Source organism: Trachurus trachurus, assembly GCF_905171665.1.
Source record: "Trachurus trachurus genome assembly, chromosome: 24".
NCBI classification, from domain to species: domain Eukaryota; kingdom Metazoa; phylum Chordata; class Actinopteri; order Carangiformes; family Carangidae; genus Trachurus; species Trachurus trachurus.
Genome location: NC_139910.1, coordinates 24,396,526 through 24,468,614, shown reverse-complemented (window position 1 = coordinate 24,468,614; position 72,089 = coordinate 24,396,526). Strand labels below are relative to the sequence as shown.

The window sequence follows — 72,089 nt, the reverse complement described above, 5'->3', positions numbered from 1 at the left end:
TGATCAAACCACACAGTCATGATGACACAGGTAATACGACACTTTGGCTGTTAAACCCTTAATGGATAAGGTTTTCTTTTCACTTTGATAGTTGCTTATTCATTTATACATATTTAATACTAAAATCTGATTCAAAGTTTTTCAAGGAAAATTCTGCACAGCCTTCACAGTGTGTAAGAAATGAAACGTTTTGAAGCACCACAGCAGCATCAGCGCCCAGATCAGGTGTGACTCTGTATCTGTATCATTCTGTATCCCACTGACCTGACACAGTGGCCATGCATGGTCAGCCATGACGTGAAACAAGTGTCGACATTATCGCCGCTGGTTTCGACCAATTTGCTGTGTAAATGTACTGCTGCTGCTGCGGTGGAGTAAATTACAGAAACTCAATGAGCTACAAGTCGAAAGCTTCAGCAAACTCTAATAGACTAAAATAACCATCCCCTAAGCCAAACTGTACAATTCATTACAGAGATGAAAGCAGAGGATCTTGCAGTCGAATGCAGCGTCCTCCACCTCAAGTGTAATTATTCAATCAGAATCTATGTGGTTTTGTTTTTTGCTACCATGATATTGTAATGTATACCGTACAATATATATAACATATTTGGCTGCCAATTTGAATTGGGCTTCTTTCTTACTTTGCTTGTGTGTGATATGTGTGCGTGTGTGCGTGCGCGCATGTTTATTTTGCACCTCCTCCGTGTGACAGTGTTTCGGTGCTACAGTTAGATTAGAGGGGTCATCTTCATCTCGCTGCTGCAATGTTTTAAATGAAAAACATTTACAGCCCAGAATAAAGAAACAGCTAATGAGGGTTTTCACTGACCTCTGAGCCTCTTTGACAAGAGTAGCACCTCATTGTTTGGCCTTGAGTTTTCCCTGGCTTGTTTAGACAGACATTCTGTTGTAATTGAGGTCAAAAAGTCTTCGCGACGATAGACGTCGCACAATGCAATGATTTTGTGTTGATATTTCCATCTCTCTTAAAGATGACCAGGTGCAATAATAGCCTTTTAGAGTGGGAACGAGTTTGTTTTTGCGTGTGCCCTGGTCTTGCCCTGGCATTCCTAGTTTGAAAGTGGCTGCCATAAATTGCTGCACAGATAGAGCATTGAAAAACCTCTCGGAGACAGTTCAATGACAAGAGGGAGATGAAGAAATAGTTTTATTGCCATGTTAATTTGTCCTCAACACGTTGAGGTACTTACAACTACATTAAGAGGGGCCATGGTGACAGCATACCGAGCTAGATAGCATTTAGAGATATTCACATATTTGATCACTATCGAGCAAAATACGCGATTTGATATGTTGATTTTAGTGACTGTAAAATATTTGTGTTTGTGTGTGTGATTCCTTGCATCTGTCCTCATGCAGGAACTCCTTGCAGATCCCATAAGACTCCTCTGGCTGTCGTCCCATCAGAACTCGTCTCTTGTATGAGAGACGGCTCGATGGTGCTCAGATGGAGAGAGAATTGTCAGAGGAGCGGCATGTGACTAATCAGGACTGGGCTCGGCTCCCTGCCTCCCAAACCATATTCTGCTGATTCAAAAGACCACTGAGACTCCATTGTAATGGAAAAGCATGATGGGGCCATCAGAGAAAGTCAAGAAAATATTGTGGTTGATATTGCTTTGGTTGATGTCCAACACAATATGTGGTAATGTATCAGCAGAGCTGTTGAAATGGGATTCATTACAAGATGTGGGTAAACAATTGATTGATCCTTGTGTCAATAATCAACCACAAACCGAGCTGCAGATCAAACATAGGGGTTACTGATATCTAACCGGTGGTCTGTGTTGCTGTGGTTTGTGCCCTCTGCCTTATGTCGCCCATCCACCCTGCCCCTATCTTTTCCTCTCTCTTTTTTTATCTCTTCCTTTTCTCTCTCTCTCTCTGGTCATTCTCAGGCTTGCTCCGTGCCTCCACACACATAAAATGGAGAGTAGCGGTGAGGTTCCAATTCAGAACAAATTTGTGGTGCTGCCGGCCCCCTACCCGCTCAGCAGTTGCCGAGGGGACCCAGGGGAGCCCTATCACAGCTCTATATGCAAATGTCCCCGCACCTGGGCAACAGCGTGGGCATGCTGGGACTGGGAGCTTATTTATGCAAATCTCAGGGAGACAGCCACAGCACAACACAGAGCCGGCCACAGACACTGGTGGCCATATCTCCCCGCCAGCACAACAACTAGTTGGGGAAAAAAACGTGGAAATCATGAAAGATGTGGACTGAGTGGCAAAAGAAGGAGAGAGGAGTGACAGCGTATGAGGAGATTGGGGAATATGTAGAGCTCATGGTAAATAAATGTATGGATGTTTCAGATGGATGTACAGTGCATGCTGGGATTTGGCTGTTTTCCCCTGCATTTCTAGGGACAAGTCAGTATTAGAATTATTGACAGAATATGCAGCAGTGACAGTGCAGGTATGTGCGACGTGACAATCAATAATGAGGCAATTAATGATGAAAAGCTTGATTATTTTTAGTGTATCACTGTCTTTTCATGTGAGGAGTGCAGGGACACACACACGCACACACGTGTAAAACATGCACACACATGCACAAGCGCCACAAAGGTGTTTGTTTACCATCACAACACCACTGACAAGAGGCAATAACGCTGAATGTGTTAAAGCGCTCCGCGGCGAAAGGAGAACAAAACCAATCTTTGTGTCTCAGCTGGCCCTGCCTCCCGACTGGGCCGCACCACTGTGTGAGACATCACACAGGAAAACGCTCCCTCTCCGCACACAACGGGCCGCATTAATGTGCAAATGTATGCAAGAAAATTTCAGAAAAGCCGAAATTACTGAGCCAAATGAGGTAGCTGCACTCAAATTGTTGGGATTATGAATAATTACCACACGATTTTCTGGAACTTTCCTCAGTTTCCTGGGAAACAATGACTTCAGTGGTTTAATTGAAGAAAATCCAAATGCGGGGTGAAGTTATTGTCTTCCAGTGGCTGGAGGTATAGGAGCTACCATACACACACACACTGAATCGTGGTGGACGTGGAATAGGTAGAAAGTAACAATCATCCCCCCCTTTGATTTTCTCCAAACTTTGTGCATGAGCTATCATCTCAATATCTGCCAGCTCAAGAGAAATCAGTAGAAACTAAAGGCTTGTTCGTTTTGTTCAGCTGAGGTGACGATGTAGCTTAGAACACATTTTTCCTTAAAAAAATCAATCTACTCCTTACTTAGGGAGTCAACGATGCCGGGTCATATTGTCTTCCTGTATAGCAAATTACAGATTTTTTTACGGTAGCACATAGCACAAGGGATTACAATCCAGTTACTAATCTTTTTTAGCTGTGGACACGCCGCAAGGAGGTCTCATAGCGCTGCATTTCACCCCGAGAATGATGCACCAGCCTGGGGACTGACTGGCAGCTTTGATGCTCTGATCACCAAAATGCTGCCTCTCACCTTCTAGTTCAAAACCAGGAGGAGTGGGGGGGAAGAAAAGACAAGAGACAAGGTGGTTAAGAATGATGGCTTGTGAATCTTTGTGGTTTGATTGAGAGCAGCAATAAACTTGGATATGACGTAAAGTGCTTTAAAAAATGTAGATGAGTCCATCATGAAAAGCAGATGAAAGGAGTCTTTGGTGATGTGGACCAAGAAAGAAAAATGTCAGAGAGGAAAATGACTTAAAGAAAGAGGTAGGGAAGGGAGGGGAGGGGATGAAGGTGGGCTAGGACGGCTGTTGTTATTGTGTTTGATGTAGTGCTTGACAAGAGAGAGAGTTTAGAAATCCTTGTGTAGTACGCGGCAGAGGAAGAGAGGGTTCATTTAAATGCATGCTCACTCAGGGCCCATACGGAGTGGGTGTCTGCTGAGAATTCATCATGGCCTCGCTGATAAAGCCTCAGCCTCTTAGCGAGGGGAAAGGAGAGACAGATCACTCTCTTGAGGTGAGATTGCCTCGTGGATGGACACTTGTTATGTAGAAATACACAACACTGACGGATATTACTGTGGCACTTTCGGACCAGTTAGTCATCCCTCCATCCCTCCATCCATCCTTCCATCCATTTCCCCCAGGTTGAGGATGAAGTGCTCTCTGGGGACAATAAGCCGCAGACTGCACCAGTGATTAAAGCTTCACAACAATTAGGGTTTTCAGAGTTTTCTGAGAAATGTATCCATCTTTTCTTTACAAAGCATCTAAGTAGTGATTTGTTAAAATTACAGCGGATGTGTTTGAATTTGATTACGCGCTTTGAAAACATGCACATGAACCAATCACTTTGTAGCTGCTTAAAACCTCCTTAGCCCTGTGCTTAGTGCCAAATAGCACTTAACTGGGGAAAAAAATGATTCATTCCTTATTTTCCTTCTTTAAAACTACACTGATTGATTATTATATCATTACACATCCAATAGACACACAACAATGGTGGCATGAAGTTTGGTTTTACCTCTGTTTTGGTCTCCACCAACTGAGGGAAACTTGTGTCTTTAGCTGATAGTAGTTTAGTTTATGGCACAAAAGAGACGTCTGCCAGATCAGCTTGGGCAAATTAAAGCATCCCAGGCAGCTCATTTTTGGCAAAATTATAAAAATCTGAGTATATCTGGTAAGTATTAAATAGTAATCGATGACATAAGTGATTTGACATATCAATGACAAAATTTGGTCATCTGTGTAAGGAGCAGGGGCCAAAATCTGTCCTACCAATTAAATTAGTCTCACTTTGGTCGGATGGCCCGTCCGTCAGTCAAACTGCCAAATCATGAACTGCCATCTATGTTTACAGGACAGAGACGAGAGCTGTGACACGGGGTCAGAGGCTCTGATCGCAGGTTTGGTTTCCAGCAGCGGTGTGGAAGGTAGAGAGCCTCCACTCTCCCTGTAACAAGTCATTTATCTAACATCACAATTAGTCCCAAGCCGTTTAATGATGATAAAAATGAAACATAAGGTAAATCAGCTCTGTGCTACTCCGATCTGAGCCGTAGCAATGGTGTGTTTAACAGTTTTGGTGGCTCCTGATTGGACGGAGGGGGTGAGTGGTTATCAGTTGTGCCATTCGAAAAAAACTCCTAAGTCCAGCCGCCTGAGATGGTAACTTAAAAGTAGCAGATATTAAAGTGAAGGAAAGGTGACTAATAATATAATAATGCTATCTCATCACAGTGTTTTATTCTAACAGTAATCATACCAAGGATTTAGAGGTTATTGGACAGTGATACGTTGATGCTTTACATGTTGCATGTATCTTAAGAAGCAGTTTTTTCCCGCTGGATTGTGCTCATAATGTTGCACTTAACATACAGCGTGTAAATATAAACATACGTATACAGACACAGGGAGTTATCTGTTCTTAATGTAACCCAGGAAACATTCATGTGGACCAACATAATTTAATGACACGTCATTCAGCTTTGAGGAGCAATTAGCACAGATCTGCAAACACAGACAGGAGAATGGCCTTAGGTGGTAAGTGCTGAGTATGAGTATGTGTGTGTGTGCTGATGTATGTGTGCCAGCTTTTCATTTGCATGCTTCAGAAGGACTGTACAGTAGTTAAACAATTATTTGAAATTCCTGTTTGAATTTTAGATGTCCAACGTTTTTCTGATAACATCTCTTCAACATGTTTATATACTGTACAGTATGTCATCCTATGAAATACAGAAAATTAATTTACATTCAAATTTAAGTTAAACCATCAGAGACATAAATTATCTACCTATGTTGGTTGTAGCCACACCCATTTATTTTCTCTTGTGGCCATTTCATTTGTACACTGGTTTATGCGTGAATTCTTCTTCTTTTTCTTACAAGAGGCCACATATTTATTCTTCACAGACATAATTCACAGTAAAAAAAAAGTGTATATTTAACATCCTCTGGTAGTTGCAGTTTGAGAGTTGTATTCTTTGAGTTTGAGTCTGAACTGAAGTACAAATACGCCTGTGACACTGCGGTTATATAACACAGGTGCAGGTGAGGTTGTCTTTAAGCTGAATCAGCAAGCACACTCTGTTTTTCCCTGTTTGCTTGTTCTGGCAATTAGCTTTTGAACCGGCATCATGTCCTTGGACAGAACTGTCCTACCTACACGCATCTGCCCCTCTGCAGACGGCTTCTGCTGCTCGACAAGCTGAAATTTCACAACCAAACCAGGTCTCTCTCTCTCTTTCCTCCACACAGTCTTCCATCTGCTTCCACTCCAATCTCCTGAAAAGTTAAAGATTTTTATGCTTATTTTCATCTCCAATGTGCCAGACGGGCAAACTTTTTTTGGAGTGCATGGGGGGGGAGGGTTTCGGAGGGGCTGGCATGGCTGCGGTGGTGGCGGTGGTGGTGAAGTAGGCAGCAATTAGCGTGGCGCTAATGAACTCCCTCTCATTATCAGTGAATCAACAGGCCTGTGCTAATTACGGTTAGCAGGACAGACTCCTCTCTCCCACTGCGACGGGCTTCAAGGTCCCTCCGGAGCTGCAACACACGGGATGGTCTGCCAGCAGCCACAGGTGCAAAGCGCTCACTGCCAATGTTAAAAACGGAACATAACACATGCACACGCAGACACACACACACATACAAACATGGGGCCCCGGCAAACACACACATGCAGACAACATTACTCTCTTCTGTCATGTTGTGGTCATCTCATGCAGATGGCCCCACCGCACGGCCGTTTCTGACATATTTGTTAGGAATTAAAGTGCTGTTAGCCCTTTATCATCAAATCCTAAACAGATGAGAGAGAGGTATGATGCAAACACTTGGCCGGTGCTTCCACTGAGTGCTTGTTACGTGCACACATTTTTCAGCACATCATTTCTTTCAATGTCAAAGTTTATGAAGGTCACTTTGATGATTTTGGCTCATTCCACTGTTAATATTAATATTTTATTAACCTATTTAATTGCTGAGATATATCAAGCCAGATACTGCAAGAGTATCCAAAGGGTTTTAAAGGGACAGTTCAACATTTTGGCAACTTGGCCCATTGCCATAATTCCTATAGTTTTAGCAGTAAGTTTGTTACCTTTAATTGTCAGTGCAAGCTAGAATGGCGAGCTGCTCAGAGCTACGCTACCGAGGCTCATGGGATTTCTTGGTTTTCCTCATCAAACTCATCAAATACACAATCCAACAACTCCAACACACTCTCGTGGACAAGTTGTGACCTGCACATTCACCACGCGAGGTAAATTCATGCAAAACGGCTGATGCGCGTTCCCATCGAGGGCAGTTTTTGGCAAGCAGTCTTTGCATTTGCCGCGAAAACAACTCCATCTCGTAACGTTCTGTTATTATCTCATAGCGTGGTGAATGTGCAGGTCACAACTTGTCCACCAGAGTGTTTTGGAGTTGTTGGATTGTGTATTTGATGAGTTTGATGAGGGAAACCAAGAAATTCAATGATCCTCAGTAGCGTAGCTCTAAGCAGCTTGCGGCTCTGCTCCGCCATTCCAAAAATAGCTTGCACCAACAATTAAAGGTAACAAACTCCTAAAACTATAGGGATTGGGCAAATTTGCAAAAATGTTGAACTATCCCTTTAAAGCTAAATTAATCAATATGTTTTTGCTATATGATAACCCTGATTCTGATCACTTGACTCTGTTCCCCTGAGCTCATTCTAGTAACACACATATTTACTGCCGTTTCTCTTGCAGCGCTCACCAGGTTTTCAGCCACACCACATGTCTTAAGCAAAAAAAAAAAAAAAAGGAGAGAAAGAAAGAAAGAAAAAAAACATTCTGATAAACTAACAGTATCCAACAGGTCAGGGACAAGTTGGAGGGCAAGGTGAAGTGCTGCTGAAGAGACTGATTTATCCTTCATGAGGCGGTGAAGACAGAAACAGAGTTGGAGGAAGACTGAAAATGGGACTCATGTATGTCATGCAAAATGAATAAATGATTAGTTTCTTAACGTCTGCTGGATAAGACGAAAATTAACCAACACTTTAACCGAACCATCGATGTGTCAGCCTGATGTTTTCAGCACCAACCAACACTGCTGCTCTAAACACACTCTGGTTTAGCCTTGAGGTGAAAGGTCAGCGTTCCTCCACAGCGGTTTACAGACAAACATCTTGGTTCATTTTGACCTTCCAGTTTTGTTGTGGCTAAACAAATACACAAATGTTTCCCTGGTTGGATCTTTCATGCGAGCCCGCTTTCAAAACATCTGCAAAACCTAAATGTGGTTTAGATAAGCCCTCTAATCAGCTCAACTTGTTTACAATTTGTGTGAAAGTCTGACTGCTTGAGTTTTTCTCCGTGGGGATTCTGCCATGTTACTGGATCTCAGCATTTACTTGTGCACGTGTCACTTGATCACAAGCGTCCAAAACTACAAAATAAGACCCAGGTTGTGATGAACCAGCATCATCCTCTAAAGCTGTGCGGACCCCACTCTGTCTTTTAACTGGCGTGTTACCACAAAACCTGTCATATCCTACAACAACAACCTCCCAACATTCCCCTGCTCTGCAAACAAGTGTTTTGCAATAGACACAGCGAGATCCATTAATCAAATCCCACTTGTAAAGTAGCGGTGGCCCTCGCCCTATCAAACGCTCTAAATACTTATTGAAAAGCACAAGTTCTAACTCCATTGATAAAGGGACTAAAGGCTTTTCAGTGAGTCAGTGAGGCGAGCAAACACCAAAAAGATTCTCCATGTCAGCCCACAGCATGAGCCATAAGATGGGACCTGGGCATGTAAAACAGACCCCCCTCCCTCCTTTTCCATCCATAACTTAAGCAGAGATCAGTGGCTAACACTCTTAATCCCAAGGGGGTGCTTTCTGAGCTGTAATTTAAAAATAGCGTTTTAATAACACACCACTGCTACAGTACATTAATCTCAGAATTAATTATCTACCCCACCCCCAGCCTATTTGCTTGAAAGAGGCTCTTTGCTGCATTTCTTGTGTTTTAGTTCTATTTATTCCATGAGTGAGCGGATAAAGAGATGCATGTGGAGTGTCTTGTGTCGAGTGCAGTAATTATGCAGTTGCTAGTATATTAGCACTACATATATGAAAACCCAGCGAAGGAATTACAGTAGAGCTGCTGTGGGGTTGTCATCGGCATAAGCGGTCAGCAAGGTGAGGTGTTAGTAGACGGTGCACGCAATCCAACGAGGCCTGAGCAATATAAACAAGAAACAATTCAATTAAGGAGTGCATTAAATAAAAATACTGCACATGAGCGTAATCTAAAGATATTGTAGCAAACAGCTGCGGTGTGGAGAATAACTTCTGGTTCGTTTACATTTTTATGCAAGAAAATGTTTTTAATCAAACGTCACTCCTAGCAATGGAGAATCAATTCCGAAGAGAAATTAAAGAGCATAACGTGACTGGAAGCCAGGCCTAAAGGTACCGCAAATATTCAAAAACAATATTAAACTGCTATAAATAAAATATGAACCTTCTTTGGTAATATAGCATTCAAGCGTCAGGGGACGTGGGCACTTAATGCAAGTTAATGAAACACAAGAATCATGTTTAAAGGCACGGCAATCACTGAGTATTTGTCGAAAGGTGATGATCGTGTTGCTGAGCCCTCTGGCAGAAGTTGCAGGCTGACAAGAGATCAAGTCAAACGCTGACAGTGATTATTAGTATATGAGCCGGGGATGTTAATAAAAAAAAAATGAAAAAAAGAAGACAAATCCTTCTTGTTCTCTTTCCCCCTCGCTTCCTGTTCCCCTGATTGACTGACTGACTGACCTCTATTGTCATAGCTCCACAGCTGACAGTGATCTCCACACATACATCACTTTGTATGTTCTCGGCTGAGCAGCGGCAACGTGCGTGAACTCTGCATGAGGCAGGTGCCCCCGGGTCTGTGTATCACAGATAACCTTTACAAGGAGGTGTAGTTCACGCCTCCCGGCCCCCGCACCTTCCCGCTATCACATCAAAGGATCTGGATGTGGTTAAATTCAGGCTGGGGAGACAGTCGGGGCTTGGCATGCATGACTGATGTCGAGTTTGTAACATTAGGTATCATAAGGTGTAATATAGGAGATAGCATGAAGTGTAAGATTGCATTTGAGCGTGTTGAAGGAAATGGGAAACTGATGATAGCTCATGGTATTTTATGGTTTACTGTTGGTCTTTTGTGTTGGATATCTGACCGTAGCTATAAAAACAAAGGCCTGCTATTAATTTGTGTTATGCAATGTGTTAACTTAGTTTGTTTACGCCTTACTTTTTGTCTTCCCTGCCCCTAAAGAAACCCCCTCCCGCCCAACACACACACTTAATCTCTCACAGACTTTTATGTTTCAATTGGGGTTTGATTGAGTTATGAAATGTACAAGTCTTGGAGCCAAACCATGACAAAATGACATACATTCTGTTGTTTGTGACATGACTCTACTCAAATTTCTCTGTCTCCTACATGACATCCTATTAATTTTGTTTGTATCAAGGCAGGTGGTTGTCAGTAAAAGTCATTTCGTCAATCAATTTTTTTCGGACTGACTATTTTTCAAATGAAAAAATAAGTTGCTAATTTTGTCAGTGCTCTTTCTAGACACTGCAGGTTTAATTGCTAATTGTTAACTGGGAATGAATGCATTTGCATATTAATTAGTTAGCCCATTTGCATTTTTAATTTGCTGCCTTCAAAGGGGGTGAGATAAAAGGTCGCACAATTCTGAATAATTTAAATAATTTATGCTCCATTGGTGAAAAGAAGCTGAACAGAAGTGTTCTGCGGATATTAACCCCTGAGAGCTTTTACCGAATAAAGCACTCCAAAAATTGTTTTAACAAATCTAATTAAACGGAAAAAGGTCTGAACACACAACCACCCAGAGCACTAGGAGCTAGAGTGTGTCCTCGGGAACAAAAAACGCTCAGGAGAGAGTGATGGAGGGTATATGGATATGGAGGACGAGACTTCCAGCCCTCCATCCGGATATGAAGGCCTCTCGTAGTCTTTTCATCATTCAGATTGATCAAATACCCCTACAGGAATGCTGATGGAGTCAGTGCTTGGTAATAGTAATTCTCTCTGAAGTTAAGCTGCTCTTTGCAACGTGTCGTACTCCATAAGCAATCAAGCAGATGCATGTACTGCGGTGGATCCTTGAAAGTTAGCAGAGACTAATTTCAAATGTGCATCCAAGTTGTCATTTTAATGAATGGACATTAGTAGCACAAGTAAATGTATCAGATAATCACAGGGAAATAATAAGAGAGTCTCTATTTCTATTTGTAACCATGTGTTCCTCACTTTAACTTTCTGTTTCTCTTAAAACTACTCAAGTGTCCATTTAAAAAAAGGAAGAGAAAAAAAAAACTTCCATTTTTGGGAGCAAGGAGCTGATATTTTTGCTCCCTCTTCTTCAACCAGGTCCCAACTGCATTGTGAGACTGTCTCCTCGCCTTTGTCCCAGTGATCTTAATTACAGGCCCTGGGCCCTGAGCAGAGAAGCCCATTTAAATCAGAACACATCCAGCTTCCATTATGGGCTTGGCATTTGGTCTTTGTGCCCATGCTCTTAAATTACATGCTGCCAATCCTAGTGGGCACGGGCAAGATGAGGAGCGGAGGATGGGTGAGAGATGAGGTGAAAGCGGGATGAGAGAAAAGAGAGTGGGGGCCGAGAGTAAGAGTGGAGGGGGGCCACAGGCTGCACTTGTCGACAGAAAGACCCCCCCACACACACCCACTCACACCTCCCCTCCCCATCCCTCTCTTCTTCTTCTGCCCTCTTTATCACTAGATAACTTATGTAAAGTAGCAGATGAAACCCATTCCCATTCACGTCGGCCTGATTGTCAGAATAAGCTTGCATTCCTTTGAAAAGTGATTGACCGCCTGAAAGGGTACAAATTAGGGGCCTGTTCGTCTTTTCTTCTCCGGTCGTGGGGTTTATTTGCGGCAGATTCACCCAGGCCCAAAATTAAGTGAACTCAGGCAGGGATGAATGGGAGAGCTCTGATTGAATAATTGATTTCCTTTGTGCGGCCTGTGTTTAAGAGGGATAACTAGACATCCTTTGGAGTGTAATGATTGTAATTACTGCGATGACTGGTCATGTCAAATATGACACAGGAAAGGACTGTTATTAACCTTTATTCTCCGCATAGGGAAAAAAATAACCCAATATCCTCTTGTCTTTCTCGTCTGCATATGGGTTTCACCTCTGGTGGAGGCATGGCTGCCGTAGGTTGAATGCATGGATGAACTCATTCCCTGTCTTCTACACCTGGCCAATGAAAGGTAGATGGGTAATTGACTGTGCAGTCGGAGTCACTGGTGTGCCAATGACTCACACGGCTAGTGAGCCTTGGGGTAACTCTCAAAGTACAATGCATTATGGCTGCAGAATTGAAGTGTAAAAGATAGGAGTTATAGCCATGTTCATGATATCTGTCAGATTCCCATATGCCTTGACCTCTCAAGCAGCGCAGCCCGAATTGGGCTTTAATGCACTTGACGCATTGAGGGCCTCAGTAAAACAGACATTCATCACATTGTGATCAGACACAGTCTGCTGAAGTTACTGGACATGCGGTCCATATGAATCACAGACACCGCCGCTGATCTATTGACTTGTCCAAACTGTAAAAGTCCAAAGCTTCGGCTTTTGAGCTGCATATGCAGACGTGGCTCTTGGTGTGTGGGAACTGTAAGCTCTGAGCTAACACCAGACACTCAGTGTGTTTGTCCTCTGTGCAATTAAGTGTTGTGCACTGAGGCTGTTTTCACACTTACTCAAGATAATTTGACTGAGCACACTTGCAGAACTAACTGATGTTTTTTGGCCACTTGCAGACAGAGGAACAGTGGACGCAACACTGACACATAACCACCTCATTAGTTGATGTTTCTAATGTGTTAGCAAACTGTTTATCTGTTTCCTTATTCATTAGTCGTGGAACAATATTTCAGCTGGTGGAGATGAGCCAAAACCAAAACAATGAGCTCAAAGACGAAACAACTCGACAAAGAGCTGAGCTGAGATTACAAGCAACCCCTCTAACAATACAAACAGTCACCTGATCCATTGTTGACATAAACATATTGACTACAACATCTTTAAGAAACTCACTATGCAACTCACTTAAAGGGATAACATTTTGGCAAATTGGCCCATTGCCATAATCCCTATAGTCATAGCAGTAGGTTCGTTACCTGCTCAGAGCTACGCTACGTAGGCTCATGGGATTTCTTGGTTTCCCTCATCAAACTCATCAAATACACAATCCAACAACTCCAAAACTCTCTGGTGGACAAGTTGTGACCTGCACATTCACCACGCTATGAGATAATAACGGAACGTTACGAGACAGAGTTGTTTTCGAGGCAAATGCAGAGACTGCTCGCCAAAAAACTGCCCCCGACGGGAACGCACATCAGCTGTTTTGCATGAATTTACCTAGCGGCTCTGCTCCGCCATTCTAAAAACAGCTTGCACCGACAAATAAAGGTAACGAACCTACCGCTGTGACTAATGGGATTATGGCAATGGGCCAATTTGCCAAAATGTTGAACTATCCCTTAGAATAAATAGAACTGCATCTCCTTCTAGTTCAATAATAAAATAGGCTACAGCTCAGGTTCAATTTTTTAAATACAAACAAGTATCTCCTTAAGCTGAACAGTGGAGACAGTGGAGGCTTCAGTGATGATGTCAAACTGAGGCCAATCCTGCAGCTGCTCCATCGACGGTGAATAATTGAACAACTGCAAGGCCACTGTGACAGCCCCCACGGTGGTTTCACTGGGATATGTAGACATTTGATGATTCACAGCTGTAAGGCCTACAGTCGCATAAAACTCATTTGGATGTAGAACCTCAAACATCGGCCCGTTAATGCAGTGTCAGAGGACCAACCCCTAGAAGTCTCGTACAGTTTTCAATTCAAGACCTGATGCTGTGATTTCCAGTTCCTTTTTGCCCCCTTTCTTCTTCAATTCCCTGCAACAATCTACAGCTATTTATCCCATCACCATTAACGGGGACAATCCGGCACCAGGCATAAATTTCAGATAGAGACATTAGAGACTGTATACTTCTTAACCTGTCACCGTAGAGCCCAGGCCTCGTTGCCCTTCAGTTGAACCTCTGGAGTCAGGGCTGCCAGCCTTTGCCAGCTGTGGAGACAACTGAAAAACTTCATTTGCAACTCCTTATGAAGGCTTTAATTAGGTACCACAAGCTCTTCTGCAAGGGGGAGTGTGACCAGTGAGCAGCAGACAGATGGCACCAGGGAAACGGTGGTACATTTTCCACATGACCCGAGTGAGGCATATGTCAATATCTATTTCAGATATTCATATTAAAGCACTGAGAGTATTATTTTTTTTCTTAGGGATGGCAATGTCAGGGTGACCATCTGTCAGTCAGCTGGTTCGTGACCTAGACCGGCGGTGTTAAAATGACACAGAGCGTGGGAGAGCTGAAGGCAGGGCATGAAGGGACGGGCATGAGCCATGAGATCCTGCGCGGCATGAAAGAGATCGATGCACGCGGGCGTTCGGAAAACAGCGGGAAGTAAGTAACTGTAGTTGGTCTGCTGATTGTGCAGTAGCAGCAGAGGTGTCTGTGACACACAGCTCGCAGAGGCAATTAAGGTACTGTAGTTTAAGTGACAAGACAAAGCCATTTTCGAAAGCAAAGGCGGCACACCCTCAAACAGTGAGAGCTTAACCAAAACATCAGACAGACTCTATATTAGTCTGGGTTTATTTGGACTGGATCAAGTGACTCAAGTGCAGGCTAATGATGGCATGTGAAGTTTCATCCCCTCATACTGATGTCAACTGTCCAGTGCTAGGGCAGGAAAGGCCCACCAACCTCCACACAGACATTCACGGCATGCTGTGTGTGTGTGTGTGTGTGTGTGTAATCTACGATTATTGGATCGATTACTACAAAAGTTCTTAAAGGTCCAGTGTGTAAAATGAGGGGAAAACAGTGACATCTGGCATTCAGATTCTATGATTTATCTATTGAATAGATTGAAACGTGCTATCTGGTTGGCTGGATTTATATATCTATATATATATATATATATAAAAGAAGAATTATAAGGAGGAAAACCAAACAAATTTTATTTTATAGCAATTATACACTTATACAAATATATTCATTGGCAGTATATTCAGATTTAGCCAATAAACCTTGACAAATATGACACACTGGACCTTTAAAGCATGGTCATTATTATCACTCCTCTTTTTGCTGAGGGCCCACAAAGAAGCCCCCACAATCCAGGGGGTCCACAGCAAAAAGAGGAGTGATAATTCCATCCACGAGTAACACAATAACAGTGTGTGTGTGTGTGACTTTTTTGATCAAGGGTTTCAAACACTTTCTGTAATCAAACATCTAAAAGCAAAACCCTTGTTAGATGAGGGTCTGTGGTTTAATGACTTTTCATGTCATGCTACAATTTGTATTTGTCCAGTATTTTGGTTTATGGATTAACACAAATGTGTGTGTTTTTGTGCTAAAAAACAAAAAACAAAGCTGCATGCACACCAAACAAGAGATCGGGTAGAGATGGTCATAGTAAGATTGTTGGTACCAATGTTTAACTTTTAGCTCTAAGTGGTGCCTCACAGAGCTGTACGGTGCAGACTGTTAGTCTTGCTGCGTGCATCAAGCTGAAACTATTTTCAAGCAGCTATCTGTTAACTTGTTATTTTGCAAACCAGTGGGCACAGGAGAATCATTCTGTCGTGAAAATTTGTCTTGGCATCTGTTGTGATCAACATGAATCCAAACTGACTTTTTAAATGAACAAACAAAATAACAACTGAATTTAATTTGAACTTTTTCTTTTATCATTATTTGCATTGAAGGGAATAATCTCAAAGGTGTTCTTTAATGACAGAAAATAGCAACCTAAGAAAATAAGCAAAACTAGAAATATAAATATAATCATAGATGAGTTTTGTGAAAAAAAATAATGTTTTTTTTCCCATGAGTCTATAAATGAAGACACAAATTTAGTCTGGAGTTGGTTGCGACTGTGCCATCCAGCTATTTGTGTTCCTTAATGACTTTCTAATTCCTCATCAGTGAGTAGCTAGCCTCCACAGCAGGCAGACAGAGAGCAGTGGCAGGGTGCCATCCAGGAGCAGGTGCTCTCCCATGTTGGGCTTATGGTGTCCGTAGGCCTCAATTATATCCTTTAGGTTGCTCTTAAATTGGGAGCGTTTCAGTGGGTTCAGCAGCGCGGCACTCTGAGCTTAACATTTTCTGCTCACACATTTGAGAGACACATACTGAGTCAATTTCTGCTAACTTGGCTTGGTTTGTTTTCAGTGGTGTGGTGACTAAATTTACATCAGTGGGCGGGAAAGAACAGACTGTAGACCAATCGATGGAGATGTCAAAATTTGACATCTGGCCTTTGGCCAATATCCACTTCAAGCCATGTGAAGAGTAGGTATCTATTGCTTTCTGGATACACTTGTGTTTCCAGGTCTGTGATTAAACCTCCATTACATCTTCGACACTACACCTCACCAAGTTACAGGTGACATCCTCACCTCATGGGTGGGCGTTTTATTGTGTGAACTTTGAAAGAGCACAGTGCAGAAGTAGTGGGTTCTTATTGGCCCACATGATGGCATTCAGGTTAAATGAAGAAATATTCAACATGTATTTGTGTTTTGTATCAGGATTTATCTGTATATTGTTGGATGTAATGCATGTTTACAGTAACACAATATGTAAAAGCATTTCTGTTAGGAATTAATCAACAATAACAGTGAATGACACTTGTCAATCAAAACAATATTTGAAAGTCTTATCAAATACTTAAGGAGATTTACATCTGAACATCAGCCCACACTCTTATATTAGAATAGCAGTACACAATATGTTTACCATACAAATTAACAATCATTAAAAAATGTATTTGAGCTTTGCAGCGGAGCACACATCAGTAACACTGTTTTTAACATTTCAAATGCATGGCTGTTTGTTCGTTGTGAACATTGATTGACAGGGGCCACTTTGGAGATTTAGAAAACTTCTTAAATATAGTAGTACGTATTTTGTATAATTTTTTGTTATCATAATACTGTATGTGATACCATAAGCTTACCATCCACTGCCACCACAGTTTGGATACATTACTGCACCACAACCATAAATTCACAGTATCTTCATTTCAATACCACCTTGATTTTGAATCATGATCATCATCATTTTATTAATAGTTGTTATATACAGTATATAATAAGTTCTTATATAAGTTGTAAATAGGTTATGTTTTTTTGTTTATTGTTTTTTGCTTCTATTCTGTAATTACTGTATTACCATTGATTGATTGATTGATTGATTGTCATAATCACTAAGCTGATATTCTACCTGTGACTTACAGAGAAACTGTTGGCTTTTGGAAATCTACTGTCCAATTATTTTGTGTTTTCACATGTCTTCCTTCACTCTTCTTTGAGGCTTCGCCTTCATCAATATTGACACTTTGGCAAGAGAAACACTGTGGTTAAAACCTGTACTGCAGGTAAGCTATTATTCATGTTTGCACACAAGATTATCTTAAGAAAAAAGTATTTGTTTACTACAATCATGTGTTGGAGATGTAGATTTAGTACAAACTACTTTATTTTTTTTTTTTATAATGTGTTTTTGTTGCTTTGCTGTCATAAAGTGTCCTGAGGTTATTGACTGAATATCACACACAGTTTTGTTGTGGCACTGAAAGTGCCATCGTTTTGTTGAATGACACCAAAACAGCTGACATTACCCAGATCCCATCTAATCTGTCTGCTTTTACCATACGTACCTATGCCTGGCATCAGGTTTGTGAACTTTTTTTTTTTTTTTAAGAACTTTGTCAGGTTATTTCAAACATTGCAACACAAGAACCAGGAAGTCCAAGAACCGGTTTGTACATTAAAAGTGGTGTAAATCAGCTACTACATTGTCATTTCCAGTATAATGGATTACCAGACACTTACTTTTCCTATGGCATTTTCAAACTTGGATACACCAGTGCGACTATACATTCAAGAACAGAAAAAACCTTATATTTTTGCATTATTATTCTGAACTCCTGCTGGGGAGAACTGACAGAGACACACATCCCAGAAAGTTTGTCCGCCATGACACTTCTCCTGCACCACGCTGGTCAGACCACTCAGAGCTACATAACAGTACACATCTACCAGGCCTCCTCTGATCTCACCCGGGAAGGAGACAACACTTTCATATCAATACCCTGTCATCTCACAATGTGGCATCTCCCCCTTTGAAGGTACAGTAGCATTGTTGCAGTTGCTCAGATGTGAAACTCTAGCTTTTATCATCCTGTTTTAGGCAAGGAGGAGAGGAGTGGGAGATGAAGGAAGCGATTTCTTTTTAACTTGGACCCACCAAAGTGGAAAGAAACAGCGTGTTGACAGGTGTGTGAAAGGAGCACTGCTGGGGCAACTGGGGAACATCAGAGACCAGTTTAGAAGGCTTCATAAAGTCTCTCCAAAGAGAAGGTGCAATAGGCTCATTGGCAGTGAAAAAAACTACACTCACGTGCAAATCAGAAGTTATAGCGATGAAGGTTAGTTTCTATGGATTGCCTGCACATGCCTCTACCATAGATTATTCTTGTTCACATGGTTTAAGGTCTGATAATGTGCGCTGGTGCCACTCCTCCACCTTAAGACCAGAGAGACTTGATCCTTGTCCTGAATTACCAGCCAGCTGTAAACTACACATCCCATCCCACAGCAGGAGCATCACTCCTCCCATTAGCCTTGGCATAGTGCCGACGACAAATGTGAGATCAGTGGTCGTCGGGAGGACCAGTTGGGACGAGACCCTCTGTCACTCACGGCGACACATGTCTTAAACTCATTGTCTTGCCATCAATCTGGGGACCTAACCACCTCAACAGCAGATGGAGGCCCAGCAGGAAGACAGGGGGCCATGCCCTGAGCCTTTGCCCCACACAGAGTGCATGCAGCAGGAGTAAGAGGGGCCACAACTACAGGGGAGCCTCACACCCCAAACTGGACCTCCTGTGGATACACCTCTGGATGAAGTCCTAATGTTGTCCATGATTAATTGAAGACAAATGTAAGTACGCCATTACTGCTGGGTAGGAAAAATAGGGTTGTTGTGTTTTTGTTCTAGACATTTATCCCATTAATAATATTTAGAAGTTTCAAATCATAGCTTCTCCTTTATGTCAGCGAAGACTTTTCCATAAAAAAAAGGGTTTAAAACCACAATGAGCATAAACATCCTGCCTGAATTTAGGAGTGAAAATAGCAATAGATATTGTCTACAAGGGATAAAGATGTCTTGCCACCCCTGAATGGGGACATGTAATGATATTCATAAAGAGACCACCTACTGGGGGCACAGGAAAAACTGTTCCTTAGCAACAACGTACACGCTCTTACAAGCTACATCTTGGGAAATTTTGACCAGATTGGGATGCAAACAACAGAAAACCTTTAACTAGGCCATGTTATGAGTCTGCTCCCTATGGCTGAGTATCTGGGAGTCTCGCCTGGCACAAATACCCCCCCCCCCCCCCCCCCCCCCCCCTCCTCTCTCTCTGCATATCTACAAAAGACAATAAAGAGAACACAGGCAAGTTTGTGGTATGTTGCCAAGCCAAAATCTCAGCCCCTTTTTTTAGTTCGGTTCAAAATGCTACATGAGTGATCACAAGTCATATAATTAACGTCTGAAAATCTATCAAGGCTAAAGGCCAAGTCTTACTTTTCACACAAAAGTACCTTTTAAGCTCTTTTTAAAAGAATTTACATGACAATCATCCAAGTTACTGTACAGTGTACTTCAAAGGTCACAAAATGGTCAACCCTGTTATCTAACGCTTGTTCTCCCCTCCAGCACTCAGAAAACGTTTCACATTATCACTTGATGAAAAATCTCTGATAGCTCAGGTGCATTAATAAAGTCTCATGTCCATTTAATGTAATTAACTTTTGGCGTACTGTTCATGACCCTGTGTCGTGAGATGACTAAGTGTCAGAAAAGGCTCTGTGTGGTGAAGAAAAAAAGAATCACAAAGCCAACGATGAAGGTGGAAATTACTCAAAATGAAACTACCTTATAAGGAGACGTAGCATTTTCTTATACCTTCTTCGCAGGATGTTATGTACGTTTGCTATGACGCAAAAGCCACATTTAATGCACTAGGTCAATCTTGCAAATCAGCATTTTAGCATTTGCAGTAACTTAGTCTAATGGCAATAGATGAAGTGTGATTTTTGTGGTACTCAAATCCGAAGCATACGAGCTATCATCCACTTAACAAAAAAGGCCTAGAAACAATTACTATTCGATAATGAGTGATGTTTGTTTCTCCCTGTCATTAATTACAGTTAAAGACAGCGGATGACTTAAAAGCATGCCTCTGCAAAGAGTCCACAGAGGTCAACTGACAAAAACGTTATCTTCTGGCTACAGCACTTACAGGAAAACGATCAACAACAGCACCGAAATATATTTATATTTTAAAGTGCATCATAATAAATCATCCTGAGAAATACATCCGAAAATTATTAATCAGAACCTCACTACTGTTATCTGGCCTCCAAATCAATACATTAAGGTGAAAAATGTATGCATTCGGAGTCCTTATTTGCTTCTGCTAAAGGCTGAGACATTTGTAAAGATTACTGAAGGTAAAGATAACTCTAATCTGAAGCAAGGTTTGGCTGTCATCAACTGACTGCTCTTTAAGCAGTGTGTTTGTGTGTACCCATGGCTGTGCTGTGGTCTGTGGAGAGGCCAGTAGAAAGGCTTCACTGCCCTCTTGTGGTGAAAAGGTATGACACTCATCCAGCTCTGTCAGTCTACTTTGCAACAGGCCTGCCATGGATCACAGCATGTGTGCAGTATGTGTCATGTGGAAGGCATGACAGAGTAGAAGACAGTCACTGCCAAAGGGAAACTTCTATTCATATTTGTGTTGTGTTGTACCTGATTACTTGCAGTTTTGATGGTGTTTTCATGAAAGTCACAGCGTGGTCCTGGACGGTGGTCAGGCAGCTCCACAGCAAGCTGACGCTGACAGAGAGGGTGAATGTCTGAAGTGATGTTTGGTGCAGACACGGCTTCCTGTGAAGGAGCACGAATTTGAAATCCTTTTATTGTCAGCAAGGGCTCACGTATTGCAATTTAGTCTAATCTATACCATTTTACAGACAGGTAAGCAGAGGTAAGCAGTCAGTCTACAAAGTCAAAAACATAGACCAGAATGAAACACACCTTTTCATTAAATAATAGCAGCAAACCTCAAATTCTGGAGCTGTTCTTGTGCTATCTGTTTTTCACTGTAGTCATAGTGTCTCTCCTGCATCTTGCTGCTCTCTGACTGGACATCTTCACCTTTCACCTCTCTGGCTGAAAAAGTTAGGAATTAGCTTTTTTCTGAACTGACAATAAAAAACAATTCTAAAATGGGCTTATCTTCAAAATATTTAGCATTACCTTTAAAATACTCCAGAGCTTGTATCGGTGTTGTTAATTTTCCAGCGGGGACACGCGCAGGAGCTAAAGAGTCATTTATTTAGCCTGTTTAGCTAAACAGTCTGAAATACATTGACGGCTGTGATGCTAACTGCTAACTAACTAGCTAGCCAACTTTTTTGCCGTTCGCCACTCTCTTTCTCTCATTCGTCACACACACAGCCCACATACTGCGCACTTCAGTGTAACCTGATGATTTACTTGATAAATTTGCTGCCTCTCAGTAACAAGTGGGTAGATTCAGTTTTTCACGCAAGCCCGCGCGTGCGTACAATGGGTGGTATAATCATCAGGAATCGTACTTTCGCGTGCGCAAACATCCACTATACTTTATATGGCCCGGCTTTTTTCAATGAGACGCCACGAACACTAATGAAAGAAGAACATTTTTTTTGCTATTATGAAAGCTGTTTGAGCATTTTATTTAAAAAGTAACGCAATTCCTGGTAATAAATTCTACTTTTATAAAAAAAAAAAAAAAAAAAAAAAAAAAACGCTACCCTTATTCAGTTACTAACTCAGTTACTTTTTGTGAGAAAGTAACTTAGGCTAACTATTAGGCATTTAAAAGTAACGTGCCCAACACTGCATTATTTTTTGCTTAATTTTTTCTCTCCCTCTATGCTTACTGCTGTTTATTATCAATTTCTTCTTTGAGGGATGAATAAAATCTTATGGTAGGCTACCTTATCTTCGAGACCACATAACCCGCAGTCAAGACCAAGACCTGAGCCTATCAAGACCAAGACAAGAACAACACTTTGAGGGGGTCGAGACAAGGTCAAGATCCAGACCAGAGGGGGCAAGGAGACGGAACCAATGCGAGACCAATTTCAAGACTATTACTGTAGCCTATTCAGTGCCAGTACTCATGTGGCTTGATATTTTCATTATTCCTCAGCTAAAAAGAAAAGATAATTTTGTATAAAATCTAAACCATATTTAATTGAAACAGAGTTTAGATTGAACAGAAGAACACAGAACAGAGCCTGCTGAAGGCTCTCACTTTTGACAACCAAGTTTTTGCTCTTTTGTACAACAACTTAATTAGGTATCTTAAAGTTATGGAATTACATAAATGAGCAAGTGACCATTCAGCAGAGCCAAGCTAATATTCTCCCTCTTAACATGTACAGTATACATACGGTTGGCCCTCTTCATATCATACAGCTATCTGCCTCACTGTGGACTGCAACAAATCAAAGTAAGATTATTATTCATAATGTTACACAACACTGCTTCATACTACATTTAAAAAAAGAAATAGAGAAGGAACGAAGGTCAGAGGTCAAGTTTATTTTCTGGTTTTTAGATCCTTCAATTTTCAAGGCCGAGGAGCCACATTATGCTCACTCTGTAACAGACAGAACTATACAGGCCAACCATGAGCAAGCTTTAATGTTTCTTAAAGCAAACTGAGACTGATTATATAGCATGAAAACAAAAAGTTAAAAAAAAAATATGTATAAAATTACATTCTGATTTGTTTCTGGCCTTCCTGAGTCCAGGGAGGCCGGTAGATTAACATGAGCCAGGGAAACGTGCGCATCTCTTTCCAGAACTCCCACCAGGAGTCTGATTTTAGACTCCACCAGGCCAACCCTCATGGAGTGAACAAAACATAATTTTCAAAAAGCAGAAAGCACTAGGGTAGCTGGGAATGAAATATTAAAACTGTTTTCTGTCTCAAAGAGAAGCACAGACATGAATATGAAGCATTTTCACCCAAAGATATAAGAATGTCTGCAGAAATGTCTACATTCGTTACAGTTTTACATAAACTTGGCTTCTCATTTTCTTTGTTGAGTGTACTCAACGTTCAAGCTGCTGCTTCTTCGTGGCACAAGTTTCTAATGCCTTGAAACATAAGAGACAGAACAACGGCATCATAGCAGCTGTGTCTTTGTGCACAGACTGGGTCTACATGAATAATAATTTATATTTTACAACAAAGAGAGCTGTGCGTAAATATCTAATCAATATATATACAAACAGTCAAGTTAAACTATACAAGATACACATTCACTACATTTATCATCATTATATCCATTATAGGCTTAAAACATAACCTAACTATTTTAAAGGAGGTTGTGTTTATAATTTAATTTATAAGTTATCTGTTTGTGGATTTAATGCCAAAACTAAACGACAAAAATCAAAGAAATTTAAATTAATCAAAAGCTGATTACTACTGCCCACTGTCCATCAGTTCTCCCACATGATAATAACTGTATCATTATCCACATCAAGGTACGACCTGCTCTGACCTTTTAGATGCCAAATCCAAGAACAAGGGATAATGAGGAGTTTCATCTGAAATTTCCCAAAGTAAAAAAAGTGAGATCAAAACACACAGAGGATTTATAAAAAAAAAACATATTATGCTGGCTACAAGAAAACTCACACCCATAGTAAAGTCAGGCAGTGCAAATTCAGAGCTTAAAAACAAATTCAAATCCTCAACAGTCCATACAGCAACAGAACCAATGTCACATTTTTCAAATAATTTGATACAGTCCATATTTGGATTACTAACAGACACCAACAAATCCAGGTCTGCAAATCCATCAAAACAAGAATTCAGTAAACAAGCATTCAATGACTGAAATTAAGTGCAGATTTAAGTCTGAGAGAGCACAGTCAGAGCTTATAAATTACTTTTAAACTGTCATAAATACACTGAGAAATAAACAGATGATGAACTTCCTCTGAAATGACTTGAACAGACTTCAGTCACCATTTTCAATTAATACCAGCAAACAGCGAAAACCCGTCTGCACATTCATTAAAACTGGGACAAATGTAAGTCTGTCACACTAACGAACAAAAGATGAAGCACTTCTTGAATAACATGAACAGGCCTTGGTCTGCGTTCTCAGTAAATAATGGCAAACATGCTCTGGACACACATAGAAACACACACACTGCCATAAGTCTACCTTAAGTAGCTTATACTTTCAGAAAAATAAATCACAAAATACAAAACACAGATACAACTTGAATAGGTTACATTGTCACGCCCCATAAAGCACAGTGTGTAAAGCTGGCTCAGTCAGCAAAGCAGTAGAGCACTGAACCATGTGCTGCACAAAGTTAGACAATGGTTACTTTGCAACTACACACAATTCACATGTGTCTGCTGTCTGTGAACATATAATCTGTCACAACGAACATCATAAAGTCAGCCTGAGTCTCATTACTAGAGATACTGTATTCCAAATATACACCAGTGTCAAATGCTTGAGCTTGGGAAAAGACTTGTGAAGATGTCTGACCAGAGATTACAAAGATCCAGACACTTCACACAAACTTACCTGGGCTAATGACTTGAAATACTTGATGATTTGGCATTTATTTTTCACTACAGAAAAAATACAGTGTAAACCCTTGTGTACAGAGCATAACCTCAGCAAAAGACAAAGATACAGTAGCTGTGTTATGTTCAAAAACTACCATTAGCCCTGGTGACCAGCCCTTTACAGTAATGCCTAACACAGGAGGACAGACTTGAAAGAATGCATTTTCTGTCCGTGGGCTCAGACATTAATACCTCAGCAGCCTGGTTCTTTCACCCCTCCTCTCTCCCTCTGTCTCTCTCTCTCCCCCAATGTTACTAAAAAGAAAGGGGGAAAAACAGCACAAAAAACAACTTTGAAATAAAATGTCCAAGGTATGGTGTTTCTGTGAACATCCGAAATGGGAAGGCTGCAGCAGTCCCCTACTGACCCAAAGCAAATACTCTGACACATTACACTGATGTGATCACATGATTGCAATCTCCAGCTTTAAAGAGGAGCTATGCAGGGTTTTTACCTTAACTATGCTACATTTTTACCTTATTAAAACAGCTTTGGAGTAATTGTGATGGTTAAATAAATGACTTATAACTAGTTCCAGGGAGAATGGAGGCTCTCTGCGTTCCATGTAGCGTCTCTTGGCTGAAAACCAACCTTGCAAGATCAGAGAGCCTCCGACCGGTGTCCCAGCTCTCATCTCTGCAGCACCACCACACAAACGCGCCCCGTAACCTGTAATCTCTGTTTATGACAGATAAGACTACACAAATATGAACATCATAATGGTAGCCTATATAATAAATAACTCCACATACGAAATGTGTTGCTGGAGCCTCCCTGGCTCACAACCTCTAACCTGTTTTCCCATGTGACCATCTGCTGTATGTCACAATGCTTGACTAGGGTTTAAATGAGCAACACATATCTTAAGGTGAGAAGTTCAGTTACAAACATGATTATACAACATGTGCAAAACATAGTATATTCAAAAATAACAAAAGACATACATGTGGTACATTTCATAAAAACCAGGGGGGGGGGGGAGTGAAGACTAAAATATTTTTTAAGCAGCTGTGTGCTACTGTTTTTTTGTTTGTCTGTTTGTTTTTCACTGCTGGTGTCTGTCCATAGATAACAAGAGATTATGGTCAGTTTGGTTCCAAAGCAAACAAGATCCACGAATGGTCAACTAAGGTGACCCGGACTGAAATTGATCCCATTGTCTAAGTGACTTTTAGTAAACCCAGTTTGTTAGGCCACAGCTGACAATTTCTGGCTACTAGTACAGCCCATGATGTACCGCCCAAGAAGGACTATGCGAGCATGTTGGACTAAATGTTACCTCCTGAGGGAAAACAGGAGGATGAGAAAACAGATTAACACCTCCAGTGCACAATGTTCCCAAATAATGGCCTGCTCTAATTTCTTCCACCCCACATCCAACTGAGAGGTTTTTCAAAATAAGAGTTAAATATTAAATGTCTCCGTATTATGCCAAAGTCATCGCTGTTATGAAAAATTACAATTTCTTCTCTAAGATTGGACAAAAGATACAAATAAAGGGATAACTATACCTATAGTGAACTAACCTGTGCATTGTTTATTTCTGCAAGAGGTTGGACTGTGGTTGCCTAGTAGCAAATGTAGGCAAACTAAACAAAATATCCATGGCAACATGAGACACTGGAAAACACAAGCCCTGGTACAGAAAAGAAAAGAATGAATGTGTGTCAAATAAATCCCTTGTATGGTCATGATCAATATTTAACTTAATAGTGAACAACAAACTGGGACTGAAGTCGTCATTTTGCACCACCGACTAGAAAATGAGTACTAAATAACATGTAGGCTAATCATGTTTTGAATTAAAGCCAACACAGAACTTGTTTCATTATGATGTAAGATCACCGATTTTCATAGTATTTATCTGAGGGATTAGCAAATTTAACTATAGTTCTGTGGGTTCCATTCACCTCTGGCCCACAGGTGAGCCTGATGTAATACATGGTGAGAACAAGCCTTCTATAGCTCTGTAGTCTATAAAAACAGAATGAATCCAAAGTTACAGCACAGAAGGGCAAACCACAAATAAACAAACTGATAGGCAGCCTGCACTTCGTCCATCAAAGAAAAATAGCTGCAGCTGTCAGGTAAGGCTGTGAGATTTCTGAGCACTTGTGTATTTTAATGCATGCTTATCATCGAGGCTCCTGATGCAGAGTTTATCTATGTTCTGCAGGATCTTGTCATCAAGAGGGTAAAACTTAAACAGACGATACTGCAGTGCAGACTGTAGAGTTTTTGTTCCTATTTCTCTAGACAAATTACCGCAGTTCCATCATATATGATTACAAATAACAACAAATGTCTGTTCAGTGGCCTAAGGACAACAATATTGTCAGTCACTTGTACCAGGGAGGAAAATGTCCTTTGATGTGTAAACAATAAATCACTCATTACTAACCTATGTGTTTTTGACCTGGCCCTGAGCTTAGAGCCTCTCATAGAAAGAAGTGAAGAAATTCCTTCTCTTGAGGAAACCATGTCAAGAGCATCACCATCAGCATCTGTCAAAGCACCACCATTTCATATAAGAGGAAGGTCTATACATCCTTGAACATATTTATCTTCACAATCTACTCTCAGTGGTGACAACCCACCTCTGAGAGGTGAGTCACTGAAAGAACCTTTGCTGTGTTTTGCCTGAACATAAAATGGCACTTATCGCTGGAACATTTTTACATTCACTAACACACTGTGAATTAATATAAATTATATGCAAGCGCAAAATTTAAGTTGCCACAGTCCTAACATGTTTTCAATATTACATTTGGAGGTAAGCACATTTAAAACAACAGTAGATTAGAAAAGTACATTGAACCAGTAATATATACGCATTTCTTCAAGACACTGGAATAATTTCAGTCCTTTTCCAACTCACTCCCTCTTACATTAGGAGCTTTTTCAAATATTGCCACTGATCTAAAGCACATAAAATTGGCAAACTTGCCATTATTACTGTAATAATGGCTAATAACTAAGATGACTATAAACATTAGTACTCTTGATTTGAAAATGTAACTGTAATTGGTGCTTTAAAGTCTGAGTAAATTTAACTTGAAATGGTAATTGTTACAAATATAGCTGAAGTTATATTAACTATTGTGAGCATAATGGAGGATGGAGTTATAGCTATCTGACAAGATGGAGGGGGCTTTTTAAATGGATAATGTCACATAGTTTCATATTTAAACAACAAATGATCATCAGTTGAACATATCACTTAAGCCCCATTACTTATAGCCTGCATTTACCTGTACATCAACTAAATTCACTATGGATGTTGTTTTTTTTACTGCTTATACTCGTTTAACAGTAAAGCCAGATAATGGATCACAGTACATCCAAGACACTGACACACATTGAGAAAAATAATAAAATAGTAATGAAAATAGGTATGCCACACCACACACACAGTGGGTCAGTTTTGTGGTCTCGCTCAATACTGTTTGGATTGATCCTTGTTGATAGGATCAGTGATCACACATTATTAACAGTGTGGTGTGTAGGCTACTGTATACTGTATATGGTATAATGATTGAAAAGATATGTTGAGATTCTGGTTCATTATTAATCAAACTGTCATGACACGAAAAATAGAACACGTTTAGTTGTGGGACAAATTTCAATTTAAAAAGCATGTTTGATGATTTTAAATATAATAATAAATTCATGATTCAAAGACATTCATGCCAAAACATTAAAAAATACATCACAAATGAGCATATACCAGTGACTCGTCTAAACTCATTTGCAGTGTAAATTCTTTGCCAGATGTTAACTTTAACTTTCTGCACATATGGTTTTCAGGGGGAAAAAATGTCATTACTGTAATGTAATCACAGTTTCTGAGACATTTTTTAGTAATTACTTGGAAATAAACTCTCAAGAAAAAAAAAGTTTTGTCAAAAATAATTAATCCAAGATGTTTTTCTGAGATAATGAGCTCGTTTGTCATATGACACATGATTTTAAAAAGTTATGCCAATTCAAATTGCCATTTCAATATTGCAAGCAGCAAAAGTATTTCCCTATTTGCTATTTTCTCGATGGTGAACACAGCATGGGTTCTTAGAGAAAATCATGCTGAATGATTGATGACATTATGGCCTTTCTCTGGATCAGCCTGCACTGGGAGGATATTGAGGCTGCTCTGATCAATATTTGTATATAATAGCCTATATAAGCCACTGATCAGATGACTGTATGTAATGTGAAAGGCATTGCATGTGATGAACCTACAGAAAACTATCACCCAATTGTACAGTTCCCCCCAGCTATGCAAAGAGTTTTAGCAGCTTCACTGCTTTCACTCTCACTGTTCTTTTCAGTCATTTTCATTTTCAACTGCACAGCATGCAGTCTTCACACGAAAAAGGTTGTTGATTTTTTTTTTTTTTTTTAAGCTGCTGTATATCACTTGTTCAACATCAAATGACAGACAAAGCAACTGCCTGGGAGACACAGTTGAGTACTTACATAGCAGCTAAGGAGACAGATACACTCGCCAGGGGAGAGTGGAGAACAAAACAGAGCAAAAAGAAGAGTTTAATATTGGATTTTATTCACTAGGTTCACGTCTTCCTTTTTTGGGGACCCCATTTTGACGTAAAACTCCTAACCTCTGAATCAGTCTCAGAATCAGAATTGTTTCATTCTAGTTTCACTCACTTTGGAATTATGAGGTAGCCTAGAATTGTTGATATTCAAATATTTTTCAAAGTGCTGTGAGAAATGCCAGAAAGGTAAGAGTTGCTTTAAAAGTTTAGCTATTAGGCTACACAGTAGCCTACTATCGGAAATTGGAGTAAGTAGTGCCCTGAATTAAATTTTCTTTTGTGTGTCCACAGGTCTGCAGGAGGTTATATGCAGGAATGCTTTGTAAAGCTGACTTTTCTTGTCCATTGTGGCATAACTGGTTACTCTGAGTACATAACACCATCCTGACCCCAGGGATCAGGAAGTAGGCTTCACATCCATGACTGAACACTGTTGGTGAGTTTCATGTTTTTTTTAATTATTATTTATGGAGTTTTTTTCTTTCTTTAAAAAAAACTAATGCTGTTTACATTTAGCCTATGTTTTGTTTTTGCCACAAACGACATTTTTTAGTCTAAGATTATGACTGAATGAACGAAACTATGGTTCTATAACGTTATAACTTTAATATATCTATAAACGCTAATGTCGGATAATTATTTCTCCGCTTTGTTTTTCATACCACAATTTTTGTCGTCTGTGTTCGTTCATAGCATAGTCACAAACGTCCCACCACTTGTTACTACCAAGACCATAGACTGTAAGACAAGGGAAATTCCAGGCAGCTTTCATTTCTACAGGGAAACGTGAACGCAGCACACAAAGCAATGAATTGAGGGTGAAGAAGGACGGTGAAAACAAAAATGGACATCGATGGAAAATAGCCTAGTAAGACTGAGAAATAATTATCTCGTGTTAAAGCATTGGTGCAGAATAAATGCGTTGACAGCGTTACGACGAAAAAACGAATATTCAGTAAAAAGAGGTTTCGTTTCGAGCACCGACTGCTAGTCCGGTAGCTAAGTTAGCCTCAGTAGCTTAGAAACGCTAGCGTTATTAACGTTAGCTGTCAGTAACGTTATGACCCGCTAAGTCTAGCCTTGTTGTTAACGTTAGCTAGCATTTTCTCATTTTAGTGGTGTTAAACGAGAGCATTTTGTGAACCGAGTGTAACGGTTGCAGCTGATACTACACACCCCCGTTACTCTGTGCTAGATGTGTCGCTCAGCTGTTGTTGTTATTGGTCTGAAATCAAACAGCAGCCATCATTGCGTCCCCCTGAACACAGATGCAGTCATGTTCTCATAAAATGATGAGCAGCCATGCAACAGCTCATCTGCGCCAGTGGTGCCATTATTACAAGGGGTCTAGCTTACAGTGTAATGTGCCAATGAAGATAATATTACACTTAGTTTGACCATGGTTGTAGTTTCGTGAACGGCCTCAGGTTGTCGCTGTTATGTGTTGATTTCATAAACTGTACATTAAAGGTTCATTTGCATTTAATTGAGTTAAAATGGGTTGAAACTTTATGATACACACGATATCTCTAACTTCCTATTAACTAGTAAGACTGAGTTTCCTTTGTTCTTCAAGTAAAGAAATATGAAGTTCAGGTTTGGTCACCTAAAATGTGAATTCCAGACATCTCCACAGTTATAATTGAGTCATAATGTCAATTGTGGATATTGTTATATTCCTCATAGGTGTTAGGGCATGCAGTAATTGTCTTTTAGAAGAACAAAGATATGAATATGTGTGTCTTTAAAGGTGAAAATGAATAAAATATATGATGACACCTGTTGTGCAGAGCTGTCATCTATGAAGGGAATTGTCTGAGGTCAGGTATATAGTAGGTACTGAGGTCATCGCTGAGATAGGCAGACTGCAGGAACAGTAATTGAATTTGTTGACATCAGCACATCAGCTCGCTTAGACCTGTGTGAGTGGCAACACAGCCCTAGAACTGAAAAATGTTTTTTTCCCCCTTGTAGCCTAGAGGACTGTAGCTTTGCCACTGTGTCATTACAATACAGGTTGTGTCATGTCAGACGAAAGGGCTGTCTGATTTAGTTGAATGTGTCTTATTTTACTAGAGATAAGGGCACAAACACCACTAAGTGTTTTTCTGTTTTAACGTTTTTCATCAGTTTTAACATTTTTCCCTCTAAATTGACAGACCGTCTATGTCAGACCTCTGACTGGCACCTCACAGAGAACCTGAGAGGAGAAAAGTGAAAGAGGCCAGAGTTCAGGACCATGGAGGCTCGGTTTGGTAATATTGTGTTCAGCTCCAAGTTTGACTCCGGAAACCTTGCACGTGTGGAGAAGGTAGAGAAAGGCAGTTCCAGCCCTTCCTCTGATACAGCATCCAGTGGGAGTGCCCCCTCAGGAGGGTCTACCATTACCCCTGACTATGAGTTCAATGTGTGGACGCAGCCGGACTGCACTGGCACAGAACATGAGAATGGAAACAGGTAAGAAAACTTGCTTTTAGCAGTTGTTTTGTTACTTACATGAAAGGAGAGAAGGGATTGACAGTGACTCTTTACAGATAACTATCTTTGCTTGCTTCATTTTTTGTGTTTCAGATCATGGTTTTACTTTAGTGTGCGGGGTGCAGTACCTGGCAAGATACTGAAGATCAATGTGATGAACATGAATAACCAGAGGAAGCTGTATAGCCAGGGCATGGCTCCTCTTGTACGCACTTTACCTGGCAAGAACCGGTGGGAAAGGATCCGAGACAGACCCACATCTGAGGTATACACACACACACACACACACACACACACACACACACACACACACACACACACACACACACACACACACACACACACACACACACTGTTAGGCCAATGAGATAGTGCTGACAGTCTGGTCTCCTGACAACTATAATAATAACATGTCTCTTCTTCCTCTCTTCTGTCATTTTCCAGATTGTAGAGAACCAGTTCATTCTCTCGTTCACTCACCGGCTGTTGGAGGTGCGAGGGGCCACTACCTACTTCTCCTTCTGCTACCCGTTCTCTTACGCTGAGTGCCAGGAGATGCTTCAGCAGTTGGATGGGAGCCATCCCAATGCTGCTCAGCTCAGTCCAAGCAGGTACAACACATCCCTGTAACACATGCAATACATGTCACTTGACTCTGTGTTCTTTGAGCGTCAACATTCCCTCTGAAATCTCTGTTCTCGGCCTGCTCACTCTCTCAGCACACCGGGCAGTGTGTATTATCATCGGGAGTTGCTGTGCCACTCTCTGGATGGCAACAGGGTGGACCTGCTCACTGTGACCAACTGCAGCGGGATGCAGGAGGAGAGAGAACCGCGGCTGCCTAAGCTGTTTCCCGACAACAACACTCCAAGACCACATCGCTTTTCCAACAAAAGGGTACGCGTCAGTTGTGCATAAACACAATCAATATTCTCATTTATAATGTGACAACGCAGATGGTTTTTAATGACTACCCTTTAGGGAGATAAAACTGATCCCTGTTGTCGGTTCGTCTCGTGTGTTTGCAGGTGTTTTTCCTCAGCAGTCGGGTACACCCAGGGGAGACGCCCTCGTCCTTTGTGTTTAACGGTTTCCTAAACTTTATCCTAAGAAGAGACGACCCGCGCGCTCACGCACTTCGAAACATGTTCGTGTTCAAGCTCATTCCTATGCTCAATCCAGACGGGGTTGTCCGTGGACACTACAGGTAAGAATATCACTTTCACCTACATGTACTAATACAACAGAACACAACAAACTTAGTATAGTTTAAATATTTGGGTATTACATGGTTTGATTTTTTTGTTGTTGTAAATGCATTATTAAAGCAGAAGTAAGTGGTCCGGTCGTTTTCGCTAATGCTGCGTTCCAGGCAGGCTTTTGAAATCGTAAATTACAGCTTCAAGTCACAACTTACGACTTTGTAGCGTTTCAGGCAACCCACTCGTGTTTTTCCGACCTGTTTTACCGGTGAAAGTCACTATAACGGCCACTCGTAACTTCCGACCGGTGAACTCGTACCTGATCGAACTGGTACCACTTCACGGTCGGAAAAATACGAGTTTCCTTGAACGCACCATAACAGTCCTCGTCCCTACGTCGCCACATTCACGGCGTTCCTTGGCTGCACACACAGCCCTGCATGCCGTTCTCTCTCCTCATTGGATAAAAACTGTAGGATACGATAAATGTTTTCTCTTCGGCTCAGAGCAGAGCAGAGGGACTGAGAGACCCGTGTTTCAGTCCAAACACTCTATGTAAGTGATTGCTGTCGGAAGATATAACTATTTAAGACTTATATTAACACAAATATATCACTTACTTCTGCTTTAATACATTATATTTAAAAAGAAGATATGATTTAACTTGTAAAGAATACAAAAAAAATACATCTATAGCCAAATTTCACTACAGGTTTCTTCCCCCCTCTGTAGTAAACACTAAACCAAAAGTGAATAACACAGGAGGAATCTGTTGATTACACGCTGTTATAACCTGGTTACTGGAACTTTACATACATCTATGTCAGTAATCAGATCTGCCTCTTATCATATCATTGGCAGAATTATTAATGTATTTTAACCATTTTGATGATTTTTCTCTGTATAGTCTGTCATGTGTGTCACCAGTTTCACTTGGACAGAATTATTATGTGGAATTACCTTATTGACCTGTCGAAAAAAAAGTCTGAAAACGCGAGTGCGGGGTCATCATACAGTATCACGATGGCTACAGTCGCATCGTCTCACTCTCTTTTTTTCAATCCTCTTGTCAGCTACAAACTCACTCTTATGCACTGCGATTACGGACCACAGTGTGGTTTTCCACACAGCTGTCATTTAACGCATGTCAGAATAACAACAGTCTCAGTACAGATCAGTGGGCGCTGCAATCTACCACTTGTTATTTAACTGATACTGAAAACATTTGATTTTGTCTTTAAAAAGCATTTTTCCAAAAATAGGTCTTGAAAAAGGGGGGTCGTCTTATATTCGAGTCAATACGGTATTGAGAGGACAAATTCAAATGTTGAGTAGGATAGAGGAGCCAGGTCAGTTGAAACTTGCTGACCCTTTCAGCAGATGCAGGTCATCAAGTATAAGATATCAAAGTTTACTGCCTCTTCTTTTGATCATCACGAATCTGGAAAGATGTGCACCTAAAAATAGCATCTGAGCCATCTGCTCTTTAGACAAACAGGCATGTAATTAGTATGCCAGAACTGGCCCTCGGTCATACAGAAGATTATTACAGTTTTTTAATCACCAGCAATCTGTCTCTGTTTTGCAGGACTGATTCCAGAGGAGTGAACTTGAACAGACAATACCTTAACCCCAGCCCTGAGCTGCACCCATCCATCTATGGAGCCAAAGCACTGTTGCTATACCACCACACACACAACCGTTTGCACAATACACAGTCCGGAAGTCACTTTACCAGCCCTGCGCGTACACAGATCACGCCCCTCAATGTAAAACCCACCAATCAGCGCCAAGCTCCTCCCCCCACCACCTGTGAAGACAGCGTAAACCAACAAACTGCAGAGAAGGATGCAAAACCTGCGCAGCCTGAAGTTCCCATGGTGATGGAGGAAAATGTCTGGGTTACCACAGAGGTGGGGAAAGGAGACCAGAACAGTTCATCGAGCTCATCAGAGACTGTGGCCCCTGTTACTGTAGAGGTAACGATCCCAGAAGTGGAGGAACAGGAAACCATTCCACCCCAGGAGGGGGGCGTGGCATATTATGTGGACTTACATGGCCACGCCTCCAAACGTGGATGCTTCATGTATGGAAACAACCTTCCAGATGAGGGCCAACAGGTAAAAGACCGTTGGTGTGTTTCCACCTTTCAGATGATGATTTGTGTTATTGTCAAACATCTTCCCAGCTTCACTCCACTCCCTCTCCTCTGTCTGCAGGTAGAGAACATGTTGTACCCAAGACTGATCGCTGTGAACTCTGCCCACTTTGATTTCCTCGGCTGTAACTTCTCAGAGAAAAACATGTACGCTCGAGACAAGAGAGATGGGCAATCTAAAGAAGGCAGCGGGCGGGTGGCCATTCACAAGGCCATAGGGCTGCTTCACAGGTCAGACCTCAATGAGGACACATCACTTAGATCTAATTATTTTTTAACTCATATATATATATTTTTAAATGTATTTTGTATTTATACGTCATATGTATTTTTTAGATTATTGGGTCTTTATCTTAATTTATATTGTAGATAAGTCTGTGATTCTTTAGATAGATCTGTGTTTTTTAATTTTCTGTTGTTACAATTAATGAATGCTTGAATACACAGCTGCAGTATCTATCTATCTATCTATCTATCTATCTATCTATCTATCTATCTATCTATCTATCTATCTATCTATCTATCTATCTATCTATCTATCTATCTATCTATCTATCTATCTATCTATGCTTTCTAGTTCAATCAAAATACAGTTTACAGTTAAGTCATGTTACTGTTTTTGCCTGCCCAACAGCTACACTTTGGAGTGCAATTACAACACAGGAAAATCCATGAATACCATTCCACCTGCCTGCCATGACAACGGACGGGCAACCCCCCCTCCACCTCCATCATTCCCTCCAAAATACACTCCAGAAATATTTGAACAGGTAGGAAGAAAAGAGTCTGTTTGGTTTGTTTTACACTTATTTCACCCAATTAATGCATGAATTGATTTCACTCATCCAAAACTATTGACTTCCTGTCAGCAGCTGATATTTCCAATCCAGTGTTTGTTGCAGTGTTCTCAATCAAGTGTTGTTGTGTTGCAGTGCTGTTATAAATGTGTGTGAAATCTGATGACCACAAAAGCCATGTACAAACAGAATTTAAGTAAAAACAAAAAAAAGGCTGCTCTGAGGTAAACTCAGGTGATTGTGTGCATCAGGTGGGGCGTGCTGTGGCTGTCTCAGCCCTGGACATGGCCGAGTGTAACCCCTGGCCACGACTGGTTCTGTCAGAGCACAGCTGCCTGACAAACCTCCGAGCCTGGATCCTGAAGCACGTCCGCAACACCAAAGGCCTGAACGCACACATCCACTCTCACCCTCCACCAAGAATACACCACAATGGCAACAAGGCTTCACCGCCAAAGAATTTCAACAAGTGAGTACAAAGAAAGCCAAACAACCTAAACACAAATGCACCATGGAGTGCTTTGAGTGTTCATGAAAACAACTGTTTGATTGTGCTTTGTGTTGTTTTTTTGTCTTCTTTTTTTTTTCTCCCTGGCAGCTGTCTGTCTGGCTCAGCGTCGGAGAACACCCTCAGCCGTGTTCGCTGCAACAGCCACAGTAGCAGCAGCCAGACGCCCTCCCCAAAGATGCACAGCTCTCCCAGCTTCACTTTTGGCTGCCCCCCATCCAGAAGTCACACGCAGCACAACAGCACACACACAAGTGGGCGCGGAGGCAACAAGACGCTGGGGCCGGTCAGGGGTAAGCTGACCTCTCAACAATCTGTCCGTCTTGCTGGTCTGTGTTTTCTATCACCTCTTCTCTCTCTCAACATCACACATTCTGTCTCCTACTGGCTCTTTCTGGCTGCTGTACTACTGTTCACTGATGCTGACGAATGGTGGATGGCCGGTAGTGTGGTTCTTTAAACAAGTCAGATTTTTTTGTGTCAGCGTCTGTGATAGTCAGCTTCAGGCTCATTGTACCTGGGTCCCAGACTTTGGAGGATTTTTTGACTTTAGAGACATGAAGAAAGTGATTCTTGTCTTGGATGTCTCTGGCTTGTAATATGAGCTTCACCCCTGCATGACCCGAGCATGACCCCACCTGCTGCTGCTGCTGCTGCTGCTGCTGCTGCTGCTGTCTGTGCATGTTTTTGTCACCTCCAACTGTAGTCCTGCTCTGACTGACGATCACACAGCATGACTTTTGTGTTTGTGAGCCCTGTTCCCAGGCACCAACACCAAACTGATTGTTTGGACGGAAAATTTGTCTCAAACCATGTTTCCATCCACACGTTTTTATTTGCATTAAGCAATATCAAATTAAAAATGTCTTATGGAAACTGTAAAATAAATCATGAATATCCATAAAAAGGTAATACAATCGATTTTCTCTTGATCGATACAAAGTAATCAACAAATGCTGATGGAAACAGTTCTTTGCCGGATAAATGTGAGTTGCGAATCTGCGATCATGTTTCCGCTATGTATTCCCAGCTGTTCAAAGATGCAGGTATACAGGCAGACAGACCAGCTTCATGTGAAGTGTCACCACCTCCCAGAACAGTTTGAAGCGCTGCCGTTCGGTGTCAAACAAGTATTTAACACATCTGCATCTGCATCAAAACGGTGTTTACACGCCACTGTCTTCTGATGACAGGTGTGTCGCATTATAAGCACCAGCCTATAGCCTATAACTTGTGCAATAGCCTATTTACTTCACACTTGGCCTGTGCACAGCCCCGGATAATCGGTTAAAGATGAAGGATGGATGTCCTTCTATTTTGCGATTTAGTACAAAAATGAATGAAAACACCTTAAATTGCAAGAAAACTAATGAACCAATATCATCGCAAAACAGCACATGACGTCATTGCGCACGGCTTTTTATTTGATTTAAAGGTCTTAGATAGAAACACACTTGAACTGGCATTATTCACATTAATATGTTTATCGATCTTGAGATAATTCGATCGACAAGTGGATGGAAACATGGTTTCAGTTATACAGATTGATTTTGACTTTATCCACCTTCTTCCGAACGTCAAAAACGTAAACCGGTTTTGCTCTTCCGGGGGAACTGAATGTTTCCGTTTCCATGGTTTCAGTAAATGCATGGACCTTTTTTTTTTTTCATTGAAAATCTGTAAAACGCATGGATCATCACACCAGCTTTTAACAATTTCACACAAACGGATATCCAAGCCAGCATTAATAGATCCATGCGCAACTATGACAACTAGTGAAACCATGGAGACGTAAACATACAATTCCACCGGAAGAGCAAAAACGGCTTCCGTTTTTGACATTTGGAAACTTGTGGATACCGTCAATCAGCTTCTAGGATGATCGTAACATCCAGTGTGCCTCAGTACATGGCTCCTGTGTGGAGCAGTTTCCACTGGTACCCACTTCATGTTTGCACTGCACACAATCCCCGCATGTCTCTGAGTTGGTGTGCGTATGTGTCTCCCTCTCTGTAGACCCTAAGCCTCAGGAGAAGAGACGTCCCCCCCACCACCGCTCCATCCTCCGGTCCCCCAGCAACAGCCACACACCCTCACGTCCCCCGCTCTCACCCCCTTCCTCCTCCTCCTCCTCGTCCTCCTCCGTGTGCGCTGCAGGCTCCTGCCCCCTCCCAGCCTCCGTCAGTATGACAGGTCTGTACTCCCTCCAGCCCCCCAGCCTCTCCACCTTGCTCCCCTCCCTGCAGGCTCTACCCCGCCCTGCGCTGCTCTCCAAACTGAGCCCCCTGCTCCTTCAGAGTTTACCACCGGCCACCAACTCTCCAACTGGGCCCACCCAGGACTGAATCTAACCTGACCTGTGAGGGCCACTGTGTTGGTGTGTGTGTGTGTGTGTGTGAGTGGACAGAGTGATTGTAGGTGCAAATCGCTGCCTGGTGTGTGTCTGTGAGTGCATGAGTGAAACTTCCATTGGTGCTAGCTCTTCTAACTTTTCTTCAATTATTTGAGTTTTTCCTGCCACACACATCTGCATTATTACACGTACCTTCAGTAACGGCACCTTAGGAAAAATGAAACACTTGGGAGTGCAAATGTTCTTGAATTGTCACGTGCGACTGAGACGTGTTGAGACTGAGAAAAATGTTTTTCTTTTCATATTCAACGTTTCAAATCAAGCATTCTGTAACAACAAAACAGACCAGTTAGTGTGTGAATGCATTAAGCAAAGAGCAACAGTTGGCTTGGTTACGTAATGTCCATTGTGCCCATGAACTTGCTGAATAAACAGTAGATATTAGCAGTATGCATTGCTAATAGAAATATTATACTAATGGATTCTAAATCTAATAATAATGATAATCAATTTTTATGCCAAATCATAACATAAGATTATCTCAAGGCACTTTACAAAGTAAGGCCAAGACCTTACTATAATATTTATCAAAGTGAAGAATTTAGTCTAATCTGAAAAGTCAAAAGGATGTTTGCCTCCAAAACCCAAAACGGGAACTCGTTCCACAGGTGAGGAGTCTGACAGTGAAGGCTCCTCCTCGCATGCTACGCAAAGTGGCGTATGCTACTGGGGTAAGAGGGAACTATGAGCTCTTATGAGATATTATGGAGCCCAGACATTAAGGGCTATCTGTGTAAGGAGAGGGTTTTTGTATTCTGTTATATAGGGAGCACAGCGAAGATAACACAGGAGCAATATGAGCTCTTTTTCTAGTTCCTGTCGTGACTCACGCTGCAGTATTTTGAATCAAGTTGGAGCTTTTCACAAATTGGGGCACCCTGACAATACAGAGTTAAAGCTGTCCAGTCTGGGGGTAACACTCATTGATTTGTTTTGTGGCGTCCTGTTAAAGCAGGGCGTTTCTGATTTTCACAATGATGCCCAGTAGGAAGAAGACAGTCTTAAACAGAAATTAATCATGGCTCGTGGTTCCTTGTAGTATAACCAGAGGCCTGGATACTGTCTTCTGAAGTAACAATTACATGATTACACTGAGTAAGTCACTTTCACAGTCTGTATACAACTAATAAACTAAGAATTACCATATTACTGTGCTGATATTTGGGAAATACTGTTACTCTATTTATAATCAGCATCAATATGATTTACCTTTGCCATGTTGCACTTTAATTTTTTTATTATTTATTTATTTAATTTATTTTGTTAGAGATGGGGTTTGCAAAATTAGACTGAACATCGTGTGGCTTCTCATTCTATGAACTATTTAACAGCACTTTCTGATCTTTTGTTCCTTTTCCCACTATATTTGTATGTCTCTCTGTAATTGTCTTATGCAAAGCAGTGCAAGTCGCAGGCTGATCACACTGTCTTATTATAGTCATGTATGGTGTTAGCTCTGAGTAGGACTTGTAGTTTTGTAGTCTACATTTAAATTCCACATTCAAAAGCTCTGTTGTTTTATTTTTGTGTGTAAGTCTGTGATATTTATGAAACCTGCATCATTCCAGTGTCAGTCCCGTCTTGGTGCTGACGCTGTGATATTCACAGAGTAGCCTACTGCCAGAAACCTCACGTGGACCATCGCTAGCTTAAATCCTCCTGGATGATGGAGTTGTGAAAAAAAAAAGATTGTGTCATGCAGCTGCCAACAAGCAATATCATATAAAACTATTAGTTTTTCCAGCTGTGTGACAAAGTCAAAAGTTGGCAAGGGTTAATAATTTTCTATTAAGATTCCAATATTGCTTTGGGTGTATATAAACTATAGAAGTTTTTTAATTAGATTGTGTTTCGTCAAGCTGCTGATGAAAGCACTGACCATTACCTATTTACAGTACGCACGTTAGTGTGTTTTGTTGTGTGAATTGAATTTGACAGGTGTGTAGTCGATGGTCAAAGTTAATATATTTTGTGGTTGGCAGAGGTGAGAGATGATATTGTCTTGGTCAGTATGTATAAGCCTCATAGACCAATTGTGGAATCATAGTGATTTGTCTGTGATTCCGTTTTTTGTGCTGTCATCCACTGTACTTGGATGATGGTTTGTGTTTGAAGACCAGCAGTTCTAGAAGCAAATAAGATGCAGAGGTGACACGTCTGTGACCTGGAGAGGTTTTTATTAGCAGCCGATAAACCAGACCTTTGATCGATCGGATCAAAAAAATAGCTTTCTGAATATCTGGCCTTGCCGTAGCTGTCGTCTGTTCCAGTGCTGTGACATTGTAGTTATGGTGTGCCTTGCTCTGTTGTAAACAGTAGATCTAGGAGGCTGAAGAACCTGGCAGAAAACCTGGATTATGTTGTAATCTGACAGGTCATCCGTCTTGCCTTTACTTCTGCTTTGTCGTGCAAGATGTGACGACAAAGGAAAGATTTGAGGAATTTATTTATAATGGAGTGGCTTTTTTGAGTATACAGGCCTGAGACACTGTACCATTAAAAAAAACTACTGTATATCACAGACAGTGTTTGGACATCGAGTTAAAGGGGCATATTTAAGATTTTTGTCGACCTTTTCACAAACGAAAAAAACGATCTTATTAAAGCAGGTCAAACAAAGTTGGATGTCAGTGACTCTCTGCAGCACCGTCTTCTCCTTAATAATTAATATAGCAGTGAAAACTGTCAACCCACTAAAAATTTGATTGTCATTTTGTGCTACTGAGACAACAGTTTTACTGAATGCTCATTTGATAGCACTACGATGCTGATTTTCATGTAGCCTGTACCCACTTCATCCAGCACGGTGGGGAACAAGTGTATTATGAGCTTTCATTCCAGACCAGTGCCCTGAAAAATGTCGAGAGCATCTGCTTTCTCACTGTGAACTTCAATGTCCTGTTGTTTCAAACCTGAAGCATCAATATCTTCATCCAGAATAATTAAAAAAAAGAAAAAAAAGCCCAAGGTGGAAACACACTGTATGCATAGTCACATTCCCATGAGGTCGCTCTGCTTTAACCTCCTTATGAGAATGTTTCCTTCAACGTGGTGCTAACCTTCTATACCAGACTACGGTTAAGTGTTTGTCTGTGTAACTCTTTAAAGAATGTCACCTTCTTCTTAAATGTGCTGCTGTCCTTTAACGCCTCTCTGTTTTAACCTCTGGAATAAAAACGATCCTTTTGTGAAGCAACTTGTGTGTGCGAGTCCTCTGCTCTCTATTCACTCTGTTGCATGTGATCTCTATTTATCTGCATCAATGTAGAGTTCAATGACGAATAGGTCAAGGTGCTTTGAAGTCAAGACAATGATTCATTCCAACATGTTAAACTCTGTCAAAACATGTCTCACTTGACCACTGACACATCATCGTGTTTTACATTTGAATGTTTTATATACTTCAGTTTTCCTTTTTCCTTTGATCGTGTGCTGGAGTAGTATTGCCTATAGCCCACCTGCTTTTCTCCCCTCCTTTCCCTGTTTCTTTTCTTTTTTTCTTTTTTGTATTCATGTCCCTTCATTTGGTTAACAGGCCTCAGCTGTCCAGACTTTCAGGCCAGTGGACCCGGTGCAGAGGGTTGGTCCAGAGTGCCTTTCCCCATGCGTCCTGGGCGTGTGGGGAGAGGATGCAGAACTCACCACCCCACAGAGGCCCGTACAGAGGTTAGCTGCTCCGACTGCTGCTTCACTCACAGATCAACCTCTCCTCATTTCACATAATAATATTTCTACAATATAGCTTCAATACAAGATACGTGTTGTTTACAAAGTATTTCTATGGTGTCTCCATCAGTCACAGACTGCTAAAGACTCAGGGCCTGAACACATCCTCTCCTCCATCAAATTTAGCAAGTGAGTCAAATCGTGTCTCTACTGAACAAGAGAATGATAACAACATTGAGACATTGTATATTTTGGGCCACAACGCCACTGTAATTTTTCCATGATTGGTGAAAAATATTAACCTCTTCATTTCCCGCCCAGGTGTGAGCTACAACCTCATGTGAGCCGCATCCCCATCCGGAGGTTGGGCTCAATAGACACCTCTAAAACAACCCTCGCTAGCAATAATCCAGAGGAGTCGGCCACCATGAAGGTGTGGAAGCTGCTCAGACCAGGCCTCCATCGGCACCTGTCACTAACAGGTATGTACACACACACACACACACACATGCGTAAGGGTTAATGTGGTATCAGCTCTGTTTGGCTTAAAGGGAGTCACATGACTAATAATTGGATCAGTTATGATGTGGCTAGTGACTGACAGGTCATCTAAAGACACATGCATGGATGAACCCAAAAAGAACAATGTCACTCAGAGTGACTCTGCACCTTTTGATCTAAAGGGATAGTTCAATTACCATAATCCCTATAGTTTTAGGAGTAGGTTCGTTACCTTAATCCAACAACTCCAAAACACTCTCGTTGACATGTTGTGACCTGCACATTCACCATGCAATGAGATAATAACGGAACATTACGAGACAGAGTTGTTTTCGAGGTGAATTCATGCTTAACCATCAGGGGCAGTTTTTCGGCAAGCAGATTCTGCATTTGCCTCGAAAAAACAACTCTGTCTCGCAACGTTACGTTATTACTGTATCTCATAGCGTGGTGAATGTGCAGGTCACAACTTGTCCACTAGACCGTTTTGGAGTTGTTGGATTGTGTATTTGATGAGTCTGACGAGGGAAGCCAAAAAATCCCATTAGCCTCCGTAGCGTAGCTCTGAGCAGCTCGCAGCTCTGCTCCGCCATTCTAGAAATAGCTTGCACCGACAATTAAAGGTAATGAACCTACTCCTAAAGGAATATGGCCAATTTGCCAAAATGTTGAAGGATCCCTTTAATGTTGCTGTTTTATGTCAATGTGCAGGTGTATCGGGAAAAGATGGTGCCATACACCTGGCCTCCAGGGCATTAATGAAGAAGAACGCAGACAGGAGTTTACACTACAAAGGAAATGTTATCATAGAAACGGAACCAGAGGTGGATGAAACACTGAAACAGGTGAAACCAGACGTGCACGCTTTGTGTTAAATAGAATAAAGATTACAGTAAGACTCAATGAATGACCTCTCACCACGTGTTGCAATGTTGTCTTGGAAGGTTGAGGAAACTCCAGCGATACCTCTGCCTGAGCCCGTCAACCTGTGCGAGACAGTGACCCTGTGTGGAGAAGCTTAGGAACTGCACGGAAGAGGAGGCCGATGTGTTTTAAAGTGAGCCTATGACCATGTTGTGAGCACAACAGCTGGGCATTGAACAGAGGAGGGCATTGTCATCCCAGGAGGATTAATTTGGGCATCTTAACGTGCAATATAACATTTTTATCATCGTTTGTTCAGGTTTCTGAGCATGCATTATGTATTCAACCATGCTGTTCAACATGGCTACACCTGCCCAGTACAAACACTGAGTAGCTTTACTAGAGCAGCTGAGGGTTAAGTGCCTTGCTTGTTGACACCACAGCAGTGGTTGATAGAGGGGAGAGGCACAACATTTTGCCCCTCCCAGTTTTCCAACTGATCAAAATCCAATGACTTGAAATATCTTTGAACATTTCAGCTACTATCACTGTACCTCAAATTTGTGTTTTTGGAATTTGTTTTTTTTCCTGCTGTTCGCTCCCACAATAATGCAGCAGATGCGCTCAGACCAATACTGTTATGCACTAATAGATGTACACTCTTGTTTTCACAGTCAACCACTTTACTATTACTGCAAAGGCTGACTTAAATCAGACTGACACGCACGACAGCACCTTTTCAACCTCCTGTATCTCCTTTGTGGGTTTAGAAACAATTGTGTAGAAAGTGTGTATTTAATATCATTATACCAGATATTTTGTCCTTCTATTTTGTGTAGAATGCCCATAAATGGTAGTCACCTCCTGTTGGACCTTTTCATGGTTTGTTTCTACCACACTGGTCAACAGAAAATTACAGAAAGGTCAAATTGTAAAATTACACTTAACTAAGTTAAGTAAAAATGTGACATAATCATTAGTGTTGTGTAGTTAAGTTCACAGGCCATGTCTAGCACAGGATTTTGTGTAAATACACCAAAACTCTCAATATTTAACCCAGTGACATGAAGCCTGGTAATAACAGCATTATGCACAAATGTAGAACTACAGAAAATCCAGCTGTAGCCAGCTAGAGAATTGTAACTTGGAACATTTGATTTACAAGCATGAATGTCAAAGTTACACAGGTCCACAGTTGACCTAACTGTAAATCTTACCTCAAACTTAACTGGAGAAGGGTGAACCCTTATTCAAATATTTAGTTATTTATATTTAATGCAGACAAAGTTTGAGATTATATTACAGGAACTCCGAATATTAAAGTACATTGAACAGCTGCTTTGATTCAGCTTAATAAATCATGAAAAGGTACAAAGGTGTGTTGATCTTTTATGGGCAATATATATTTGTACTGAATATACTTTTTCTGTCACATTCCTACAGAGCTTTCTGCTCCACAGCATACCAGTATGGGAACAAATATATGTGATATATATATATAAATAAAGCAAGCTATGTTGGAACTTTAAAACTAAGTATAATATATCAACTTGAAATAAACGTTGTGTACTGTAAATTTCGCACAAATGTCTGACAGTGTACAACGTATTTAATGTTTATGTAGAAAAACTTCTGATTTTACTGAAGAAGAAAAAAACAATGATACTTCATATCTTTTTATTAGAAAAAAATCACTATTGTGCAATCATAACATAGAAATTCATCTCTTGGACAGAGGATGGGAAGATGGGGAATGTTGTTTCCAAGGTGGTCGCTTCCACTCCCATGGCACCTGTGGGGAGAGAAAGACATTGTGTACCGTGATAAACGTTGTCTGTTGGACAGAAGTCCTGCTTGTTGTTCAATGTGCTACATCTATTAAACAAGCTTTAAGTGAACATAAGTATGGTTCCTCTGCATTTTTACCAATGTTAATGATAATGTATCAATATCAACCATGTACTGAAATGGTGTGAGAACATCATGCTTTTCACAATGGTGGAAACTGGAACAAACTCAGTGGAGTAGTGTTGTTAAAAATGTGTTTGAGGACACAGTGGAACAGGATGGACAGTGGTAAGCACGCAATAAAAAGCAGGGTATGGAGGATGGGAAACGTAGATTGCACGTACCTTTCCAGTCATGCTGAGCAATTCTACTCCAGCTTCTTGGGGTTATTGACAGCAACGTAGTGATATAACACAACCAGCAGGAACAATGACACGCCAAGCATGTTGGCAAATATAGCCAGCTGCACGTCTGTCACCATGCTGCCAAGGATAAACACACACAATAGAGCATCTTAAGAAAAATATGTTTGGCAATTGGATGATGGCGCTATCTGTAGATAAGTCAATTTACTATGGAGTCGGGTTTCGTATGTCTTAGCTTTGTTGATTTACGGTGCATGTAATAGTTTTATTTTCACATGAAATTAATTCTAGTCTGAAATCACTAAATTGCACTTTTTTTCCTCAAAAATATGATCAACTATTGATCACAATAATAATAATAATGGGAGTGATGTTCACCCTGATTAGCTGCTTACCTACCACTGTTAAAGATCCCTGTAAGTCACTTTTAATTCACACAAAAATGGTACAAATTGAAAATGATATCGTTATATTGGCAATACGCCAACCAAGGTATTCATTTTTTTACATGCTGATTTGAAACAAAGATTTTCAGTGAAGCATCTTAAATCTCTGGCATACACCTTGATATTTGATATCATATTTCTAACAGTGACAATGTAACAGTCAGTTTTGTGAGTGGACTACGAATCTGTGCAACGTCAACCTGGCTAGCTAGCTAGCTAGCTAGCAGTGGAAGCCTACAGTACCTACAGTGGTTAAACAAACTGATTTTAAGGGATGTAACGTATGAAGCATCAACATAAATACAAAAATAATCATATTGCAAAGTAGTATAGCCACTCATACTACTTACATTATTCCTTAGTGTCGGTTTTTCCTCTCAGTGCTAGCGGTTCCTCAGCTGCTCAGCAGCAAACAGACAGGTCTCTCTTACTTCCGGTTGTAGGGGAAAGCCACGTCACTTTTAGGAGCGCCTAGAAATATTTTTATAGAGCAGTCTCCAATTTATCAATTCGCGAAAATAAAACAAAGAAAATGATAAGCCGTATTCACTTTTCAAGTAACACAATATGATATTAAAATCGTTTCATTTTTTGGAACAGTCCAGCGAATAAAATGCTGTTGTCCGTCATTTCTTTGTCATTGTCCTCCAGGCCGGAGGGGGCGGCACTGAGCTGTGCCGAGCTGAGTGTCCGCTCTCTGTAGGAGTGGCCCAAATGTTTCGACATCACCTCACCCGGCGTGAACGAAAGCGGCTAAGATAGATGGTAGTTGGACTCGGCAGCTAACACTGGGAATTTGCACTTCCATAGGAGGATTTATTAATCTGTACCACCATGGCTCTTTACGAATATGTCACTCAGGATCAGCTCGCGGGCTTTGACAAATATAAGGTATGGTTAAGAGATTGTAATAGCATGTTAGCAGCTAGCCTCTCTCTCTCCCTGTGTGTGTATGTGTGTGTGTGTATGTGTGTGTCACAGCTAGCTGTCACGATCTGCAGGGTGCTCGCCTCGCAAAGAATGGTGAAGTTAGACAGTATTAGGTAGATATCACACCGGATGCTGATGACGATTTCTCACAAAATAAAAGCGTTAATTGTTATTATGATCCACTCTAGTTCGTTTCGTTGTTTTGGTTTAGTTTCGATAGTATCTTCCGTGCTGTTGCTGTTATAATGTTTTGTCAACGGCGTTACTTTGAGTAACCACTGATTGAACGCACAATTAAAGATGAAAAATGTTACTCAAGGACATTTAAGCAGTGATGTTCAAGCCTCAACATAGTGACATTATACATTTGTTTTTAAACCAACGCTATTTTTAAATCTGGAGAACAAGGCAATATAAATATATTGACATTTCAAATGGATTTATTTAGTGTCTGTTCAAGAGGTCTGTGGGGGACAAAGACAGCGATGGCCGGAAGTGTCAGTGTTATTAGGCTGCACTTGACACAGGCGCGGATGTGCTAACAGTTAGCTAAAGGCTTCCTGTGTCTCTGCCTGTGTTTGGTTATTAAAAGCGGCTTTACTAAACATGCTCTCACACATCCACAGGTTGTCTCCTTTTAGCGTAGAGGGCTACATCTTCATTGTACTATTCTTATGCTATTACTGCTATCAGAGAAGAGTAAAATGAGCCAAGTAGCCGCTGTACTGGAGTGGAGTGGGGAGGGAGAACCTCTCAACTTGAACCAGTGGACTGATGGGAAACACAGACAGGGCCTGACAAGTGAAACCACCTGTAGAAGCTCCTCACTGACCCTGGAGTTGTGTTATTACAGTGCCATATCATATTGTGTGTCACACAAACCTTCTATCATAAAGCTGAGCATCACTGTTTTAATGTATGGAGGCTATAAAGGAGTGGCATTTATTTATCTAAGGATCGAACAAGACAAGTTCATATTCATAAAGTGGATATATTTTGACTTTAACACATGTTTATCAGCATTACTTGTAACACTGTATTCTAATACACTTTTTATAAGTCTGTATTTATTCATTTTCTTGTTCTTTGTCTCAGCCAAAGTTACTGAGCTTCTGTTTAAGATCTCCTCCTATGATTATTACAGCTCCCTCAGGCTGTTTATCATGAAAGGCCTTCTTCCTGTAATTGCTTGTTAATTGGCTGGCTACTGTGCCTGGACCATGAGTTGCTGGAGGAGAGCGGAGGATGACGAATGACAGTGAATGAAAAGATTGTGGCTCCCTTCGACACTGTGCTTGTTTTCTCAAACAGAGCACAAATGTGCCCAGACCCCGGCGTGCGAGTGGAAGGCACATGAGAGAGAGAGACTGTTCTGCTGATTGTCTCGCTGTGTTTTTCATGCTATACCTCAATTTTGTCACAGTTAACACTTCACAGTGTCAGCTCCCTCAGTATGAGAGCAAATTCTGGTTTCTGTTTCCAGTTATCTTCGTACTACACCCTCTGTCTCTGCACATGTGGTGATGATTAATCACATAGGTCGAGGGATACATTCTTTTCATATTACATAACATGACTGAGTTAATCCTCGGTGGACACTCTTGGCGAAGGGTTTCAGTGTAGCCAAAATCTGTTTTGTTTTTTTATCGTGAAAATTCAAATCCTCATGATGGATTAGATAATTAATTTTGCAGGCAAAACACAAGCTGCATTGTAGCATCAATCTGTCCCCTTGGTCGGCTGCATTTGTGGCGGTTGTTTAGCTGGGACAAGGGCTCAGTTAAAAATGAGAAATGAACTATTTTTAATCCAAAATGTAGATTCAAGTGATGCAGGTGTGAGAACAAATTTAAATCAATCACAGAAAACAGCCCTTCAAGAAATGTGACGTCATAGAAGCTACATTCACTCCTCAGTGGAAAACCTAGTTTGAGAAAACACACAAAAAGCAGCTTCACAGATCTCATATAGTTAAACATTTTGGCAAACTGGCCCACTGCCATAATCCCTATAGTTTTATGAGTAGGTTTATTTCCTTTAATTGTCGGTGCAAGCTATTTTTAGAACGGCGGAGCAGAGTCGCGAGCTGCTCAGAGCTACACTACGGAGGCTAATGGGATTTCTTGGTTTCCCTCATCAAACTCATCAAATACACAATCCAACAACTCCAAAACGCTCTCGTGGAAAAGTTGTGACCTGCACATTCACCACGCTATGAGATAATAACGGAACGTTACGAGGCAGAGTTGTTTCCGAGGTTTTGGAGTTGTTGGATTGTGTGAGTTTGATGAGGGAAACCAAGAAATCCCATTAGCCTCCATAGTGTAACTCTGAGCAGCTAGCGGCTCTGCTCTGCCATTCTAAAAACAGCTTACACCGACAATTAAAGGTAACAAACCTACTCCTAAAACTATAGGGATTATGGCAATGGGTCAATTTGCCAAAATGTTGAACTATCCCTTTAAACAGTCTGAGTTCCAGTGGAGGTACATTACACCACAGCGCTCACACTTGTGTGTCATGCCTGGATAAAGTTACCAAGAATGGCATCAGGTTTGTTTTGATGTGTATGATGACAGACTTCCAAAATTATCCACGAAAGCAAGTTACACGTGAGGCCATGTGGTGTGTGTGTTTATAAGCACTGCTTTAATGTCAATGTGTCATATATGAAAAATGCAAGAAGTAGATGAACTCTGTGTATGTGTGTATGATTATCACTGACTAATAAAATGACGTGTGTGTTTGCAGTACAGCGCAGTGGACTCCAATCCCCTCTCTATCTACGTCATGCATCCTTTCTGGAACTTTGTTGTGAAGGTAAGACAGACCTGTCCAGCTCGATCTGTGTGTGTGTGTGCGTGTGTGTGCGCACTGCATCATTAATGAGGGTTCAAACTGTCTGCTGTGATACAGTAACAACACGGCCTCACACAGCCCCTCCTTCCTCTTTGTGTCTGTGTCAGAACGCATCAGTCTCTGATTGTAAAGGTCTGTTCTGGACTGTGGAGACAGTGTGTTGTTTTAAAAGCCCATCGTGTACCTGGTAACATGCACAGGCTGTTCTTCTCCTTTCAGATAAATGGGACATTTTCCTTGTGAGCAGCGACTGATACACTTATTTACTTATCTTTATCAAACCTTTGTTTTCAACGTCTATCTGTGCTTCACTGAGACCCGACAGCGATTTTAAGAAATTCATGTCGGCTCTCCCTAAAATCCTCGCTGTCTATCTGCACAGAATGTGTGACAAAAATAATTACTGTCTCATTATGTAATCAGTGTCGTTATTAGGATGAGAGGACTGTATTTAAGAGCTAAAGTGACGTGTTAATTAATTCGTTTTCATCATCTTTTTCTCTTTGTCCAGTTTCTACCGACATGGTTGGCTCCAAACCTCATCACATTCACAGGCTTCATGTTCCTCGTCTTGAACTTTCTCATGTTGGCCTTCTACGACTTTGACTTCTACGCCTCTGGTAAGTCTCACTCACTGTTTGTCCTCCACCTGGCTGTCGCTGAGGGAGTGTCGTTCAGTTTATCTCCTCCTTAAGCGCACCAGGGAGGAAAACCATGAGGGTGTAACCTTGTTTGTGTAAGGCAAATTCCATCATGTGGCACGGCACTTCCTGAGATGGGACAGACACACACACACACACACTACAGGTACAAAGGTGTAGAACATAAACCCAGACCGATGCAGCTGGACAGCTCTACTCTATCATGTCTTTCTCCCAATCTAGTTTTGCTAGGTGACTAAAAAGAGGTAATGTAAACATGCACACACACAGACACACACACACAACTCTTACTTTGACCTCTACAGTGATGTCACACCAACGTGTGCTGTCAGGAGTTCGCACTTGTTAATGGTTCACCAAAATAACTAAAGACTACACTGAAATATGTGACTAAAAGTACAACCTCAATCCAATAAAAGTTTATCTTTTATCAGTACACCAGTAACCTGCAGTTCAGAGCAAGATTGTAAAATTAATTGTCAACACAGATTGCTCAGCTTTAACCTGTTGTGTGTAAAGAATCATTTTACATGGCAAAAAAACACCTGCAGGAAGTGACCGAACACAAGCTGAAACAGAGTTGTAGCAGTGCTCCGGATGTACAGGAAGAGCTGTATTAACATTAACAGGGGACACTGTCCTCGAAAGTGACACCACACACAATTTGATATTTTGCAACCTCGCATTGAAAACAGAGGAGTACAAGCTGCCGACCGAGCACAAAGGTTATCTGTGGTACGTTGTGTTTGAGTGACTGATCAGACAGTGAGAGGACATTGTGTGAAGTCAACCACCGCTGCTTTTTGCTTGGATCAGATTCAGATGGGGTCCTGCATGTTCAGCTGGACTGCCAGTGACTGCACAGTGTCATGTTTCACACCACGAAACATGGTGGTGGGAGTGTGTTGATACTGGGCTGCATGAGTAACATAAGTGTAGAGTAGGTAACGTTTACAGATGACACTGGACTTCAGGTTTGTACCCAAACACTGAATGACAAGATGAGGACAGGAACTTTCTAACACAACACAGGGTTCATACACATTTTAGTCAACACATTTCCATGACTTTTCCATGACTTGGCATTAAGTTTCCATGAGTATAAATGACCTCTAAAATGTCAATGTATGCATGAAATATAGGAATAAATTATGTAAAAAAAAAAAGAAAATGAAAATCATCATCTTGACAGCTGCACTTTCAGATATTGTCCCACTCTATTGAATATAAAAGGAGACTCCTACCTGCTTGAGCTTTACACTGCTGACTTGTATAATCAGAACAGACATGTCCTGTGATTTTCAGCCTTCTATCCATTATATTTAACCTACCTTTTACAGCGAGCTGAGAATATGACTGCCAGATATTGTCCCTAAAAACAGCTTGCACCCATAATTAAAGGTAACGAACCTACTACAAAAACTATAGGGATACGGCAATGGGCCAATTTGCCAAAATGTTGAACTATCCGTTTAAGCAGAAGGCAGAGCAACAAAGCTGTGAAGAATCATCTGCGAAGAAGCAGATCATCTCACCACAGATTTGCATCATCCATGCCCAGGCGGTTCAGGCTCATACAGGAAGTGAAAGGAGCAGCAGACATCACTAATGAAGGGTGTAGTGTTAAAAAAAAAAAAAAATCATATAAAATCTAACACTAACCAGTGAGCAGGGGTGTCATCCGCTCTAATGTTGCCTTTAAGTCTCTGCTGTGTCTCTGTGTGGTTCCATGTATATTTACATTATTTGTGTCTCAGCTGCAGGACATGCACACGTGCCCAGTTGGGTCTGGGTTGCTGCAGGGATCTTCAACTTCTTGGCCTACACACTCGGTGAGTCCTGACCCCTGTGACCCCCCCCGTCTGTTATTTTTTCCTCTCTCTGCCTTTTTTAGAGGCACAAAAGGGGAAATTCTTCTAGTGTGGTGTCTCTAAAGAACATAAAGAACATCTTTATAACTAGTGAGGGAGGGGGGCGTTGTAGTCTGTGTGTAACATCCTGGAGAGATAATGTGTGTTTAATATGTGCTGGGAGGTGAAGTCATGTCGTTCTTGCATCAGGTAAACACACCTACATCAACATGATGCCACAGCAGACTCATCAGTTGAAAATGTGTGTGTGTCAGGAGCTGTTGTTGTGGAGACACTGCTACACTATTTACACTGTCCAGACGCTTTCAGTCATCTGGACACAGTCAATATTGAGAAAATGTCAAGAGCTTCAGTTGTAATTCACAAGATATTCCATGAAGTCAGATGGAAACACACACAGCTCGACTACCTAAGTACAGTCAAATCCTCACTCGTCAAATTGTGTCTCTGTGTGCGTGGACATGGACTCTGTGAACCAGAAGATTTTAAAATCTTGCTGACCATTTTGTGATCCATTAAAAATAAAACAAGTCTCCATACGGTGATTGTTTCTCTTTTATGAGGACGTGTTGTGCAGAGCGCTTCCATATGCGGATGAAATAAGCGCAGCTCAGATGAAAGGTTGTCACAGACACGTCAGTGGTGGGAAGCAGGAATGTGGCTCTTTGTGCAGTTATGTGAGTGTGGGCAGCAGCGTTGCGAGACGAAGAAAAGAAAATCCTTGCACTTTGTATGTTTGTGTGTTTTTAATTACTCACATGAACATGTTCGGCGTGTAACCGTCGTCGCCTCCTTGTTGTGTGTAGACGGTGTCGACGGTAAACAGGCGCGTCGCACCAACTCCTCCACGCCACTAGGGGAGCTGTTCGACCACGGCCTGGACAGCTGGGCGTGCATCTTCTTCGTGGCCACCGTGTACTCCATATTTGGGCGCGGCGAGAGCGGTGTGGGCGTGGCCACGCTGTATTACATCCTGTGGGTGGTGCTGTTCTCCTTCATCCTGTCTCACTGGGAGAAGTACAACACGGGCATCTTGTTTCTGCCCTGGGGATACGACATCAGCCAAGTGGTACAGACGCTCACACACTCTGACAGTAAACACATCCGCATCAACGTTAACAACATTAATGACTCGCCTGCGTCTGCTTGTCTCCTCTCCTTCCAGACCATCTCCCTTGTTTACGTGGTCACTGCTGTGGTCGGCGTGGAGACATGGTACCAGCCCATCCTGTTCCACTTCCTCTACAGAGACCTGTTCACCTTCATGATCATCGGTGAGCTGTGATTGGTCCATCTGAAAATGTTAATTCACTTTCCTGTGGCAGCCACGTTAATTGATGTTGGTTTCTTTCCAGCCTGTTCCTTCACCGTGACCTTACCCATGAGCCTCTACAACGTCCTCAAGTAAGTTAGGTTTTCTTCAGTGTTGTGTTTAGAGCAGTAAAATGACTTTGACACCTCTGATTTAGAGCGTTTGTGTTAGTTTCACCCAGTGCACTGACTTGGTGTGTGTGTGTGTGTATGTTACGGCAGGGCTTACCGCAGTAACACTCTGAAGCACAGCAGCCTCTACGAAGCTTTCCTGCCCTTCCTCTCGCCCGTCCTCCTCTTCATCTTGTCCACCATCTGGGTGGTGTACTCTCCATCCAACATCCTCGAGCTGCAGCCCAGGATCTTCTACCTCATGGTGGGAACGGCATTCGCTAATGTCACGGTAAGAGTCTGCTGAATTTACACAGACACACACACAGCAACATCAAACATATTCAACATGCATCTAACAACATAGAAATAGATCAAAACATAAAATCAGTATGTGCATACTACATATGTCTCAACTTTTAATACACACACTATAAATTCATATCACAACTAAAATAAATGATTAAGTAGCAACCCAAAACAAAGAAAAACAAAAGAAAAACTATATTAAATAAAGTTTTTGTTATTGCCAAATCTTTTTGCAAATAATGATGTTTGATGAACAGTATGTATCTCAAATTAAGCTGCCCTTGACTTTTAAATATGAAGGCTTTCCCAAGCAGGACAATAGTATTTAACAACATATTTTGTCCTTCTTGAAAACCCCAAATAATATTAATGGGGGATAATGACAAATAAGTCCTTGGTCAAATGACCAAAGTGCCACCTGGTGCCAAAAAAGAACAACATCTGGACAAAACCAAAACAAATGCATAATGTCTTCCGCCTCATCCCCACAAAATCTACATTCATCATCATCTGTTATTCTCCATATTTTAAGTATCTTCCTTGTTGGTAATATCTTATAAAACATTTTTAACTGAAAAATCTATAAATAAGTTAAACAAGATGATTTATACACATTTAAAAAAAAAAATTCAACCAAGGGAGTGGAGTATCAAAAATATTTTTCCAATATGCTTTAAAATAATATGAGTGGGCACTGGGCAGCTCTATTTTTAGAATTGAAAATCAGAGCATAAATCCAGAGTCCTCACGTCTCCATGTTTGTGTTTATGTTGCAGTGTAAACTCATCGTGTGCCAGATGAGTAACACGCGTTGCCAGGCGCTGAGCTGGCTGCTGCTGCCCATGTTGGCGGTGGTGTTGTTAGCGGTCACAGGGGTTGTCGGCAACGAGACGCTGCTGCTGTACCTGTGGACGGCTGCTGTCATACTAGCACACATACACTACGGCGTATCGGTGGTAAGCACACACCTACGGATGACTGACTTTTTCCTCTTCGTGTTGGTGCTGATTAATGTTTGAGACTACAGCGGGATACAAAATAACGGTGTTTTCCTCCCCATCGCCAGGTACAACAGCTCAGCAACCACTTCAGCATCTTCGCCTTCTCTCTGAAGAAGCCCAACAGTGACTGACAGGAGGAGGAACGAATCGGCTTGAAAGGAGCGGAGGTTTAAGCTCCTCCCCTCCTCTACTCTACCGACACTTCACTCTCATCACGGCGGAAACTTAACCCCCTCCCCTCCATCCATGAGGGTGCACCAATGGAACGGACTATGGCCCTCTTTTTCCACGGTCTCCAAACACATGTAAAGATTCAACACGCACACCCATCCCTAAACCAACCAACCAACCAAGCCCCGGTCTCTGCGATGGGGGGCGGGCCCAGGGGCTCTGGCTTCCGTCATTGGTGATTGGCTAAACTGGTTGAGCCAATGAGGTGCAATTGTTTCCTACGGAAATGTGCTTCAGTCATGAGGACAGGAGCCCAGACGAGCCATGCAAACACACACACACATACACATTCACACACTGTTCTGCTCTCGTGCAGATCATTTATATCTTGTGGCAAGTACAATAGAATCACAGCCACACACACACACAGTTGCACTCACATAGTATTATGAATGTACAAAATGCCTTGGGGAAACGCCATTTCAGTTTATTACATTAACAGGAATGCCTAAAGTAGTGTTGTTTCAACTTATCCAAACCTCTCAACTATGGCCACATGTGGCTCAAACATCCACAGCTGTGTCCAAAGTTTAAAGGTTCATTCACCTGTTTATCATTGGGAGAATTTTCAGTTGGAAATCTCAGTGATATGTTAATAACTATATATATATACTGTATATGTTAAAGGGGTTTGGGGCATTTTATTTTCAAGGAAATGAAACTTTAAAAAAAAAAGAAAAGGTGATGGTCCTGTAAAACATTGTACAAACTTCCCTCTAATTAATTCCACATTCAGCTCTGTAATGACGCCCGTCATGACTAAACCAAGTTGAATTTTGACCAACCAGGGCAAGAACTGACCAGGGTAACCTCTGACCTTTGGAACTCTACTAACCTTTGACCTCTGTCTGAGCACTGGCCTCCCAGCTCTCCCTTCCCTCTGAGGTGTCGTGTCTTCATGCTGATTCGTTCTGTTCTCTCTCTTTCTTTTTTTTTTAAATAATCATCCATTAGATTTATCTGTTGGTCTGTTGCCACGGCAACGGTGTGTGTGGTTTAGTTGCGCAGTGCTTGAATGAAGAGTGTGTCCAAAAACCAGGAAACGGAGCGGACTCACTCTGAAGGAACAAGCAGCTGCACGGGGACACCGCAAACACCACAACACCGCCTGGTGCCACACTAACACACACACACACACACACACACACACACACACACACACACACACACACACACACACACACACACACACACACACACACACACACACACACACTTACCAGTCTCATACCTTTGATACTGTCTTTAGGAAAACTTGTGTATTATTGTTTGTTTTTTGTTTTTTTCAGTCTGTTAAACACTGTTCCTCTGTGATTCATGTCTCCATGGTGAGGATGGATTCAGTCGTGGCTGCAGACTGGACTTGGCTTCTCATCGAGCTGATTTTCACTGCATGGCCAAAAAAAGAGGAAACCATTCAGTTATTTTTTCATATTTCAACATAAACAGTTAGTCAGTGTTTTTTGTTTTTTTGTTTTTTTGCAGTGGCAGTTTGGAGGAAATAAGTGTAACCTCAACCTTTCAAATCCCCTTTGGTCTTGTTGTTGAAAAGTCTAGAGTCCTGTTGATTTGTGTGGACGTTGAACGAAAGAAAAGAAAAGTCACGGCTCCACTCGTGAGTTTGACAGTTCAGGTTTGACCTGATTAAAACCTGTGGAAGTGGAGAAAAGACTGTGAGTTTCCAGTGACTTTTCCAAAAGCTTAACTCTCAACCAAACTGGAGAAATGTAAGTCCATTGAGGCCGTTGGCTCTGTGGTTTACACATCACAACTCACTTTCACCGGACAACAACAAAAAAACAAAAAGAACCCACAACAACAAAACGACAGGTGGATCAGATGTACCGGTACTGCGGTTTCAGTGTTTATGAAGTAAACATGTTAGAATAAACCAGAATATCGACTGTAACAACTGTAACAAGTAAAGCCTTTGCGCTTTTGCCTTGTGAATGGAAAGTTCACTTTGGGGTAAACTGACTGAACATGAAGTCTGAATGTGAATGTCCGGTCACAGTGAGAAGGTTCACAGGAAACATCAGATGCACGGGGGCAAAACGTACAAACCACCTGTAACTTCAGATATATACGAAAGCGTTTTTATCACTTGTCCAGAAGTTTTGTACATTTAACTGTTTCTGAGCAACAGTGAACACGTCTGGGAGGAACAAACACATTCAACTCTACTGCCATAAATACCCAACAAAGTAGCCCATGTTGGTTTCCACTGAGACTGGAGAAAAGCTTGCACGCAGCCATAAGCACATCATTATAGCTGAGATTTTAATTTGATGAGCCCTGTGTGAAGAACCGCCCACATCTGTGACTGTGGACACTGTAGATTGTAGTGACGTGAGAACAACTGACTGTGAGATTTCACCACCAAATAAAAAAGGTGGGCAAATGCACTGTGGGGGTATGTGCAGACATTGTGTACTGTTTATGTATGGGTGTATACTCTGTATGTGTGGATATCTGTGTAAATACATACATTATTTCGTCATTTTTATTTTACTTTGTTTCATTTTTTTTTAAATGGGGTTTTGTTATTTACTGGTAGGCCGATTTCTCCAAACACTTTACACGCAAAGTGGTGGATAAGGAGACGACGTCCATCAGCAGTGCTCTGTCTCTCTCTTACTGTCAGATCTAAACCCTGTTAAGCTGCAGAACTGTCCAGCTTCCTACATCTGACAAGGGTTTTTTTTTTTTTTTCTTAAATAATTTTCATCTCTGCTGCACTGCTCACTGATGGATCGTGCTTCAGGTCCTAACTCTGGGATGGTTTGGAGGCTGCTAACACTACAAATAATGCTAAATGCAAACGAGGCATTTCATATCATCATTAGAAAAAGAATCTGTCAGCAGAGTGAGATGAACTGTGCCATTCAAATACAGAAAAAACTAAACAAATTCAAGGCAGAAAAACGAGAACAAACATTAAAAAGTCTCTCTTCCAGCTGGCAGATTGAAACTCCTCAGTTTACTTAGAATCAGACTTTCATTTTTGCAGCTATTTTTCTGGGCATTTTTTGTAGTGTGCTCCTCAGCGTTACTCACCACTTTCTAAGACAAACTTTCTTAATTCTCCCCCTGGATCAATGAATCAAGCTGTTGAAATTTGTGACTAAGTTGTTGTAAAATGCTGCTCTGGCAAACACTCCAGGGCCTCGGTGTGGCTACTTGTGCTGTTGTATTTAACCAGTGAAAGAAAGGACTGTCCAAAAATAAAAGTGAATTTTTCTTTAACCACGTCGCTGTGTCAGAGGCCACAACTTTTGTGAAAGCTGTTCAGAGGTCAAGAAAAGGTCTTTTAAACATCAAAGCAGCACGGAGCAGCTATGAGCCCAACATCACCTGCACCATGGTAGAGTTATTTCATTAGACACCATAGAGTTTAAATCTTAAAGTTTGCAGCTCCATCAACATGTTCCCCAGATAACTGCTCATTTATTTCCAACAAAATCTCACACTTCTCCCCCCAGTTGAAACAAATATTAACTCTAACTAGTACCAAAACTAAATGACTGACAAATAGTTTTTCAGGAACTTTTATGTGAACACACATTTTAGAAACAGTTTGTTTTACTGTAAAGGAGACCGAACGAGCTCTTTACACAAGCATCTGGCTTTGACAGTATTTATCAAACCACTGAAGACTGAAAAATGGTATTTGTTTGACATTTAGTGAGTTGCCGTAGTGAAGCTTCAGTGCATTAGGACACTTTTACACTGTTCAGTTAATTTATTTATTTATTTATTTATTTATTTTGAACATTAAAAAAAATCAAATTTAAAAACAAAAAACAGAATACAAACAAAAGAACAGTGTCTGAAATAGAGCAGGTAGAAGTAAAACTTATATGAGCCACCCCTTTCTTACTTATCTATTAATAAATTAAACAGCTTCATAAATCAATTTACAACCCAATATAAACATACAAACAACTATCCCCAATTTATTTAGTAATAATTATTATATAATTATTAGTTATATAATAATTTAACAAACAAACAAAATCATCCGTTAACACAACTCCTCCTCCTCCTCCTCCTCCTCCTCCTCCTCCTCCAGTGCAAGCTATCATACAGGTACGTTACTGTATAAACTTGAGAATTTAAAAAGCTTTTTTCCTCCCTAATCCAGTTCAGGGTCCAATTTTAGATCATCAACACTCCCCCAATCCAACAGCAGCAGACTTCAGATGAATAATTTAGTTTTATAGATAAAACCAAACCACTAGATTTACATCAGACCAACCCTATGCAGACACACAGGTGAAAGCTCGTTGAGATAAGACCTAGTAGTAAATCAATGTGCACTCTATGTAGTCTCCAGCAGATGGAGCTGTAGATCAATACATGTTGTAGCCTGCATGGTTTGTCCACTGGTTACAGTAAAAGTCTTCAGAATCACAAATGTCATGATTCTGCACCTTTTCCCTCTAAAGAGACGTTCACAGGTAACAACAGAGCCGTTTATTTCATTTCTTCCTCACTGTGTGAACAACAAACTGTATGTGCTGAACTCAACACCTCTGACTCATGCAGCTCTGCTCTCTGTTACAGACTTCATTAGTAATTGATTGTCTCCTCACTCGCAAGTTTGTCTGGCAGGAAAGGCGTCTGTGTGCGCGCATGTGTGTTTGTTTTTATCGTCTCTGCTCTCACAGCAACTCTTGAAGCCCTGCGGGCATCATATGCGAGACGTTTGGGATGGAGTGTTGACTCAGAGTGAATGAAAACTTTCAAACAGAGAAAACTCTAAAAACCCTTGAAAAGTCGTTAAGAGAAAGTGCCAGAAAACATCAAAGTGGGAAGCTGTATGGCGGGTTTGTCTTTAATAATGGCTTGTATATCACCAAGTCAGTATGTTTGAAAGTGGAGGCCCAGCATGTCTGTCTTGGATCGGCCTTCTATTGTGAATGTGTAGGTGCTGAGTTCTGCCTGTCAAAACAGCTGGCAGCACATCATGATGGCTGCTTATCTTGACGGGATCTTTTTCATCCAGAAATATGACTCTCATCGAGCAATGATTCATCCAAACAATGTGCTGTAAGCAAGCCAGAGGGTTGCTCGTCCGTTAAATATGTGATCCACCTCTTTGTCTGGGAACAGCCTGATGCAGCAGAGTTAGCAGTGGGGCAAAAACTTTGGGGGACTTAAAGCCACCATGCAATGATCCAGAAAATACTATATCAATAGATGTTCTGCACATTTGGTTTCACATCAACCATGTTTCTCTGTAATATATCCATAGTTGTATTTGTCTGACTCCAATCAACTGAAGTTGTTTAAATCTGTAAAGGAATATACCAAAACCTCTGAGCAGCAAAAAGTCACAGTCTTCAACTTTGACACACCTCCAAAGAAAAAAAGCGTGGCTTGTGTTTGTTTTTTAGTTTACATCTTGTCACCCTTATGTTATGTATTACTATTACTATTTTATTTAGTGTTTTTGTGTGAGTGTTTGGGGGTCGTTGCTGGTCCATTGTTATGCCCCTTAAGGCCAACATGGCTGGGCCCTAACATCATAACTTTAATGCTTTATGGATGGAGGCATCATGACGAGAAAATGAATGAGTCACCAGGAATACAGATTTTTTACCTCGCACACAGATGTATATGAACATACACTGAATGTCTATACTGATGTATATGTGTATATAAATAAAATTGTGTTTGTAAAAATTATATATGAAACCTATCACAGTATCTATACAAATGCATGTTTATATTGCAGACATATGTCACAAAAAATATACTGTTTATCCATCTGATAGCCTGCCAGTATGACATACTATATGATATTATATATTGGCTGAGACTATTCCCAGAAGGTGAAGTTACACATGTTTAAAATCAAATAAATATAGGCTGCAGTTTCCCATAAAGTTGGAATAATTTTGTTTTTTAGACACATTTCTTTTTTTCTTCCTATTTTAAAGGTTAATTGTGGTTTAATTTTTACAGTGATATGTTTGGGAGAGATTGGTCAATAAAGTTTTGAGAAGATATACACTTTATCTATCAAGAATAAATCACTTTGTCACAATCATTTCACGAGAAGAAGTAAAAAAAATATATATATATATATATATATATATATATATATATATATATATATATATATATATATATATATATATATATATATATATATATATATATATATATATATATATACATACCTAGGCCTATGTTTTAATAAGCTTGCATATACATGCATACATTCATTAAATAACTATAATCTTTTTTTTAATGGACATTTCAGATATTACATATTTACATCCTCATAACTTATCATATTTCCAGAAGATGTGTGATTATAGGTGTTAGAGTATATAAGAGACCGTTTCTCATGATATAGGGACATATGTCATGTAATACATTTCTGTGCAAATGGCTCATGACTGAACCACAAAGTACTGCTGAATGATTTTTGACTTTCTGACCACCACCTGGTCCCTGCAGCCATGACAAAATGCACAAACAGGTCCTTTAAAGCCACAACACAATAGAAAAGGTCTTACTGTGTTTTGGGGCCATCAGGGTTAAAAACCAGATTAAAAAATAATACACTTAAATAATATAGAAAAGTTTGGACACATCTTCTCATTCAATGGTCTTTCTTTATATTTATAACTTTCTACATTGTAGATTCAGACATCAAAACTATGACGGCACACATATGGAGTTATGTACAAAAGTGTTTAAAACAAAAGTGTTATCTGTCACCTGACCTAAACCCAGCTGAGATGGTTTGGGATGAGTTGGACCACAGAGTGAAGATAAAACAGCCGACAAGTGCTCAACTCCTCTGGGAACTCCTTCAAGACCGTTGGAAATCCATTCCAGGTGACGACTTCATGAAGCTGATGACAGAAAGTCAAGGGTGTGCAAATCACAGCAAAAGATGGCTACTTCGAACAATCTAAAATATAAAACATATTCTGCTTTGTTCAACACTTTTTTGTTTACTACATATTTCATCATGTGTTCCTTCATAGTTGTGATGTCTTCAGTTTGAATCTACAATGTAGGAAGTAATGAAAATAAAGAAAGAACATCGAATGCGAAGCTGTGTCCAAACTTTTGACTGGTAGTGTACACAGTGACTTCACATCAAAATAAAGCATCATTTTTTAATGATGTGACTCAGCAGTTACGGCGCACGCACTAAACTTATCATTGTCTCCATGAATTAACTTGGCGGAGCTTGGCAGGGAAACGATAAAGGTCACTGTTATGAGATAAGCTGGCTTCTTTTTGTTGGTCAGCCTGCTGTGAAGGTTAAGCTCCTGTGTGCTGATGTTAGAGACACAGAGTCCCTCTGGTCAGGGCGTCTTTTAGTGAATTAGCTGGTGTTGATTCTGAACTGACAGTTAATCAGATGTGGCATCAATTAAACAGCGTTGGGCTCGGGTTGCTGCCCTGCGGTACTGGACGTTTTGTGCGCTGCTGACCCCCGTGACTCGTACACACAGACACACACTGGGATGGCGAGCAGCCGGAGACTAGTTAACCACCGCGCCACCCTGGACCGCGCTCCCCCTGCGAGGTGACACTCAATTATGGATGACCATCATTAGAAACCAGACACGCAGGAACACAGGCTTACCCAGACTGACAAACACACACACACACACAAACACTGTGATGGACACAACGATTATTCTCAGAGACACCCAAGACTATTGAAGTGCTAATGGGGTAACACCATCCATTTCAATCCATAACCAGTGCAACTGTAAGCCCTGTGGCCTCAGGGTGACCATCAATATACATTTTCCATAGCAGTATGATTATAACCAAGTTAAAATCAGTGTCTTATTATAATATTTACCCATTCTAATCACATTTGATGGAAAAAATAATTTACCTCTTTCAGGAAACTGTGTTATATGTTAATCCTGTCTACTGTGTCTGGAAGTTGATGTTGGGGTCAGGGGCATATTGTCTCAGCTCTTAATCCTGCATTTGTTCCATGAAAGCACAAACACAAAGGACACATCTTTCATCAGTGATTAGAAAGGGGATTAAGCTCCTATACATCAGAATGATGGCATAGGCAGCCATGCACCCACAGCGTGCACATACACACATCCAAGTAGGGTATTAGCTTTCAGAGTGGAATCTGGGTATGTCAGTTTTCAATGTGTTTCACTGCTGACACTTCATCCACATCTCTATTGTCTCTGTTCACTTTCTCTTTCCCCCTTTTATTAACCATGATAGCCACACATGGCTCTGTGGCAGTGTGTCATAGCAGTGATCGGTCTACCACTTCAGTCCACACTGAAGTATCTCAGAATCTATTGCATTATTGTACAAACATGTGTTTCTCTTATTGGATTAATTCAACAACTTAACATGTCATCCTGCTCAACACCATCATCAGGTCAAAGTTTCTGAATACTCACAAAACTGCTATACTTTGTGTGCTAATTGTGGTGCAAAACTACAACTGATGAAAATTCCAATTTAACATCAGTATATTGGCATCACGAGCAGGTTAACACTGATTAGCTGTTTGCCTGGCTACAGACTGCTGTGGTTTTAAAACACAAAGTGACTGACAGAAATGGCACACAGTCAAACATACAGGTTGGAAATAGATTCATTGATAGTGGCACGAATGGATTCCAATACACCTCTGCAGGTATACTGTAGCCATTTAATAAAGATACACAAGGGGAAAGAGGAGAAGGACCGGAGGGAAATAACAGAAAAGTAAGTTAATAAATGCAACACAGAGTCAAGTGGTCAAATTGAAATGAATGAAGATGGGATGTTGATTCACAGGCTCCTGGAGTCCCAGCGTACAGGTCTGTCAGTCCTGAGGCTCCTCTAATAAGTAACCAGCTCAACCCTAAAATAACAAACGTCAAACGATTTAGCAACTAGACCAAGTCCAGGCATGTTTTGTGTCTCTAATAATGCAAACACACCCACATGAACACACAGATGACTAACTCTCAGTGACCACAAGTGGACGTTTCTATAGCATCTTAGCTAACCAGGTATAACAGCAGCTGAAACCTTAATGCAACCTATCCTACACTCTGCTGCAGAGAGCAAATTATACAGCACAATGACTATCAGGGGGGTCGACTCTGTCTGCAGGGTGTAAAGGAACCCAGCACGGTGCAGGTGCCTCACTGTTACTAATTGTGGTGCAAAACTGCAACTGTTGAAACTGACTTTGTTCTAATTTAACATCAGTATATTGGTATCGCAAGCACGTTAACACTGATTAGCCGTTTGCATGGCTACAGACAAAGACAAAGTGACTGACAGAATTGGCACAGTTGCACAGTCATACATACAGGTTGGACATAAATTCACTGATGGTGGCACTTTTGGTGGAATTTGATCTGGCTGAGTTGAAATATATTATTTCTCGGTGCTAGGTATCAAGCTAAAAATATGTAATTGATGTAATGACAGCAACAACACAGCTTTTGTGCCCTTCTGTATAAAAACATTTATATTTATACATAAATTAACAGAGGCAGCATGCTTCAAATTTAATTTCCTTAGTTATTAGATATAGCTACAGTCTATTCCAGCAGTGGCATGTCAGTGAACATTTTGTTGATAACCACCTGTGGTCACATGGAAAAATCACCTTAAGTCGCCTTTTGATTCAGATGGAACAATGTTCACTGTAGCATGTATATAAACAGCCCATAAACACACCGTTCCAATAGCCATGGATACATCTTTATGTGCAACATGCATTATTAATCCATTTTCCATACCGTGTTTGTCTTACGTACATGCACCATTCAGATCAGGCCTATTATCAAGCTCAGTTCTCAGTGGGAGCAGGTTGGAGGATGGTCGTTCAGACCAACAAACATGTCTGGCATCCAGAGGAAGGTGTTTTTATTTTACCAGTTGGAAATCAGGATGATATGAAGCTGAAAATATTTTTGAAGGATGCATAACAGCTTGATTGTATTAGTTTTTGTATCAAAGCTCTTTTCACACTTGAATGACAGAAACAAAATCCAAGTGTTGTTTTGAACCCTTCAAACTATTTTTTTTATTAGCACTATGCTCACAATAGTGTTGCTTTCTGGTCTGGATCTGGGTTTATTTATTTTGGGGCAGTTACATGAACTACCAGTTTAGCTCGACCTACAAACTTCAATTTGCCTTTAATGAACCAGTAGTAGCTACATGCAGTATCATGTACATTAACTCTGAAAAATCATGAATAATCCTACATATTTTTCATCTGTAGTTCTCAGTTGGAACATATCCCTCCATCAATGAAAAAATATGTGTCAGAGATTCAGTGAGGGTTTCTAATGTCTTGTACGGCAAAGGTGCTTGATCTGGATCAAGAGAAATCCCCACTGGCCTGCTCTACCTGTGGATCCACCAGGCACTGTTGATATGTTATTGCCTATAACATACATCCATTTATTCAAGTTTAATACCAGATTCACATCCAAGTGAACTCTTTTGGTGCCTCAAAGGTTTTGCAAACATGACCATGGGGAATATCTTATACATTACAATAAATAACTTTTCCACATTGAGGTGTCTAAAAACATGATGACCTATGATACATATTTTATCTTTTAACATAAATTAAAACCTTTATTTTTTTTTGCAATCTTCTTTCTAACCTTCAACAAATATGGAATTATAAAAACAACTCCACAAAAAATACAGTTATAACAAACTGTATAAAATCTTTCCAATTTTCAATTCTTATTATGGATAATTGAATTTATAAGAGTTAGATGGACAGAACATGAGAAGTTTACAGTCCAGTCTACAGTTGACGCCAAAAACAATGTCACATAAACTCATAGTTCTTCAGGCTTGCTATGGGGAGTTGACTGTGCTGAACTTGTTGAGTGTATTGCCATTGTGCTGTGTGAATGTGAGTGTTTATCTGATACAATATCAGAGCTTACTGGTACATATCACTGTTAAGTAGCCAGAAAGGTAACTGGAGTGGGGGATGTATCCACCTCAGTGGGTTCAATCTGTCTTCATTGGGCACACACAGAACATGCATGCCACCAATACATGCAAATACACACACACACACACACACACACACACACACACACACACACACACACACACACACACACACACACACACACACACACACACACACACACACACACACACACACACACACACACACACAAATGCAGTATCAGGTGACAGGCCCTGAATTATTTAGCAGCCACGAAGAGCGCCACGAAGTAGCAACCAGATTCTTCCACATCTTTGCAGCACAACTGAATATTAATGATCCAGAGACGGAGGCACGAGGAGAGACGGACGCAGAGACAGAGGGAGAGTGAGGGAGGAGATGCTCGACAGAGATTTGGGAGTGAGATTGTTGAAGCTTGAATATTTGGTGTAAATGAGGTTTTCACTTGGATGACAAATCATTTCATGAGCACATCTGCAGTGGTGTAGTCATGAACTGCCCTGTGAAATCATATACCCAATAAAATGGTCAATATAAAAAATATAAAACAACCACACCCGTGGGTAAAATATGAAATAATTACGTTTTGAATTCCTAATCTTCATTTTTACAAGTTAAGGTCAATGTCATGGTTTCACCATACCCATGTGATGATTGTCCATATTACAAATTGTTACATGAGCAGTCAGTTCATCAGTTTACCAAAAAAAATTGTAAGAGTTAGATAAAGATTTATTTAGATCTCCATTAGCCGCTGTACAAAAACACTGACAAAATCCTTAGTAATTACCAAACTAGTACAGATGAGTCATCAAGCATTCATCTGTACCAAGCTTCTACAGTAATTTGTCTAAATCAAAGACTACAAGCGGCACCAAGTTACCCGTATTTAATGATCTTATTTTCAGAATGAGTCCTTCCTGTTTAAACTCAGCGGTTTCACAGTTTATTGTGTTCACATGACCTTTGGTTGGTATTATTAAATACATTAGTTGTTGTATCGCTATATAGTGAAGCTGTGTCCAAGGGCGGGCTGAAACTCAGGCCATGAACTGGACTCAGTCCCAGGCCACCCTGTACACTCAAACCACCCGGCCGCTAATTTCGCAGGCTAACCCTATTTGTTGATGTAACAGGCCACCAGACGAGTTATAAAACTGGCCACTATATTCATCTGGGAGGAAAGTTATCCAGATTACAAAAATAAATATTATTTTTATATTAAAGGAGAAAGTTGAGGCTTTATGTGCACTATATAATCACAGCAGAAGGAGCGCTGATGTAGGAAATGTAATATAGAAAAGTAGCCCATCCTAACGCTAGTTTCTTCATTTGGTGACTTCTCTGAGGACAGAAAATCCATATGTCCTCATCTTCAAACCAAACCATCAAACCAGTATGACCAGCTGAGCATGAGGGTTTGAGAGTCTTCTCAAGTAAACACATATTCAAACACCCAAATTAAAATATGTATTAAAGGGACAACAAGGAGTTTCTATTTGGTTATAAAAAAGTCTCACGTTAATGTGGATGAATCTACGTTACCCACACTTATTAATGGGCCCATTTTCGATAACTATATCGTTTTGTCTCTATCGTTATTTTGTTATTATTAGTGGTGGCGGAAATGCTGGTCGAGCCGACCAGCGTTACTTTACTTTCGGTTTTGTGGTGAGTCATGAGAATAACGCAGCCGAATCGCCGTTTATGGTTGGAACTACGATGGTATCTGATCGTCTTCGAACCTCTGACTTTAATTCTTGATGAATGAAAACATGAGTCTGTCTTGCGCCGGTCAAAGAATTTCACAGTGCGTGCGGAGGCTCATAAATGTAGTGTGAAAACGCTTTGCTTTTCCAAAACTCCTCGTTGTCCCTTTAACATATTCTTAATTGAACAACTGCTTTGTAAATAAATTGGCACCATAACAAGAAATTAAGATAGAATTGAAACTTATTTTTACTTGGACTTTCAATGTCAGTACAAAAACGTATTTAAGAACAGTAAATACAAACACAACCGTGAGCCAGTGTGCACCTTGCACTTCACATTGTGATGGGTGGAAATAAACTTCAAGGAGAAAATGGTTAACAAGTAAAAACATTTGAAGGCCATATTAGAATTAATAAGCTACCTAAGTTTACAATTTTGGCACTGCAGTATATAAATGATACACAGTGAGTGGTGTTTGGGTCGGAGTGGGTGCATGGATGGAAAAGTAAAAGTAGAGGATAACAGCTTTAGTTTGCACATTTCTCAAAACATCTGTGCACTTAAATCTCACACCTCCATGTTTTGTATTTATAAATACTGTAACTGTATGTGAGCATTCATCAGTAGCCTCTTGTGTCAGCCCCCTTTATGTTGCCCCTGTTTCTGTTTCTGAGCTGGATGTGATCTGTGTCACTAACCTCATTCCTAACTCCTCTCTTCCTCATTCCTCCTCCCCCTCTTGCATCACTGCTGCTCTATCATGTCTTCCTATCTCTGTGTCAGTAGTCCATGCTGTGCAGCTGGCTCTTCTTGTCAGTTTTCCCCTGCAGAGCCGCAGGCAGCAGCGGCAGGTTCAGGTTTGCCACCCGCCGCTGGAGAGATGACCGTAACTGAACTGAGTTCCTCTTCGCTCCACTCATCCCTCCTCCTGTCATCCCTCTCTCTCCTCCTCCTGCTGCAGACAGGTCTCTCCTCTTCCCTCTCTCCTGCCTCAGACTCTTGATGACCAAGGTGTGTTGTCTCTGGGAGGGGAAGGCGGGAGGTTTGGACCCGTTGACCAGGAGGCCCGGGGGCCCCGGTCGGGTCAGCCCCACCCACGTCATCTTCCGGCCTCGTCCGTCTTTGAGGCCCACGTTGCGCAAGCGCGGCAGGGGGGCCGAGGGTGATGTCTGGGTTGTCTCCATGGAACCCAGGGGGACTCTGTCTGAGGAGTGTGTGGTGTGTGTGTCGGCCTCGAGGAGCATCCTGGGAGAGATGCCGTTCTTCTCCGAGGAGTAAAACGTCTGCAGCTTCTCCAGACGCTCGTTGATGCTCAGGTGATGAGAGTGCTCGTCCTGGTGGCGGCTGTCATGGAAACAGTCCGACCCGGGGTCTGCCGCCCCGTCCGACTGGGTTGTCCTGAGCAGGTGCGTGTGTCGGATGGGTCTCACTGTGCTGCCGTCTCTGATTGGCTCCACGGGTAGGGGGACTTGGCAAGGGGCGGAGTCACAGAGTTGGGAAGCAGAGCTCTTAGGAGGAGAAAGATGGACGAGTTCCCTGTCTCTAAACACAGACACTGGAACATAAAATACACAGGTGTAGTACGTCACACACTGTACTGTGTATGTGTGCAGCTTTTGTCTCGGTGCACTAAACCCTTACCTTCGGGAAACAGCGTCTCTCTGGTGTCCAAGGTGATGGCAACTTCCTCATCCGTGGCCCCGTCTTCTGCGGACAGAGGGGCAGGGGAGGGGGAGGGGGGCACGCGGGGGGGTAATGAGGGGGAGGTGGAGTGAGGAAGTTGGGGGAGGGAGGGAGAAGGAGGACGGTTTTCATCGTCCTCTTTCTTGTCCTTTCTGTGAAGGTCCTCAGTCCTCCTCCTGTTGTTGTGACAGTCAGTCGTCTGCTGGGCCCTCAGGGGCCTGCTGGACGCCTTGGAGCTTTTCTCATTGGTTGGTTCATTCTAAAATACAACAGTGATCACACTGGTTTCTACTGACACAAACACAAACTGTCATCCGCTACAGCTTGAGAAAAGTGTCTGATCCTGTAAATACAGACTGTTATTGTGATCCACAGAGACACATCACTACTATTCTAATAACCATCATTGAAATGAAACTGAATATTTCGGTAACGCTTTATATTAAGGTCCTTGTAATAAGCATTAGTTAATAGGTAATAAGGCCCTTATAAGTGATTACAAGATGCTTATTAACATTATTATGCGTTTATAAGACTATATATGTATTAATAGACACATTATAATATAGTTAATAGCAGACTATAAGAGATTTATAATAACTTATAATAAACTTAGTTAACTGTTTGTTGATGCTTATGAACATTAATAAAATCCTTATGAGTATCTTATAATTGTTCATAATAACATTACAAACACATATATTGACTCAACTAGCCCAATCATTATGTCTTTGTTATGCCTTTATTAATCTTAAGGTCTGTGTAATAAGCATTAGTTAATAGGTAATAAGGCTCTTATAAGTGCTTACAAGTATTTATAGTCTCATTATAATATAGTTAATAGTAGACTATAAGAGATTTATAATAACTTATAAGAAACTTGTTAACTGTTTGTTGATGCTTAAGAACATTAATACAATCTTCATGAGTATCAATCTAGCCCAACCATGATGTCTTTGTCATGCCTTTATTAATGTTTTTTTTGTTTGATTTATTAACATTATACTTTATTGCTCATCTATTATAAGTTTACTTGTTTACAGTAAACTGTGCTTTTTGCAGGTACTGGATCTAAAGCGAGAACAATGTCTTATTAAGGCTGATAAATCTTTTATTATGCATTTGATTTTGGTTTTCAGAAAGGTGCGTCGGAGGAGAAGAGCAGACTTGTAGAGTTTCTTCTCACTTGAAACATTTATTAAGCGATTGTTTCATTCAGACCTTTCCCAAGGCATTGTCTCTGACCCTCTTCTTTGTCATCTTCATCTGGTGACAGATTTGATTTTTTTCAGGGTTTTTTTTCCCCCACTGAAGGTAGGCTATTTAATTAGGATTTAAAGTTTTTTTGGTCGAACTAACTTCAAAAATCAGTTTTCTGAGTTTGTTTTGTGTGCCTGGCAAAGTCACTTCTTTTTTTTCTTCCTCCTCCTTCCAGTGTTTTTGAGGGACCGCTTCTTTTCTGCTTTTTCTCAGTCTGTACAGTCTATGCTGTTGAGTGATTCTTTACCCCTTTCGCTTTTATTTTGAAAGCAAACAGCAAAACCGGAAGTTCCGGTTTAAGCTAGCCGCTGATAGCTTAACACATGCCCATGTGTAAAATGGAGGTAGTTGCCCAACATTTTTGCCCCCGAGTAGAATTCAAACCCATTCTGGGCCTCGAAAAGAAGCAGCTGACAAGAGGAAGCGTTGTGAGACGGTGGATGACTCTTCTGGTAAGTTTAACTGCTGCTAACTTGTTAGTACAAACTCAAACATGCATAGCTAACGTTAGCCGAAGCTAGGGTAGACCTAGCCGCCTCATGACTGTTGCTGCCCTACGGAAGCGCTTCTCTGTGT

The 72,089-nt window shown here is 41.1% G+C and overlaps 4 protein-coding genes across 8 annotated transcripts in view; 2 read left to right on the top strand and 2 right to left on the bottom strand.

Annotated features, from left to right (window-relative positions):
* The first annotated feature begins 26,857 nt into the window (after window positions 1-26,857).
* On the top strand, window positions 26,858-45,502 carry agbl5 (AGBL carboxypeptidase 5). Of its 4 annotated transcripts, none has more exons than XM_084000582.1 (18): window positions 26,858-26,951; window positions 29,712-29,856; window positions 31,580-31,877; window positions 31,992-32,163; window positions 32,343-32,509; window positions 32,618-32,795; window positions 32,927-33,105; window positions 34,689-35,220; window positions 35,320-35,489; window positions 35,893-36,028; window positions 36,307-36,524; window positions 36,654-36,856; window positions 38,580-38,756; window positions 42,512-42,642; window positions 42,773-42,831; window positions 42,964-43,124; window positions 43,855-43,988; window positions 44,088-45,502. In XM_084000582.1, the coding sequence occupies exons 3-18, from the start codon at window positions 31,660-31,662 to the stop codon at window positions 44,163-44,165; spliced, it is 2,913 nt and encodes a 970-aa protein (XP_083856708.1). In that variant the 5' UTR covers window positions 26,858-26,951; window positions 29,712-29,856; window positions 31,580-31,659; the 3' UTR covers window positions 44,166-45,502. The 4 variants fall into 4 exon arrangements, with proteins under 4 accessions (XP_083856708.1, XP_083856709.1, XP_083856707.1 ...); XM_084000583.1 differs by lacking the exons at window positions 26,858-26,951; window positions 29,712-29,856 and adding an exon at window positions 30,171-30,288 and having other exon boundaries at window positions 44,088-44,200; window positions 44,682-45,502; XM_084000581.1 differs by lacking the exons at window positions 26,858-26,951; window positions 29,712-29,856 and adding an exon at window positions 30,171-30,288.
* A 168-nt stretch (window positions 45,503-45,670) lies between these two features.
* On the bottom strand, window positions 45,671-47,178 carry ost4 (oligosaccharyltransferase complex subunit 4 (non-catalytic); the record flags this gene model as incomplete). Of its 2 annotated transcripts, XR_014596417.1 has the most annotated exons (3): window positions 45,671-45,799; window positions 46,140-46,277; window positions 46,957-47,178. XR_014596417.1 is itself a non-coding variant. In XM_084000586.1 (2 exons), the coding sequence occupies one exon, from the start codon at window positions 46,274-46,276 to the stop codon at window positions 46,163-46,165; it is 114 nt and encodes a 37-aa protein (XP_083856712.1). In that variant the 3' UTR covers window positions 45,671-45,799; window positions 46,140-46,162. The 2 variants fall into 2 exon arrangements, 1 of the variants encoding a protein (XP_083856712.1); XM_084000586.1 differs by lacking the exon at window positions 46,957-47,178 and having other exon boundaries at window positions 46,140-46,276.
* Window positions 47,179-47,241: 63 nt separating this feature from the next.
* selenoi (selenoprotein I) lies at window positions 47,242-59,140 on the top strand. The gene is made up of 10 exons (XM_084000585.1): window positions 47,242-47,497; window positions 50,288-50,356; window positions 50,907-51,015; window positions 52,815-52,889; window positions 53,735-53,997; window positions 54,094-54,202; window positions 54,284-54,332; window positions 54,462-54,642; window positions 55,436-55,615; window positions 55,726-59,140. The coding sequence occupies exons 1-10, from the start codon at window positions 47,441-47,443 to the stop codon at window positions 55,831-55,833; spliced, it is 1,200 nt and encodes a 399-aa protein (XP_083856711.1). The 5' UTR covers window positions 47,242-47,440; the 3' UTR covers window positions 55,834-59,140.
* Window positions 59,141-69,349: 10,209 nt separating this feature from the next.
* The window catches only part of LOC311007264 (uncharacterized protein), a gene marked incomplete at both ends in the record, with an annotated part of 13,831 nt that continues 11,091 nt past the window's right edge, over window positions 69,350-72,089 (bottom strand). The window contains 2 exons of the mRNA XM_084000381.1: window positions 69,350-70,125; window positions 70,212-70,512. Coding sequence (XP_083856507.1) covers window positions 69,350-70,125; window positions 70,212-70,512 — 1,077 coding nt within the window. The remainder of the gene's footprint in view (window positions 70,126-70,211; window positions 70,513-72,089) is intronic.

Excerpts from the sequence above, each read along its gene's own strand:
- agbl5 (XM_084000582.1), top strand. The coding sequence starts at position 31,660 with ATGGAGGCTCGGTTTGGTAATATTGTGTTCAGCTCCAAGTTTGACTCC. Across the intron at positions 35,490-35,892 it reads GCCATAGGGCTGCTTCACAG|CTACACTTTGGAGTGCAATT; the intron begins GTCAGACCTCAA and ends CCTGCCCAACAG. Across the intron at positions 42,643-42,772 it reads CCACAGAGGCCCGTACAGAG|TCACAGACTGCTAAAGACTC; the intron begins GTTAGCTGCTCC and ends TGTCTCCATCAG.